At 35.2% G+C, this 72,089-nt stretch overlaps 3 protein-coding genes across 8 annotated transcripts; 2 read left to right on the forward strand and 1 right to left on the reverse strand.

Annotated features, from left to right (window-relative positions):
* The first annotated feature begins 1,511 nt into the window (after window positions 1–1,511).
* On the forward strand, window positions 1,512–2,453 carry LOC18426711 (glutamyl-tRNA reductase 1, chloroplastic). Its single transcript, XM_006833353.1, has one exon. It carries the CDS (start codon window positions 1,512–1,514, stop codon window positions 2,451–2,453), a length of 942 nt encoding a protein of 313 aa, XP_006833416.1.
* Window positions 2,454–13,797: 11,344 nt separating this feature from the next.
* Window positions 13,798–26,040, forward strand: MEE49 (Ribosomal RNA processing Brix domain protein). 6 transcript variants are annotated; one of them, XM_006833355.4, is made up of 12 exons: window positions 13,798–13,995; window positions 21,205–21,414; window positions 21,565–21,645; window positions 22,176–22,271; window positions 22,369–22,452; window positions 22,535–22,604; window positions 22,889–22,971; window positions 23,290–23,369; window positions 23,487–23,585; window positions 24,644–24,779; window positions 25,576–25,665; window positions 25,779–26,040. In XM_006833355.4, exons 2-12 carry the CDS (start codon window positions 21,211–21,213, stop codon window positions 25,815–25,817), a joined length of 1,062 nt encoding a protein of 353 aa, XP_006833418.1. In that variant the 5' UTR covers window positions 13,798–13,995; window positions 21,205–21,210; the 3' UTR covers window positions 25,818–26,040. The 6 variants fall into 6 exon arrangements, with proteins under 6 accessions (XP_006833418.1, XP_088722871.1, XP_020518327.1 ...); XM_088866745.1 differs by having other exon boundaries at window positions 21,210–21,414; window positions 25,566–25,665; XM_020662668.2 differs by having other exon boundaries at window positions 21,210–21,414.
* An 18,348-nt stretch (window positions 26,041–44,388) lies between these two features.
* LOC18426715 (S-adenosyl-L-methionine-dependent methyltransferases superfamily protein) lies at window positions 44,389–59,012 on the reverse strand. Its single transcript, XM_006833357.4, has 8 exons — window positions 58,634–59,012; window positions 55,583–55,697; window positions 47,646–47,693; window positions 45,760–45,991; window positions 45,337–45,424; window positions 45,121–45,186; window positions 44,862–44,930; window positions 44,389–44,683 (listed from the first exon to the last, which is right to left on the reverse strand). Exons 1-8 carry the CDS (start codon window positions 58,730–58,732, stop codon window positions 44,594–44,596), a joined length of 807 nt encoding a protein of 268 aa, XP_006833420.2. The 5' UTR covers window positions 58,733–59,012; the 3' UTR covers window positions 44,389–44,593.
* Window positions 59,013–72,089: the final 13,077 nt, after the last annotated feature.

Here is a 72,089-nt window from a genome sequence, read left to right on the forward strand (position 1 = left end):
TGGTGAATTTCTAGATCTAGGCCTTAACAAATTCAAAATCACCTTTTTCTTTTTTAGCATTATTAATCTAATGATGATAATGCTATATAAAAATTTTGAGAATAAAAAAATTCTTATGAAGCCTATATCTAACTATCTCAATAAAATGGACGACTAATAATAATTGGGCTAGAATGAAAACATTCTAAGGCATTTTTTCAAAATTTTCTTTTTTTTATTGTTCTTCAGAATGAAAAGAGTGTACATATAAAAATTCGTATCAAACAAATGTCTTTAACATGGTTTTTGCAGATAGTTACATTGTATTACCACGCAACAGTTGCATGAAATATATATATATATATATATATATATATATATATATATATATATATATATATATATATATATATATATATATATATATCAATGATTTCATGCAACCGTTGTATAGTAATATGATGCAACAACCTTAAAAAACCATCTTATGACCAGTTGTTTGATCCAAATTTTGAAATATACACTATTTTCAATCTTATGCGCAATCACAAAAAAAGAAAAAATTGAAAACACAATCCAGAAGTACTTTTTTAGCCCAATTAACATAGGCCGTTCATTTTGGTGAGGTGCTTAGATCTAGGCCTTAAAAGGATTTTTCATTTTCAACTTTTTTGGATGGCTTTATTATCATTAGATGAGCAATGTTAAAAAAGAAAAAAACTGATTTTGAGTTTATAAAGGCTAAGATATGGAAATTCACAAAATGAATGGTCCATATTCATTTTTAGAGGGGACTCATTTTGATCATATCTAGTGTTCAAATTGAACTTTTGTTCTTGGGGGGATTGATTATTGAGATAAAGAGTGTGTGTGCAAAATTTGAGGTCATACAAATACCACAAACATAGGTTTTTAGAATTGTCGTTGCATTATACTATGATATATCCAATGCATTGGATAACTGTTTATATATATATATATATATATATATATATATATATATATATATATAACTATATAAATTGAATAATATTAACTATATATTATAAAATATACATAATAAATTTTAAATATTTTAATTTCTTGTTTTTTCATTTCTACAACGTTACCCGACCAAACTCGACCCACGTCTGAGTCAGTTAGACCTAGTTGTATTAGATCCCAGTTGGACCCCGACCCCAACCCATTGCCCCCCCTAGAGCAAACAAAAGAGCATGCTATTAATTAAATATTTGAGAGTTTCTTACTTTGCCTTTTGATATTATTTATTAATTTATTATTTTTCTCTCAAACAGGCAGGTGGTATCCCTCTCCCTCTCCTCCAACCTCACCTCTACATCCTCAAAGACAAAGAAGCCACCAAACACCTCTTCCGTGTATCCTCAGGCCTAGACTCTCTAATCTTAGGAGAAAATCAAATCCTCTCCCAGGTTAAGCAAGTCTTAACCCTAATCCTAGCTCTAAACCATTCACCTAACCCTAACCCTAATCCTAATCTTAAAACCTTATTAGCCCTCTTTAAACATGCCATAATGGCGGGAAAACGTGCTCGATCAGCCACGAATCTGACCGTTGGTTCCATCTCCGTGAGCTCTGCGGCCGTTGATCTCGCCATCTCTAATCTCAACCTCAACCTCAATCCTAAGCTTAATCCTCTGAAAATTGTGGTGATTGGAGCAGGGAAAATGGCAAAGCTATTGATAAATCATCTGAGTTCGAAGGGTTTCAAGAGAGTGGTGGTCGTGAATAGAACCGAAGATAGGGTTTCGGATTTGAAGAAGAGTTTGAAGAGTGAGATAGAAATACTTTACAGGCCATTTTCTGAGATTTATTCAGTTGTTGATGAAGCGGATGTGATTTTCACCTGTACTTCCTCTGAGAAGCCAATGTTCTTGAGAGAGAATTTGGAAGGATTTGCAGAGAAGAGAGAAAAAGAGGGGGACTGTGCGGAGAAGAAAGAGAAGCTGATGTTTGTCGATATTTCAGTGCCGAGAAATGTCGGCCAATGTGTTGCAGGTGTAGAGGGAGTAAGAGTTTTTGACGTCGATGATGTGAGAGAAATGGTGGAAACTAATGTGGAAGCTAGAGAGAGAAAGGCCATAGAAGCCATGGAAATCATCGAAGAGGAGGCCATGAAATTCGGGGCATGGAGAAATTCTCTTTTTTTTGTTCCTACAATCAAAAAGCTCATGGAATTCGCTGAAAGCATTAGGGTTTCAGAGCTAGAGAGATGTTATGGGAAGATGAGGAGTGGGGTTTCACACAGAGAGAGAAAGGCAATGGAGGAGCTTAGTAAAGGGGTGGTTAAGAAGCTATTGCATGAGCCATTGAAGCATTTAAGGTGTAATAATGGCGATGAAAACAGTTTGAAGATGGCACTGAGAAATGTGGGGGTTTTGGAACAAATGTTTGGGTTCAAAAGAGAGGATTTTTTTGAAGGAGGAGGAGGAGAAGAAGCGACAGAAAGCTGTTGAACTATTGAAGGCCATGAGATATTAAACCTCTGTTATCAAACTAGAGGCTGTGGAGAATAAGGAGAGAGAGAGAGAGTAATTAAACCTCTATGTTATCAAACTAGAGGCTGTGTAGAGAGAGTGCTTGGAATAGTAATAAAGGAGATAATTCACATAAGAAGGATTACACTCTTTGAAAAATCGTCGATCCGACTTAGAATCAGCCGTCGATGATCAAAATCGACAGCTAGCACTACCAAGAAGGCTAAGAGTTTTCAGGTTCTCTAATTCACTCTCTCTCTCTCTTCTTTTTCCTTATTAAAAAGAGAGAAAGTATAATGAGACCATTTACCTTTTGCACAGGTGGTCACAATTAATCTTAATCATTGGATGTCAAATCGGATAGCTGTATTCAGTGTTTTAAAAATCGGCCAGTCAAACTGTTTGACTTGGGAACCGGCACAGCCCTTGTCGGTTCCATCATAAAACCGGAAACTGCCTGGTTCTAGAGTAGAACCGCCGGTTCCCATCCGATTTAGCTGGTTCACGCACGTGCTCTCGTTGGTCCGTGCACACTCACACGTGCGCACATGCAAGGTTGCCCCAATATTTTAGCACATCGCCTTCTTCTAGAAGAGAATCAGCGATTCCAGCCGAATTAGAATCGAATGGTGACGTCGTGTCTCGGCATGTATGACGTTTCCAAGGGTAATTGGGATATTTATCTTAAAAATAAAGGTAATTTTCTACATTGTTAGGCGGCAGCACCACATTCACATGTGGTCACGTGTTACCCGATGTACCGTTCGCTCGCACGCTGTTGAAGAGCTCATCCTCACATCTTTTATAAACTTAGAAGTCGCTTGATATTTCTGATGTGGGACAATTCCCACTTGCCTTGAACAGCATGCAAGCCATCGTCACACAAGCCATTACCTAATAAACAGCCATATAATTTTTTCAAGCCATTAACTATTGCAAGCCATTGTCCATATGTGTAGCGTTTTAATTTAGCGTGTCAAATTAATAGCACCGTTTAAAAATTAATAGCACCAATAAACGGCTATATAAAATTTAAAAATAAATTAATAGCACTCATTAATTTAGTGTGTCAAATTAAAAAATAGCCATATAAATTTTTTTGATATTTATTAGTAAAATAGTTTTTTTGATGGGTTTTATTACAATATTTTATTTCTATTTTTATTTTTTGTAGCTATTGTGCATATTGCCAATAGGATTTTTTTTTGAATTTTGGCATCTTTATTTTTCATTTTTTTGGGTAAAGTTATTTCGAATTTTGTAATATAATTACATTAGAATTTATTGGTGGTTTTATTTTTAATTTTAGTCATATGATATGGAAGCCTCTTCTAATAATTTTTTAATCACTTTTCAATTAGATAATATTCTAAAATATTTTTAATTTGTTATTATTTGTCTAATAAAATAATTATAAAATATAAACTAATAATTATAATTTTAATATATAATATTATAATTAGTTAAGTTGTAATAATTTTATATTATAGTTAGTTAGGCTGTAATAATTTGGGTTTTTTTAGCGGATTAGGGTTTTTCGCCAAAACGAGATTTTAATGGCCATTCTTTCATTGATTAGTCTACACTTTATAATAGTCCATGTATAATTATATATTTTATCCATGATAATTCTATGTTTTTTCTTTATGTGATGCAAATTTAATATTTAAGTTTATACATGGAAAGAGCATCTCAATATATACAAATTGATGAGAAAAATGAAAGTTAATAATGTAGTACCTTCATTTCTTATTGATTCCTAAAAAACAACATTTATAATGAATTTTAATCATTTTTTTGGATTTTTTTGAAGCTTTAATCCTACCGATTCAGCCGATTCCCGTTCCGAATCATCGATTTACCGATCCGAATCGGTTTTTGAGATGCCCGATATGGGTCACCGATCTGCTTTTTAAACCATTGGCTGTATTTATTTCATTGACCAAGCTCAAAATTCAAAAGAAATTTTCTCGAACTTTATGACACACCTAAGCTATTAGATTTCACATCGGATGACTATAAGTAATTGTGACCTCCCTATACAAAAAGTAAATAGTCTCATTGTATACAATCGTTTAAAAAAATTGCCAATCTAACTTGGAATCGGCCGAATTTAATCCAAACAATTTGAGGTAGAAAAACACAAACAAAAAAAAAAAAAAAAACCAACAGTGCTCGAGTCTCCAGGTTAGAACCTGATTCTGATTTTCAAAAGTCTAAATATTGGGATTAAATCTGTTTGTATTAAGGTTACATGTCGCACTACTTGTATACTACGTGTACCATAATGTACAATCTCTTTTTTCTTTTGAGAAATATAACATAATGTACAATCTCTTTTTTCTTTTGAGAAATATAACATAATGTACAATCTCCTTTGGTTTCTTTACACTTGATTTGATTAAACTAGTGTTTAAAAATGAGGACTTGGTCCCGAGCCGACTAGGCTAGTCGCGCTCATCGTGGTGATATTTAAATCACTGAATTACACAATAATCAACTGCAATGTATAGATAGATGAGCACACATATTTTTCTCCCTCGGGAGCATAATATAGGTCTACTGTCTCGGCCAGTGGATCTGCTTTGGAGTTTCATTTTTTTTTTAATGTAAGTTTTTTTGGAACCACCTAAGAATGATTATTTTCAAAATAAAAAATTTTGAGTTTTGAGTTTGTCAACGCCTAGATCTCACGATCTAAAACTTGGACAGTCTCTATTCAATCTCGAGACATTCCTTTTTTCAGTGGCACAGAGAGCAATTTGCCAAAAAAAAATTTGAGGTTAGTATAAGGGTTGAGGAGTTTACATCCCGAAAATTTAGAGTCCTAAATTGACACTCCTACAGTTGATTTTTCCCAAGGCAATAATTGGACAGTATACTCCTACAGGAGTATGAAATCTTTTAGGTGTTGTTGGGATTGTCTACAAAGAAACCATTTATCTTTGGGTGTGGTTTGTATAGAGTCGATGCTCTAAACAATCAAATTAGAGCTTGCTTTCAAACAATGATGAGAAATGTGGTTTTAATATTGAAAATCTTTGTGATAGCTTTAAAATATATTTTCATCCTTAATTGTAAAATTTAAAGCTTCAAAAATAGTATAGATCGAGTAGATCTATGAAAACTTGAAAATCTTGTAAATTAACAATCCAAAAATGCGTTATTAGATGCACTATTTCCAAAACTTTAAATCCATTTTTTTCTCATGTCCATGCATCCTGATGTCGGCTCTCTATAAACATTCTTCCTTTATCTTTTGTAGATAGAGGTCACAATGATTCTTGTCCCTTAAATTTCAGATGGGTAGTCGTAAGAATATCATTGAATAAACACAAAGTTCTAAAAAAAATTCTTAAGCTTCGTGACTCACTCTAAGCCATCGAATTTGACATCTAATGAGTGAAAATTATTGTGACCTCTATGTATAAAAGATAAAGGATGTGGTTTGTATAGAGCCAAGGCTCTAAACAATCAAAATAAAGCCCACCTTCAAATAGAGTCGAGAAATGTGGTTTCAATCTTGGAAATCTTTGCGATAGCCTTAAAATATATTTGGATCTCTAATTATAAAATTTAAAGCTTCAAAAATAGTATAAATCGAGCAAACTTATGAAAATCTTGAAAATTGACGGTCAAAAAATGCGTTACAAAATGCATTGTTTTTTAAATCCATTTTTTTTATCTTGTCCATACATCTTGATGTCGAGATAATCAATTTGCGGATATTTGAACATCAAAACAACCTCTTCTAATTAAAATTTTAAGGAGGGCTCTAATGTGATTGTTTAGAACCTCGGTCTATATAAACTTTTTCCAAAGATTATATGGTCTCTCTCTTGTAGACAATCCCTGATAATTTTTTTCCACAAGGATATTCAACATTTATTTGCACTGGTGGATGTAGACATTGACAATCGTTGTGTACGATGACGTGCTTAGCCTATTACACTTGATTTCCACCACCCACCGTTCAAAATAGACGGTGGATTGCCACTTGTGTACTTCTTTTCTTGCAAGGTGAATCTAAGATACAGTTTTGTAAGTCGCGTGCTAAATTCTATCTAATTGGGTCTGTCAACCGAAAATTGGCTTCTCTATAAAGGGTCCCAGGTTCGAATCTCAGCTAAGAGAAGAAAAAAAATGTGGACAATGTCGGTTATAAAAGGTCCTCGGTTCGAATCCCAGCTAACAAAAAAAGTGGACTGTACGTTTGTTCAATTAGACAGATTTCTCAAAGTAGGGGTGTCAAGAGGACTAGGCATAAGAAGAAAAAGGGTCAGGTTGGGCTGGGCGCTTGGACCAGGCTCGGCCCTCGGGCCACATTTTGTGGCCTAGGCTTGAGTTTTTGGGACTAGGCCAGACCATAAATGGAAATTGGAAAATCTATTTCATATCTCTACCAATATGAAACGCAATTTTTTTTTTGGGTGAATAATATGAAATGCATTCCATATAAAATGCCGCTTACTTCCATTTAATTTCTAGGGCTGGCAGCAGGTCTGGTCGGGCCGGTATTTGCCTTAGCCCAACTCTGGTCCCCACAGGATGGGCCCAAAGAGGCCTTATCCCAGACCTGACCCTAGCCTCTTTGGGCCGGGCCCGGCCTAGCCTAATACACTCAAAGAAGGGAAAAAAAAAAGGGGTGGTTTTGGAATGGCCATATTGTGGCTCTAATCAACCTCACCCCAGGCCTGCCGTGGTGACTCAGCCCTCAGGGCAACATTATGTGACCTAGGCCTTAGTTTTTTTTAAAGCAGGCTTGCTAACCCTATTTATTCCTATACAGATGTTCCTATTACGGCAAATTTAGAAGTGACAACGGGTCGGGTCAGATCTGAGTCCAGCAGGATTTGGACTCGAAAAAACTTATGGTACCTAGACCCGATTGGACCGGACCAAAAAATAAAAAAAATATATACATTTCAATATATTTAAATATGTACACGTATTATTTAAGGGAAGAGTTTATATAGAGCCGAGGCTCTAAACAATCAAATTTGAGCCTACCTCAAAAATTTCACTAGAAGATGTTGCTTTGATGCACAAATATCTTCAAATTCATCATCTCAACATCAAGATGCATGGACATAAGAAAAAATTGGATTTCGAGTTTTAGAAATAGTGTATTTTGTAATGCATCTTTTGACCGTCAATATTCAAGATTTTCAAGTTTTCATAGATCTGTTGATCTACACTATTTTTAAAGCTTTAAACTTTATAAATAAATTGAAAAATATATTTTAAGGCTATTACAAAGATTTCCAGTAGTGAAACCATATTTCTCGATACTATTTGAAGGTAGGCTCCAATTTGATTGTTTAGAGCCTAGGCTCTATACAAACAACACCCATTATTTAAAGGGATAAGTTTACATAGAGCCTACATCAAAAATTTCACTAGAAAAGGTTGTTTTGATGCTCAAATTTCTTCAAATTGATCATCTCAACATCAAGATATATGGGCATGAGAAAAAGTTAGATTGCAAGTTTTGGAAATATTGTATTTTATAACGTATTTTTAGACCGTCAATTTTCAAGATTTTCAAGTTTTCATAGATATGTCGATATATACTACCTTTGAAGCTTTAAACTTTATAAATAAATATGAAAATATATTTTAAGGCTATCACAAAGATTTTCAATATTGAAACCATATTTCTCAACACTATTTGAAAGTAGGCTCTAGAGCCTAAGCTCTATACAAACCACACCCTTATTTAAATATTATAACTATGGTTATATTCATTTAAATATTATTAAAATATTATATATTTAATATTATTTAAATAAAAATACTATTTGGGTTCCATATGGACCTGGACCCAAACCCGAATAGTGTTTGAGACCAATATTTGGACCCGGACCATAACCGCTGGTTCCATTTTTTTGACCCATACCTGTCCGGGTACATTGCCACTCCTAGGCAAATTGCACATGTGAATAGGTTTTGGTGCGCATGGAACCCTGTGGTTTATTAGTTTATGAGATTTTTAGGACTGGGAAAACTCATCCTAAGCACAGCAAATCCTTGCGCTAAGATTCATTAACATGCAGCTCCAAAAAGAATATAGATATGATCATCTTTGTGAATTGAAATGAACGTTCCAAATAAAAAATACTAGATGGAGCCTTTTAAGGCTCAATATTCGTTTTCCCCTTAAAATTCACTTTCGTAGTGGTCAAGATAAGAGACTTCTGAAATAGGGGGTGGCAAACGGGTCGGATCGGATCCGATTGGACCCGGATCGAGCCCGAATAGTATTTGGTTTCAAAATTTGGACGTTTATCCAAACCCGTCAGGTCCCGAGTCTGATTAGATCCATTGCCACCCTATGACTATGAGTTTTTCTCTTTTTTTTAATCATCATATATCTTATGACGAGAGCTTCTTTTCTTCTTTTTTTTGCCAATAGTATTGTCAATATTGTGACAATATGAATACCTAGCGAGCACTCAGAGGCACATGATTGCCATCATATACCCTGTGATTATGGGTATAGGTCAAGTACGGCTGGACTTGGACTTGAACCCAAATTAGCATTTGGGTCCAAAATTCGTACCCATACCTAAACCCGAGCTCGGGTATACCCGTTGGGTCCCGCTTCCAATCGGGTCCATTACCACCCATACTCTTAAGTTGTGGATCGAAAATGCAAGAAGAAATATAGAGGGCGGATGCACCAAAACCCTGGCCTAGTCAAAATATCCAAAACTAAAAGGAAAAAGTATAGATGTTGAAGATCCACACGATATTACAATACTATTGAAGTATGTTGCACTTCAAAAATCCTCTATAAGAGACTATCCCAAGTTCAATATTTGGAAAGCCTCCAATTTCATAAAATAATTTCGAGTCCTAAAAATAGTATATCTTGTAACAAATTATCCAGACCATCTATTTTTAAAATTTTCAAGTGTTTGTAGATCCCCACGACATGTACCATATTTAGAATTTCAAATTTCATGACTAAAAATTTTTCAATTTATGAGACTCGAACTACAACTTCAAGCAAAATTCATAGTATAAGGAGGGCGTCTTATACAAACCCCACCCAAACTAAAATTAGAAAGCCATTTCCCCAACCATGAACTTGAGCTAAAAGAATTAAGAGAGAGAGAGAGTCACAACATTACTGCATGGGTTTGAATTGACAATGGGCAGGGCTCGGCTATATAAGCTGGATAGTTCTCCCCTGCTAAAATAACAAGCTTACTCTCTCCTCCCTCTTTCACTCTATAATTCCTTGCTTGCACTTGCTCTTGACCTTCTTCTTGATGCTGGTTATTATCCCTTTCTCTCTCTAACCCATCAATATTGTTCCTAATATTATTGTTGAAGTGGGTTGGGAGCTCTTCTTCTCCACCTGATTCATGCCCTCCGTAAATATTTCCAGTCATACTTCTACATGTTAACAAAGCATAGATGGAATACAAAATAATTCTTAGGCCTATAATGGCCCCAACAGTTATCAGTAAGAGGAAGAAATAACTCTTGGCTGAATGAACCCCAAACATTGTAGTCGGGCTTGAGGGCAGGCCATGACCCTCTAGAGAGAGAAAACCAAGCCATTTTGAGGTGCCCCATAAAGAGGAATCAATGGTTCTTTCCTTGGAGAGAGAAGATAAGAATGTCCTCAGAGAGAGGCACGAATTTGAGGAGTTGGCTTTGTCAAGGGTTTCACTTTTTATAAAAAAAAAAAAATATTTGGGTTCACTTTTCATTGCTAAGATAATAAAGTAGGATGACTTCCAGGCTAAGGCCGGCATGTCTGTGACAAATATAGATAAGGAAGTATTAAAAATATAAATTAACTAAAATATCCATAAATCTCTTGGGTAAGTATACTGTTACTATGGTGAAAGTATGATCATAGGGTTAATCACTGTCTATTGTTGGGTTGGAGGATGATGGAGGGATTGGTTCCCATTTCATATCAGTCCACCATCATTGCCATTCATCCATTTAATGGATGAATGATGACCCAGATGACCATAATATGACCACATAGGTCACTGTTAAAAACCATTTTCGCCATCACATAGGTTTAGAATTTTTATTTTGGAAAACAAAAAAAGGTATCATATACAATGAAACCATTTACCTTGCGGTCACAATTATTTATAGCCATTGGATATGAAATCTGATAGGTTGGATGCGTTATAAAGTTCAAGAAAATTTCTTTTGAAGTTTGATCTTGATCAATAGAATAAATACAGTCATCTAATGTCACATCCAATGATCAAGATTAATTGTGGCCATCTTATACCAAGAATAAATGGTCTCAATATATACTTTCCTATAAAAAATTATCAAACACTACTCTAGAGTTTAAGTATTTAGCACCTACTTATTTTTTGTAGAAAGGACACATTATTATGAGTGAGAATTGTTGGTTTGGTTGTATTAATATACACATGAAATATTAAAGGGTGTGGCTTAGGGTGTGTTTACAAAGTGTCAACATTATTTATGTGGGTGCGGTTGGTACAGAGCCTAGGCTCTAAACAATTAAATTCGAGCCTACTTTCAAATAGTATCAAGAAATGTGGTTTCAATATTGGAAAGATTTGTGATAGCTTTAAAATATATTTTCATCATTATTTATAAAGTTCAAAACTTCAAAAAAAGTGTAGATCGATAAATCTATGAAAATCTTGAAAATTGACGGTCCAAAAATGCGTTACAAAATACACTACTTTCAAAACTTGAAATCTATTTTTTTTTTCATGTCTATGTATCTTGATGTCAAGATGATCAATTTGAGGATATTTGGACATCAAAACAACCTCTTCTAGTGAATTTTTTAAATAGGCTCAAATTTGATTGTTTAGAGCCTCGGCTCTATATAAACTTTTCCCTGTTTATATTGCTAATTATAAAATAGGATTGTAAACAATAAGATCATTTAGCTTTGGTAAAAGGAGGTCACAATTACGTACAACCATTCAATGAGAAATCTGATAGTTTTGGTGTGTCACAAAGTTCGAGAGAATTTCTTTTGAACTTTGAACTTGATCAATGAAATAAATGCAACCATCCAAATTCAAATCCAATGGTCAAGATTAATTGTGACCACCTTGTACCAAAAGTAAATGGTATCATTGTTTACTTTTACTTATATAATTTAAAACTCTAAAAATAGTATAGATCAAGTATGTCCATATACACTCAAAAATCTTAAAAACAGATGTTCCAAATAATGTGTTAAAAGATACATTTTTATTTTATTTTTTTTATATTCATACATCTCAAAGTCGAGATGATAGATTGGAGGGTTTTTGTATGTTACAATAACTTCTTTTATAAGTTTTTGAGATGCACCTTATTTCTGTAGCACAAGGATCATCCCTTATATAAGTCATTTCCAATGTTAAATAGGTGATACTTTGAGTATATGTTGATAAAGGAAATGGTTATATAAAGTTGACACATCTCGAGATCGACATCAACATTAACATCATATATATATATATATATATATATATATATATATATATATATATATATATATATATATATATATATATATATATATATATATATATATATATATATATATATATATATATATATATATATATATATATATATAAAAGTACATCTTACAACACATTATTTGGACAGTCAATTTTCAAAAATTTTATATGTTCTCAGGCCATCCTAAGAATTTTACTAAAATTGCATCTTATAACAAAGTTTGGAGGTGCATCTTATTTTGATTATTTAAGGTTACAACTTTATGCAAACCACACCCTTTGATAAATATTAAATATCCCTCAAAAACTCCAATTCTACATCTAGTAAATCTAATGTAGAGGCCAAATCCCTACAGACTTACTACTTTGTTTTTTCGGAAAAGGGGCTAAGGTTGTGGTGGTAGGGGCCTGTCTTCCCCACTCAATTACCAAAAAAAAAAAAAAGTGAATCCAAAACTCTAAGGGAGCTATATACTATAAGACCATTTAATTTTAGTATAAGGAGGATATGATCATATCATTGGATATAAAATCCGACACTATTGAAATGCGTAATAATATTTAAGAAAATTTGTTTTAGACTTCATGCCCAATCAATTCCACATTCCCAACTACTTGATTTCACATCTCATAGTCAATAAGGATTATGAACCCTCATCAAAGTTAAATAGTCTTGTTATATAAAAAACCATCAAGAACAACTATTTATCTATAAAAAAAGAAAAAGAGCGGCCATTATACAGGTTATGGGTTAGTGTTTGATAATGGTGAAAACTTAAAGGAAAATGGTTTGCAATCCTATCAAAATAAGTAAATCCTCACCTCATACCTCATCAAAAAGTGCAATTCAATCATTAGAAAACATTTACAGCGATCATCTCGGGTCGAACATTATGGTTGTGAAAATAAATTAGGATTTCAAGCTCTAAAAATATATATATCTTAGAAACTAGTCTCCGACTTTTCCCTCTACAATAACTTTCCCTAGAAACAGTACGAACTGAGGAAATCAAAACTCATTTTAGGACTCGGTTTCTATGCAGTCAAGCCCACATATGTAGAAATACAAGTTTTTGAATAAATCTATTTTTGATATGGATTTTAAGACTTAATTTTGAAAGACATATAATATCTAATATGGAAATCATGAATAACTAAAAAATAAATAAATTTTAAAAACTAGAAATAATAATTGGGTGTGGTTTCTATAAGGTTGCAACCTTAAACAATCCAATTAAGGAGCACCTACAAATTTTTTTATAACATATAATTTTGACGTAAAATATTTTTAAGATTATCTCAAAATCTATTATTATACTTAATTATAACTTTTTAAACTCCAAAAATAGTTAAAATCAAGTAGATCTATAAACATATGAAAATATTGAAAATGGACGGTTTAGATAATATGTTATAAGATGCACCATTTATGAGACTCAAAATCCATTTACTTTTCATAGTCATACATCTCGATATCGAGATGATCAATTAGAGGGTTTTTCAACATTAAAACAATACTGTCCGAAGAATTTTTGAGGTGCATCCGAAGTTCTACATTTTAAAGTTGTAACCTCATATAAATTTTTTCCATAATAATTATAGTAAGGAAACATTTGGACTTTTAGTTTCCATTGTTTTAGATGAAATACCTACTTGCGTCCATTTTTAAGATGGAAACATTTGGACTTTTAGTTTCCATTGTTTTCGATGAAATACCTACTTGCGTCCATTGTTTAGATGGATGCTTTACACTTTCTAGATCGCATTTTGTAGAATTGCGGTCCAGCCCGTATGAAACCATCTTCCTCATTTTATCCAAATTTACTGTTTCTTAGAGCGAAGTTGTTGCACACGGTGACCCTCAAGCGAGCCCTAACCCTACCATTGCGCTCCCGAAGCTCAACCATCTCAACCTACCATTGCCGCTCGGCTCAACGAAGCTGAACCCTGCAACTTCTTTCCTCCTCGCCCAAAGTTCACTCTCTCCTTGTCGTTCTCGCCATCCAGGAGCCCTACTCTCTCGCACTGGACAGAGGTACCGGGTACGCCCATCCTTCTCTCAATCTCTCTGTTCGTCTTGGTCTTTTTGTTTCTCTCTCTAGAATCTCTGAGTCTGGCTTTTCTCAGCCGCTTTTTGTGTTCTCTCTAGATATTATTGAATTTTCAGATGGTTTTGAGTCTCTCTCTATAACTTTGAGATGATTTTGGTCTATCTCTCGACATTGTGGTTGGAGGTTTCATTGGTCTCTCTCTAGAACTTTAAGGGGGTTTTTCTGTTAACGGTGGTTTTGCTATAGATAATACCCAAATCTAATAGGGTTTATTTGCAAAAGATATTTTATGGAATATCAATACCGAACTTTAATAGGGTCAAGTTGGTTTATTCTACTCATTTAATGGGAGAATCATTTACAGGTTTGTTCTCTAGTTTCTTAGTTTTTTCTTTAAATTTTCTGCAATTTTTGGTCTTTTTACCATGAATGGCATAATTCTGAACTGTGATGTTTATTTATATTTTATCGCATAATTCTGGTGACTGAGTTAATATTTCGTACGCTGGAGAACTCCTTGTTTGTTTTTTATTCACTTATTTCTTTGCTATTTCTGGGGTTTAGTCATCTGTTTATTGTTTGATTGCTTTGCTATTTCTGTAATTTTTCACATCTTAGGATTCTTCCATGAATATTTTATTCATTTTATCCATGATTTATTCACCATTAGTGTTCATTTTTTCTTATGCACTTTTTCAAAATTTCTGCCATGGATAAGTTGATCAGTCAATTATTTTGTTCCACAAATTTTATTGTTAATTTTTGCTATTGTTATGTAGAATTCCTATGGGTGGACTCTGTGGTTCAAATGAGTGGTGGAGTTTGTTCTCCTTTCATTTGGCTTTTTGGGAAAAATTATTGTGTTGATTTCATTCTTTGGATTAGAGCCTTTGTATTGTTTTGGCCGAGTTTATTCTTGGTGTTTTGGTTGAATTCATTCTCATTGACTTACGTCGGATTAAGGAATTTTCTTGAGTAATTCATTCAGGTAATTGTGTGTAATGTCTAGCTAATTTCAAAGTTAATTTCTGTTTCTATTGAATACATGGGTTTCCACTCCTTTTTTGTTAATTTTTGAATTTTGGCATGTAGTTTTTATGTAATTCTCTATTGAGCTTCCTGAGATTATTAGTGCGATCTCTGCCTGTCTCTCTCATCAGAATTTTTGCTACCTCTTATGAGTTCACTGACTCTCATTTCATCTTTAAGTGCAATTGAAAGTAAGAGTTGTGCTTCTAATTGTGGATATGTTCTGTATGTTTTTTGGGATCTAAATATTCAATGAGCAAGCATTGCGCAATATATGAACAAATTTCAATCTCAACCATTACATTTTATATGATATGCATTTGATGATTTGTAGAAAGAAAATCATATTCAAAATATGCATTTAGCAAATCAAATCAATGAAATATGTAATGAATGATTAAGATAGACAGTCTCAAGTTTTCATAATACCAAACAGGTGGAAAATAACACCACCATTATTTATCAAACAGGATTCCTAGCTTTCAGGCTACCAATTTTCACTTTCCTCCAAATTCTTGGAAATTCGCAGCCACGATATTCCTGGGGAAATTGTAAAGAAAGTTATCAAATGCATTTTTGTTTAATCAGTGCATTTTCATTGGTGATGCTTTTATGTGTTTCTTTTTCTTGTTGCACTGTGCCATGGCCAAGAGATCTATACTTTTTTATGTTCTCCTTTTCCTTGGTGATTATTTAATTGATTTTTTTTCTTTTATGATATTGTATGGCTTCTTAATTTCTTTTTTTGGAAAATTTAAAGCTGAGGAAATTTTTTTTTTTTTTCAAATAATTATTATTATTGAGTCTGGAAATTTGTGATAGTAGAAAAATCAGAACCCCAACAAGAGGATGTGAATTTTTTAATATGGCTACAAAATCAGTGTGGATGAACTTGCAACTTAGGCTGAATTCACAAAAAAGGTGGACCATTAAATGTATTTTTAGATTGAATTTTCAGTATTGTATTACCAGGAGATATCATGGATATTACTCCAGGATGTAGTGAACGTATTTTTAACTTGGATTTGCTATGGTCTAGAAAGTGGTTGGAGTATGCTTTTCAGGTAGTACTATTACCATGTGATATGTTTAAGTGATTATTAATCTCTGGTGTGTCAGTTCTTTTCCATTTGATGGTTCTTAATTTTTTATCGAATTGAGGGTACAGAGAATCCCAATTTATCCCTTTTTACATATTCATTAACTTAACCTTTCAAATGTAAGATTATCATTAATCTTACATACCAAATTACCAACATACCATACTCCAAGTTCACAAAAAAAAAAAGGCGTCGAGAAGAGAATTTTGATAATCCATATTGTTAAAACAGTAAACTGTAAAACCATACAAGTGTAGGATATGAAAGTCAAAACTCAACACAACAAAAATATACAGAAATTTAGAAAGTATACATTTTAATAAAAGTCAACACTCATGACTCAACACAATAGCTAGCATACTCAACACTCAGCACCAAGAGGCAAGAGTCTTCAGTCATTGTCATCATCTTCATCAGAGGGAATATCAATAGGGCAAACCTCATCATATGCATCAGAATCGAGGCCATCATCATCAGAGTCATCTCCCGCTTCAATATAACGCTTGTCCTCTTATGTTTCTTCTGAATCTGCCTCTTCCTCCTCCTCTTCTTCTACCTTCCTCTTACTAGTATGTGCAGTATGTGCAGATGAGGCCTTAGGAGTCTTGGCTGCTCTACCATTTTCTTTGTGCTTCTCTAAACTCAAATTTTGTATAATGTCCTCTTTGGTAGCCTCAAGAACATTTTTACGCGGGGCAACATCCCCCTTAATACGGCAAGGTGTTTTTTAAATCGGTAAATGCCCCCATTAGTATCATTTCCACAATAATTACATTTAATACGATTTTTATCACTTGGATTCGGGTTGTAACCATACTTCCAACCCAGATTACCACTCCGACTAGACCCTGGAGAAGATACTTCCATAGAACAAGGCTTCTTTTCATCCTTTTCTGGTTCTTCAAAATTCAGAAAATGTCTAATCTCATCCCGAACTGCTTCAGGAACCTTTGTACAAGAAGTAACATTACCTCTAACACGAGCAAGGTGTTTTTTGAATCGGCTAATACCCCCATTGGTATCTTTTTCAAAAAAAATTACACTTTATACAATTTTTATCATTTGGTTTTGGGTTGTACCCATACTTCTAACCGGATCACTTCTTCTAGAAGTAGCAGAAATAAAAATAGATCTATGACAAGGATTTTGTTCTTGTTTTTGTTTAACATAACTTATAAATTGCTTAATCTCCCCTCTGATAGCTTCAAGAATATTTTTACAAGGGGCAACATCCCCTTTAATACCGGCAAGATGTTTATTAAACCGGTCTATGCTTTTTTTTATATTTTTTTCTCAAAAATTGCATTTAAAGCAATTTTTGTCATTTGGATTCGGATTGTATCCATATTTCCAACCGGATCTCCGCTCTTACTAACTCCTGAAGAAGACATCTCAAAATAAAACAAGCAATCTAAAAAATGCACTTACTTTGGTTGCTCGAACTTCAAACTTTGGTAAACACTTCGATGATTCAATTCAATGAAATATAGTTTTTTGGACGTTTCTTTCTCTCTAAAAGGGGGTCTTGTGGGTTTCGGTTTCAAATGAACCTAAAACCCATCATTCTAAACTTTTATATCTTGACAAAAACGAAAAACAAAAAAACAGTACTTTTCCGCCTCTGGGTGAGGCACAGGCCCTGGGAGGTCGCCTAGGCAGGTTCCGTACTGCCTAGGTGCCAAGTGACCACCGCCTAGTTTGGCCGCCTAGGCCTGGGCGATGCGCTCAAGCCTTTTGGACTGCCTAGGCGGCCGCGTAGGCGCTGGGCGGTCTGTTTTTTTGAACTATGTCATTAATCCTTCTCTATAAACTTTATACATTTAGTTGTCTAAATTTATATTTGTTATATTCCTTTCATATCATATCCCATAGTTGCAACATGTTAGAAAAGATAATCTTACCCATATTTATGTCCTGAATTTTGGAAAAAGCTGAGGTGTATCTCTGCACCTTGTATCTTTACACACTAAGAAAGTCATAAGATCAACTAACATGAGAGGGAATAAAAGAGTTTCAAATGTGTTTTTCCAGGTATCCGACTTAGATCTACTCTACAGTCCTCTGGGTACTCACCATCCTCTATGTTCATATCCTCAGAGTTGAAGGTTTCCTGTTTTGGGTAAGAAGAGGCTCCTTCATCTAGACTACTCTCACCTACATTACACGCTCTCGCTTCCCCTTCTTTTTGAACAACTTTGTTAGAGTCAGAATCACTTTCCTCACCATTTACTGGATTAGTTAGAGAATGGCACCTATCTTTTCATTCACCAATCTCAACTTAGGTGAGAGAATGGCACCCGTTGTCTCCTTCCCCACCTGCAAGTTTAGTGAGAGACACACATCCTTCACTTTGCTCACCAAGTTCAAGTTTGGTGATAGAATCATGCCCTTCAAAGGTGAAAACCATCTAAACTAACAAGAGAAGTGTCACTATTGCACCCTTCAAAGGGAGTTCTCGAGCCTTCATCCCATATTGCGGACTGAGCATTGATTGTGAACACTTCAGTGTCATAAATAAGGCTAACTTCTGGCTTTTCAACCAACCCTCTCGAACTGTGTCTGTCCTGCATTTTATTATCAGAGGCATTTTGCTTCTGCAATTCCTGCCCTCATCCATGATACATTAGTTTCCCTTCCCATTACCTGTTTGATTATTGTCCATTTGTAGTCTTCTCTCGTGACTCTCAAAAGAAACAGCAGAAACCTTTCCCTTTGTTTTTTCTGTCTGCTTTGAATAAAGTGCCATTGCTCTCTGAAAGCAGAAATGAATAATTTCACAATATATCTGTTTTTATTTATTCCTTATTCTAATAAAAGGAAAAAAAAATGGTTCCAATCCAACTCTTGGAGTGCCAATTATAAGACGAGCTCACCTGAAATATATCATCTGACATTGGACATAAGAATGGTTGCTTCAGACGATGGATGTGGCTCTCTGTTCTGGGCTTTGAAGTCACCTGTCATTCATAGAGGAATGACATATGAACTCAAGATCTATGTAGAAACAGCAAGCAATAGTTTATCAAACAGGATATATCAGTTTCGATAGTTGATGTCAAAACTGGCTATCATTCACATAACAAAATTTGGATTTCTTTCCTTTTGTTGCTGAGCTGGGTTCAAAGGCCACCTCAAGGTCACCACATTATGCTAGGTTGGCATTAGGGAATCTCTCAGAATCTCAGATTCAAACTTTCTAGAATTGGGAGAAGAGAACTGTTGGGTCTGTGCTTGCAAAATTCTAACAAAGCATCACCCCAAGAGAATAAATAAATATAGTAAATGCATGCAGAGTAGAATATATGGACAAATCCCAAAGGCTTTTGTCATCTCCCATCAAATTTAATTTCAAAATATGCAAAATAATTTCTTAAAAATCTCAGCATCCCATAATTTTTGGCGGGAAAAAACCTTTTTCCCACTCCTGAAATGTTTCAGGAGTAGTAGTTAAGTTTTCGATAAGAAATCACTTTTACTGTCTACCAAAATTTAGGGCTTCCGTGAGACTTGCTGAGTCCTATAAATGATGCTATATCATTTCAGAGAAAAATTGCCCAGGTACAGTTAAATCGCCACTGTCCATCATCAGGAACATACAGTGGATGCCGCAGCAGTGTTCAATGCACTACTGCTTTCTCAAAATAAATAAAAAAAAATAAAAAATAAAAAAATCTTGAAGAAACCGTAGTTTTGGATCAAAGCAATTTGGGAATTGGAGGGGGGATGGTGATGGCCAAAAGATCGATATGGTAGGGAGTACCATCCGTATAATGCATGTTTTGGGGATTTCGATCCGACCTTTTGGGTAACTTGATCCCAACCTGTGGGATCTTGCTCCCAACCTTTTGAGCTTTCAAGAAATTAAGAACATATTGTTTAGTTTTACAATTTCCATTGAGAGCCAGAGCTAAATAACATAATATTAAGAAATAGAACTATTTTAGTACCAAAACTATTTAGTTTTTGTAAAATTAAACAGGTTCATCTTCAACAGTTTGGGATTTCTCCGAACCTTTCAATATCTCAATCCCTAACAGTGGGGATCGATATCCAAAATTTAGAAATGAGGTCCCTTGAAGATCCCTCTCTTGGAGCGTTGGAGTGAGATTTCGGAATGGATTCGCCTGTGTTAGGCATTGCCAATTACTATGGAAGAAATTAGCATAATGGAGAGAAGATGCCTATAGTTGAAATTCAACTTATGATATTTTCATATATAAGTGTGTATAAATGTGATCACCAAAGGGATTGAGCCCCTTTAGCTTGGTTGCTTGTGCCTGCAGTGTCCCCGGTTCTTTTTTTTTTTTGGGGATGTTTTAGTTGGAGTTTTAATAGTCAACCCCGAATAGTTGGGATAAGGTTCGGATAATGATGATGTTTTAATTGAAGTTTTGTGGCGTATGTTATAATGCAAAATCCTTTTTGGGGGTATATTTATAGGAAGCTTTTTGGGTATGTAATAGTACAAATCTCTTGAGAAAATGCCCCACCTCGGAAATTTTCTTGCTCATATGTTCTAACCATCAATCTCATATTCAAAATGAGACTGGATGGGGTCTTTGTTTTAAGGAAACATCTGCTGTGAAGATTGATAGCTTGTTATTCATTTGCAAGAGTTACTGAATTAGCTAGCTCTACCCCAAACTGGCTTCTTTTTAGAGCAGATCATGTGCAAAGCTTGTTGGTTGAGCTACTTGGTAAAGAGCTTTTAGCTAGGTATGGGTCTTGGGGTTTGTTAATTGTTGTTAATTGTTCTGAAATGGGTTAATATGTGCAAAGACTTAGTGATATCATGGTTTTTCCTGACCATTGATGCTAATTTTCCCTCATTTACAAAGGAAGCTCATTAACTTGGTTCCTAATTTGGGTGCCACTTGCTGGTTTGTAACTTTTTGGACTTGTTTCTGGTTGTGTAATTATCAGTATAGAGTTTTGTGTGATTCATTTGAATTGCTGGTATGAATCTCAATGTTGGTTCATGTTTCTTTACTCTAAATCTCTCCACATGGAAAGTAATGGGTTGTGATTGTTGGCACTTTCTCATTGTTTTTAATCTTTTAATACCCTCTAGGACAGAATGGGCAACAAGAGGAAAGATGATGCAGATGAAGGTGCAAAAGAAGGCTCTAAGAAGAGAAAAGTTGCCCCCTCTATGATCAAGAACAAGGTTAAAAGATCAATAGTGTATGCCAAGCTCAAGCATGAGAAGAAGGTGGAGAAAAGAAAGAAGGCGAAGGCACGAGAAGTAGCAGAGAAAAGGGCTTTAGAACTCGGGGAAGAGGTAATTGATTAGTCATAATTTTTTTCTTTATTCTTTTTATCCAAGAGTTGGATTCATCATTGATGTAGATTAATTTTTCTACCATGTGTTTTATTATACATGGTTGAGTTTTTGGTGACTCATGGATTCTTGGATCTTTCTTCTTTTCAGCCACCAGCTAGGAAGATTCCTCGTACCATTGAGAACACCAGGGAATTTGATGAGACCGTTTGCAAGCCTGATGATGATGAGGTACGCTGGTGTAAATATTCAAAATGCTGTATGTTTCAATCAGGAAGTGTAACCGGGGGTTTATGTTTTCATTTATTCAGTAATTAATAAATCTTTTAGTGCCACCTTTCCAATTTTACCCTACTTTACTGTGTAATATATATTCTATTTGGAAAGTTATGTGGCTTATTGAAGTTTTGTGTGCCATTGTTTGAGTTGCATCTGAGTTTGTTGTCTTTGCCAGTAGGCAACCCAATTGCAGTTCATGCAAGACATCAATAAAAGAATCAATCGCTATTGCATTTGCCTAAATCTTTTTTCTTTTGACTATGGAAATTTGATGTGAGCACATAAACAATTGCTTCAAAAAAAAGAAAAAAGAAAAGAGAGAGAGTCTTGACACTGGTGCTTGAATGTGTTTATTTTGTTTCCTTTAAGTGTGCCTCATATATTGAAATGTTTCATTTCTCTCATTCTCATTAGTTGTACACTACCATAGTAAATTTTTGCACCTCACATTGTGGCGACATCTGTTCCTTTTCAATTTGCAGTTGTTTGTTGGTATTGATGCTGACGAGTTCAGTCCACTTTTCAAGCGAGAGTACACCTCAAAGATATTGATTACCACATCACGTTTTCATTCGACAGTATGTTTCTTAAAGTTGCCAAATGTCAGATAAGAATCTGTAGTATACAGTCTTAAAGAAGTGGCATGAAGTTGTTTCTTTTGTGTTTGATATGCAGAGAGGCCCTGCATTTATTGCTGAGCTATTATCAGTAATTCCAAATGCTCACTTTTACAAGAGAGGAACTTATGAGTTGAAGAAGGTGACTCCTATAGTCTGTTAACAATTATTGAATGTGGTGTGATCAATTGGGGAATATATGTTTACTTGTATTCATTACACAGATTGTAGAATATGCGAGGAACAAAGATTTCACATCTATCATTGTGGTCCATACAAATCGCAGGGAGCCAGGTGTTTATTTCTACATGCTAATTGAAGAGTTACTAGAACACCTAATTTTGCTTACCCATGTACTATGTGCAATTTTAGTTTGTTGTTCTATAGTTGGATATGAAAATTGTTTTGAGCTTGTCATTTTATGTTTACTGTTGAGGGGCTATTAATTTTGTAGTTTTTTCTTTCTTTTACAATGACCTTTTTCAACCTATGCTAGGGATGACGTTTCTTGCAACTTAACCATTCTTTTGGACCACTGCTAAAGGTATTTCTCCCTCTGTTTTTTCTTTTACATGCAGATGCACTTGTAATCATCGGTCTACCTGACGGGCCTACTGCACATTTCAAGCTCTCGAGGCTTGTTTTGCGAAAGGATATTAAAGTATGAACGCCTTGTTTGAAATGTTCCTTCAGATGTCCAGTGTTCATACCAACCCTTGAGCTAACTGTGGAAACATTGTACCTTTCTAAAGAAAAGCTTGTAGCATTTCAATTATCTTTGCCGTTTTTTCAGTTTCACTTTAAACCTAGTGGATGATTGTGTGGTAGGAAAATTGAATAGTCTCACAGTATGATGACTTTTGTCTTTTTTATTTTAGCTTGCTAGGCATTTGAATTATTTCCTTTTGTAGGCTTTAAAATTGAAGGTTAAAACGCTTTCACTCTTTTATATTTCTTCGTTCTGTTATTGGAAATGCAGAAGCATGGTAACCCGACAACTCATTATCCTGAACTGGTGTTAAACAACTTCACAACACGTTTGGGTCATCGAATTGGAAGGTAATTTTTTCTTATTCAAATTGCTACACTGTTTTTTTTGTTTTGTTCAGTTTCAGCTACCTTTCGTGGATGGAGTTCCCTAAGTTTTTGCATTTCTTTCTAATGTTTGATAATTAGGATGATTGCATCACTTTTCCCTCAAGATCCAAACTTCGTTGGTCGGCGAGTTGTAACCTTCCACAACCAGCGAGATTTTATATTCTTTCGTCATCATAGGTGAGCCCAGTTTGGAACTCGACTGTTTCTTCTTAATAGTATTCTTGAAGGGGATGAAAAGAAATATACATTATGTGGATATTGATCAAAGTGGAAAGACATTATTCTTTTAACTGATGAGTTACCATGCTTGTAGTGCATTGTAGTGAGCAAATGCAGAAATATCTTTCTACTGTCTGCTCTTTTCCTGTTCTTTTATCCAAGAGAAAAATTTGTTCTATGTCAGAAAGGTTTTACATGTAGAAGTAACAGAGTGAGCCAATGGGCGGGAAGTATTGTTGGAGGATCTGCAATACACTTCTGATTGCGTCTGTTAGCATCAAATGTTGACAATTTTCGGATCTGCAAACACTTGGATTTGGGTTATGCTTACTTGAGAAGACTTGGAGATATAAGTGGGTTGTGCTTTGTGATTCTTTTCATCTTTGAATTATGTGTTCGTTAATTGTTTTATCACAAGGGAAAAAAGAAGTGTTCATTTAGCTGACCCCAAATAGTTGGGATAAGGCTCGAATGGTGATAATGATGATGGTTAATGTCTTCCATCAGACTTACTTATGACAAGGTAAAAGACTTCTAGTATTAATCCAATTAGGTTTGGGGCATTGGTCGAATGTTGATTTGAGTGTTAGAGAAAATAGGGGCAACGGTGTTATATCCAGGGTTATTACTGATCTTTCCTTGAGTTATGATTCTTTCCCTTGCATGCTTAGTGCAGAATATTTGTTAACTTATTAATTTTCTTATAATTTGTTTGGCTAAATATCTTTTTTCCAATAGAAATTCAATGAAGCAGCTGGCCTAACCTCTGCTTACCCTGATCTCCATTCATCAATATTTTTAGCATTAAAAATGAAGGTGCAACTGCTTCATAACTAAAATTTTGTCATGAAGATCTTTCTAGTTATGATCAAGTTGGGGGGTGAACTTTTACACACAGTTGCTGTGAAATTCTTCCTATTACATTGCACATACACGTAGTTTCACATTTGATTTTCTGTGAATCTCACATCGTATTTTGTAAATTTAACATGATTTTTGTATTTTCGATCAATCAGGTATATTTTTGAAACCAAAGAAATAAAAGAAAGTTCATCAAAAACTAAGACAGAGAAGGATGAGAAAAGTTCATCGAAAAGTAAGACAGTGAAGGATAAGAAAAGTTCTCAGGAGAATGTTATTGTACGCCTTCAGGTACTGCTCAGAGAGGTTCTTTTTTACGAAATGATAGGCCTGCTTTTGGCAAGTATTTACTATGTTGTGTTGCATCAATATGTCCTAATACTGACTGCCTGTCAGAAACTTGTATTTACTGCCTATCAGAAACTTGTATTGAACTTAGCAGTCAGAAACTTGAGCTTGCCCTTTTCTATTGATTTCTCCTTTTCTCTTTGTTCTATTTTCTTGTATCGCTCAAAAAAAAAGAAAAAAAACTTATATTTAAATTAGTATCAACATTTTGTGTTGCTATGTAAGAGTTTCACATTTGTTTTGGCCAATTGAAAGGATATAAATTGAAATTTTCGAAAGCAAAATTTACACTAAAAAGCAGAATTTGTTTTACATTGCTCCTAGATTCAGTTGCTAATTTGTCTAGAAAGTGTGATTTCTTGCTCTTGGCTTGTCCTTGAGATTTACTAAATTGGTAACCCACAAGGTCAATTGCGAAAAGGACAGATTACCAGTTGAATTGGTGAGATCTTTCATTTGGGACCTTTTGCAAAAAGGTGAAAAGCATCCTAAGCCATGAGATGTGAGATCTGATAGTACTTAACGCAAAGTCCAAAATATTTCTTGGACTTTTGAATGTGATAATGATCAACCCTCAGCCACTCAATTCACATTTAATGGCTTGGGGAGTTGGGGTGTTTTTACCCTCTTGTACTTAAGGTAATAGTCTCATTGAATACTTCCCCTTGTCGTATTCAATGGTGTGGCAAAATATTTTTATTAAATTTCAATGGTGTATCAATGTCATAGTGCTTTGCAGGAGTGTGGTCCTCGTTTTACGTTGAAATTGATCAGTTTGCAACATGGAACCTTTGACACCAAAGGTGGAGAGTATGAATGGGTTCACAAGGTATGATATGATACCGTTTTTATATGATCAACTTGACTTCCCTTTTTGTTGCCACCTTATATTTGATATATACTAATTTACTTATGCTTTCTCTCTCCTTTCCCCTATATCAGCCGGAGATGGACACTAGCCGGAGACGATTCTTTTTATGAGTTTCGGCTTCTCCATTTAGCTGAATCTTGGTCATACGGAGGGATTACTACGCTGTTTTCACTCTGATGGAGCAAATTTTAGTCATACTGATAAACTTAGTCAAGGATTTTTCCATTTATCAGATATTGTAACTTATTTGAGGTTACATTGCTGTCAATTTTGGGGCCCAAAATGTTATTATTTTCCTATTATTGATCAAGGTTATGAATTTTTTTGGCGTGATATGGATTTCATAGTCTAGGTCTGTAATGAGTTGTAGAATGAGCGCAATTTAGGGCAGGATATTTTAAATGAGAGAAAATGACCCCCATCAAATGCACGGAGATTTTATTTGTTAGAGAGAGAAAGAGAGAGATTGGAAAGTTGCGCATACGTGAGTGGAATATTGTGTAAGAGAGAGTATTGGAATGTTGTGAGAGAGATTGGCATGTAGTGTGAGTGCGTGAGAGGGATTGGCATGTGTATAAGGGGAGAGAGATTGGCACGTTTTGTGTGTGGTTTATGTGAGAGTTTGGCATGTTGTGTGTGGGGGGAAGGGGTGCCACGCTGTGTGTGTTTGACAGAGAGAGGCATGTCTTTGAGAGAGATGTATGTTAGTGTGAGAGAGAGAGAGTGGCAGGCTAGTGTATGTGAGAGAGGCATGATAGTGTGAGTGAGAGGCATGTTAGTATGTTAGTTTGTGAGAGAGGGGTAATGATTTCATGCAACGGTTGTATAGTAATATGATGTAACAACTTTCAAAAATCATGTTATAATTATTTGTTAGATTCAAATTTTGAAATTTTTTTTTTTTTCATGAACAATCACAAAAAAGAAAAAATTGAAAATACAATTTAGAAAGTATTTTTTTAGTCCAATAAACATAGGCTGTTCATTTTGATGAGATGCTTAGATTTAGTCTTTAAAAGGATAGTTTCATTTTTAAGTTTTTTGGATGGTTTTATTATCATTAGATGAACAATGTGAAAAAAGAAAAAAATGATTTTGAGTTTATAAATATTAAGATCTTGAAATTTATCAAATGAATGGTTTAGATTCGTTTTTAAAGGGATTCACTTTGACGATATTTGAAATTCAAATTGAATTTTTTCTTTTTTAGATTGATTATTGAGATGAAGAGAGTGTGCAAAATTTTGGATCATACAAATACCTGTGAGAGAGAGGCACGTTAATGTGAGAGAGAGGCACGTTAGTGTGAGTGTGAGGCATGTTAGTTTGTAAGAGAGAGAGAGAAATTAAACATACCCAATAATACTAAAAAAAACACCAAAAAAGGCCACATCACAAATTATATATCAAAAATTCTCCCCAATAATACAAATTTTTTAGCAACCGGCAACAAAGCTAAACTAAAGAAAAGATAAACACCAAAATATCAATAAAAAATGGAAAAAAAAAAAATTCACTATTTTAAATTAAATTCTATATTTTTCATCTCTAATTCTCTAATAACCCTAACAACCTCACCAATCAACTCGCCTGGCTTCTCAATGTTCATGCCAACCATCTCACCCAGTACCCTCATTTTCTCTTTGACCCCCTCTTTCCGAAAAATATCCTCATCAAATCCAATTACACCCCTCTCGTTATCATTTTCTTCCCCCGAAATATTCTCACCAAATTCAATTATTCCCATCTCGTTCTCCACGGAACTCTCCTCTTCATTTCCAATTATTCCATTCTCATCCTTTGAGTTCCAGTCCCCTAAAGTAGCCGCATCAGATTTTGTGTCGGATTGCTCGCCGGAAAATTCAAAGTTCCCGGCATCATGGCCAGAATAATCGCCAGGAATGGTAAAAGAATACATTTTTTTGCCAGAAAACATGAACTCCTTACCTTTTTTACCTCTATCATCTCCGGAAATTTTCAGGCGCCCAGGCTTTTGGTTGGAGTCCTGGTTGGAAGTTTTGAGGTTCCCATAGTTTGGCCCAAAATCTTCAAAGGAGATTTTCGAGCCGCCACCGGAATCCTCGCCTGAAAATTTGAAGCTTCGAGGTTTTGGCCTGAAAAAACAGATGCTCTTATATCTGGTATCCCAATTCTCTTCAATTCCTTTGATGTTTGAGCTCGCTCTCATGGCTCTTAAATCCTCCATTTTTGCATTTTCAGGACATAAAACCTCCAGTTTTGTGGTATCACGGCTTAACTCCTTGGTCTTTGTAACGTCAGGGCTTAGCTTCTCCGATTCTAAACCATTAGATCTGGCTCTGCTAGCTCTGGTTTCATTAAAGGCCTGGAAAGCCATGGCTTGTAGCTCATGCAAGTTTTTAGCTTGGTAATCATTTTCATGGTGAAAAATGGTGCTAGAATGGAGTGAACTATCAATAAACAAATAGTTTTCAGGCATAGAGTTGCAGCAAATGCGATGAAAGGTTTGATCAGTGGATGAAGAAAATTCAAAGAAATTTTCTTCGATTTGCTTATCTGAAGCCATCTTCTCCGATAAGAACAATGAACTCAAAACTTAGAAAACAGAGCTAAAAATCGATTCTTCTTGGATAATGATATTAAAAACTCTCCTCAATCCAAGGAAATTTTATCGCCAAAAATGGCAGAAAATTTATAGCAAATTCAGTCAAAACACAGAGGCTTTTGAAATTCGGCTTTTAATGTAACAGAAAAATCAGGAAAAAAAAAACTCAAATAAATGAACGAAAATTACTGTCATTCCAAATCAAGAAAAAAAGAAGAAGAGAGAATGGCGCAGATTCATAGAGGATCAATGGTTCTAAGTACCAATTATCAGATTGAAATGAGGCAAAAAAACCTAATTATAGCCTGTGAAAATTGATGAATCAATAACAGAAATCCGGCTAATTTAATTAGGAATCCCAGAAAAATAAAGCCAGTGAGGAAGCAGCGAGATGCATAGAAACGAAACCCTGGAAAAGAAAGATTGAGTAGCGACCATTAATGGAGAAATCAGCTTAAAGTTGGGAAAACTCAGCTTAAAAAGTGGAGAGTTGAAGAAGAAGATCAAAGGTGGCCATGAATGGTGAGAAATCAGCTAAATTTGGGTAAAGGATCGGTTCAAAAAGTGGAGAGTTGCAGAGGAGACTGGAAAGTAATAGAGGGGGCCATTAATGGCGAGAAACTAGGTTCAATATAAGGAGGGAAAACAAAAAAACAGCTTAAAAATATGGAAAGATTAAGCTTGACTGTGGAGCAGAAATGCGGGCGCTCTACCAAGGAGTTACGATTTCAAGGACAAGTTAATGACAAAAAAGGTCTGGTATTTATAGAGAATGGCGAAGGTACCCCTAGTATGGGCTAATTTAGGGGTGGCAACGGGTCCGGGATCCAAATTCATCGGATTAGGATCCACTCCAATAATTAAAATATCTATGTATTTAATTATATTTAAATATATTTCCTATATTGGGATCAATAGTATTCGAGTTCAAGATTTAGACCCAAACCGGACCCATCAAGTCTAATCTTTGAACCCATACACAAACCCAGATTGGATCAACCCATCAGGTCGGATCCATTTTTTAGAAGTTCCCATCAATTTAGCTTTTTAATCAACGCGTGATTCACATTCTTAGAGAAAAATTGTTTGGTACAATAAGACGCACATTGTGTCCACTTTCACTGACCATTTAGAAAAATTTTGAAGACCATTCCTAAATATCAATTTCCGCTGTTTAATTACAATAAATAGTGCAAACTATACCTTAATTTCAATTTTTCAGTGCAACCTCACTATGAATGTGTCAAGAGACACAATCTATCGAGTGATTTCCTTTGTGAATAAAAAACCATGTCCTTATAAATCACTTTCGACGTGCTATCTTCCATGAAGATTTCCTTAAGTCTCTTTCACTTGCTGGACGGGATAGAGAGAAATTGGATCAGGAGATATTTTTGCGCAAAAGAAGCAAAATGGGCAGCAAACAAGAGTGAAAAAAAAAACGAACTTTTTTGGGTGACAAAACCAAACATGATGGGGAGAGGGACCCTCTTTTTTTTCTAATAAAATTATATATTTAACTTGGTGAGCTAAAATACAATACATTAGATAGAAATTCCTATATATATATATATATATATATATATATATATATATATATATATATATATATATATCAATGATTTCATGCAACTGTGGCGTAGTAATATGATGCAACAATATTAAAAAATCATCTTATGGCCATTTATTTGATCCAAATTTTGAAATATATATTCTTTTCATTCTAATGAACAATCACAAAAAAAGAAAAATTTGAAAACCCAACCTAGAAAGTATTTTTTTGGCCCAATTAACATAGGCCGTTTATTTTGGTGAGATGCTTAGATCTAGGCCTTAAAAGGATTTTTTCATTTCCAATTTTTTTGAACTGTTTTATTATCTTAGATGAAAAATATTAAAAAAAATATATATGATTTTGAGTTTATAAAAACTAAGATATTGAAATTCACCAAATAAATGGTCTAGATTCATTTTTGGAGGGGACTCATTTTGACCATATCTAGGGGTTCAAATTGAACTTCCTTTTTTTTAGATTGATTATTGAGATGAAGAGAGTGTGTGCAAAATTTTGGGTCATACAAATACCACAAACATGATTTTCTAGAAGTATCGTTGTATTATATGATAAAACCGTCGCATTAATATATATATATATATATATATATATATATATATATATATATATATATATATATATATATATATATGGGAGTAGATTCTGTACGCCTATTAACTGATCGCGGCAGTAAACGATAATGGCTCAGATTGAATTTAGGCCGATCTAACAGTCAAGACATCTTTTCGTGTTTGAATTTTAATTTTTTTTTATAAATCCAAATCACTTGAAATATTAGATGTATATTCTTCTTAACAATGCGCACCTAATAAAAATATAAAAAAAATAATCTGTAAAAATAAAATTGATCAAAATACCCTCAAAACTTTACAGGGGTATTTTGGTCAATTTTTTTCATATAAAATATTTTTTTAAGATTCACCTATTTTTTATGTACACACGCTCCAGATTTCAAATCAATCCAATTTGTAGAAAAAAAAAATTAAAATTCAAAAACTACCGGACATTCGAGATCATCAAATCAGCCCAAATTCAATCTGGACCATTGGCGTTTACTATAGCAGTACGCCCTTGGGCTGACAAGATCTTTTCCCTATATATATATATATATATATATATATAACAAACTCACTTTGTTCCCGTGTTTTAAAATCCAAATTGGTGAGGCAAATCTTTCAACTTAGGATCACTAATCCTAATCGAGTATGGATCAACCCAAATTAGATCTAAAAAAATATTAAAATAAAATAAATTAAAATTAAAATAAAAGTTTATGGGATGAGCATCTAAAGAGAAACTAAAAAACAGGCAGAAAAATATAACGGGATTTTAAAGAGGAATTAAGCTGATACTCATACCATCCCAGAATCATTCAATTGGCGATTTAAATCAGAACTGAGGAGATTTTAAAAACACTTATTTTCAAATTAAGAAGGAATTTCCCTAAGGAAAACCTTTGAGATTAATAAAAAATGCAACGTGGCCCTGCTAGCCTACCATAATTACTCCTAGGACTTGCACATATCCAGATGTTTTGAAAAAAAGGTTTATATGATAACGGAATGATTTAAACGGTTTATATGATAAACAGTTATATAGTAATACAATGCAATAATTTTCAAAAATCATGTTAGCATCATTTGTTTGATTCAAATTTTAAAAGATACACTTTTTTTTCTAATGAACAATTATCAAAAAGAAAAGTTTGAAAACGAAACCTAAAAAGTAATTTTGTTTGCCCAATTAACATAAATTGTTCATTTTGATAAGATACTTAGATCTAGGCCTTAGAAGAAATTTTTCTTTTTCAATTTTTTTATATGGCTTAATTATCATTAGATGAACAATGTTAGAAAATAAAAAAAAATGAATTTTAGTTTGTAAAGACTAAGATCTTGAAATTCATCAAATAAATGGTTTAGATTCATTGTTGGAGGGTACTCATTTTGACCATATCTAGAGTTGAAATAGAACTTTTTTTTTTTTTTGCTTTTTTTTTGTAGGATTGATTATTGAGATGAAGAGAGTGTATTTTGAGTCATACAAATTTCTCTACAATATAGAAGTTCTATTCTCCCCTTATCATCCAGCCGTCCATTTTTTATCAAGAGAGTCACTCACCGTTTGATCTTACATTCGACATCTTAAAGTATTTTATTTTTAGCTTTTTTAATACAAATTTTCTAAATATAAAATTTGGTATGTGCCATCTTCTCATTGGGGCGTACCTATAAAAAATATTAACAATAATTTTTCGATAAAAATAATGACCAAAATACCCCTTGAAACTTTTAGGGGTATTTTGGTTATTTTATTTTAACAAAAATATTGTTTTATATTTTTTTGTTAGTGCAAATTTAATAGAAGAATGGACTGTCCAAAATTTGATGTCCAAATAGTTTATAGAAAAAAATTAAAAATAAAATAATGTAGAGACGTGAGATTGTGAATGAGACAATCTTAACCCTCCATCAAAAAATTGAGGGTTGGATAAAAAAAAAAAAACATAAAAAGCTTTCCCATACAAATACCCCAAACATGGCTTTATAGAAAAGTGGTTGCATTTACTTCTCTCGCGAGTTGCTCCGCCAAATCGGGTGGCATTTATCAGTTCTCCGCCAAATCAGCGGTTGTGTCTCAGCTATGCCTGACCAAATTTGGCGGTTTATATGATTACCCCACTATTTTAGCTTCCTGTTAGGCTGCCCCCGCCAAATTTAGCAGAGCAAATAATGCGTTTTCATTTAATGTTGTCTACTCATTACTGGTCCTTGTTTTTTTGGTAAATCATTAGTCATCCTCTTGGAAGGCCATCCTCCACCGTCCATCGAGAGATAATAAAATCTGTACTACTGAGATTTTATTTTTTGTTAGTGAAACTCCGAAATTTCGATGGTGAAAGGGATTTTTGATGAATTTTTCGATTTAAATCAATTAATTATTAGTGATTTTTTAAGGGAAAAAGTTTACGTAATATTGCAACCTTAAAATGTAGCCTAAAAAAATCTATCGAATGTTAGTTTTAATGTTGAAAACCTTTCTAATTGATCATCTCGACATCGAGATATATGAATATATATAAAAAAAAAGATTTTGAGTCCCCTAAAACAGTACATTGTACAACACATTATCTAGACTGTCCATTTCAAGATTTTGATATGTTCATAGATCTACTGGCTTTTAACCATTTTTGGAGTTTAAAAATTTATAATTAGATATGAAAATAGATTTTTTAAATAATTCTAAGAATTTTTTACACCAAAAGTATATGTTATGATAAAATTTAGAGGTGCGTCTTAATTGGATTGTTTAAGGTTACAACCTAATAGAAACCACACCCATTTTTAAGTAGTAATTTGATAATCGAGCCAACACGCCTTGCTCGACTTGGGATCAGGATGTTGGATCCTCGGCTCCTAGGAATTTTGACGGGAGTCCACCAAAATTGGGCAAGTGTACCGAATTAAGGGCCCTTTCCAAGCCAAGGTATGCATTTTTTATTTATTCAAAGTAACCCTATCAAAAGAATCAAAGCCTCACCTCCAAATTTACCAAACACTACAATTATGGCATAAAAAAACTTCAAATCAATTATCTCGGCCTTGACCATGTATTGTCGAAAACAAATTCAAGACCTAAAAATAATATTATTGTAACACATTAACACATTATCTAAACCATGAATTTTGCCCTAAATATAAGTGTTCACGGATCTGTAATATCCATACCATTTTTTAGTTTCAAATTTCATAATCGTTGATGAAAACTAATGTTAGAGCCATCATCGAGATTTATGATGCCAAAAGTACGTTTGACACGAGGATTTTAGGTGGGCTTTACTTTGTTTTCATAAGGTCTAGGCCTTAAAGAAATTGCATCCGTATTCAAAGCACCATAATTAAAGAACATAACATATTGAGAGCTCAAAACTCATTTGAGATTCCAATGGCTTGTAAAAGAAAATTGTTTGAATTTGACTTTTCCAATATCAAACCATCATTATAATCATTATTCGAGCCTTATCTAAAGTATATGGGGCAAGCTACATGAATCATGTTCCACCATTTTATTTTATTAAGAGTCTTACCATCAGTCAGATCATAAGTCACTATATCTATTTTTACTACTTGTATCCATGTTACTTGGGGGCCTCAGTCAGATCATAAGTCAGTATATTTCTTTTCACTACTTATATCCATGTTACTTAGGGGCATCTTCTTGCCCTTTTAAAGCCTTTCATGTCGACCAAATCGCTTTTCTTAATTGGTGTTGTATTAGGTTTATATTGCATATGTCAGCCCACCTACATCTACTTCCCCTCGTTGTATCGCCTATTGGAACCACTTCTAAATTCTCTGATATGTATTCATTCTAAGTTCTATCATTTCTTATCATGGTACTCATCTATCTCAACTTCCGCATCTCAACTGCATTCATCATATGGATATGTTGTTTCTTGATCGTTTAGCATTCTACCCCATAAAACATGATTGGTCTCACAACTATCCTATAGAACTTCCTTTTTAAATTCATTGGTATGCGACCATCACATAAAGCTTTATAGACACTTCTCCACTTTGCCCACTAACTCTAATTATGTGTGCAACATCTTTCTCAATCTCTCCATCCTCTTGGTTTATCGATCCGATATATCGAATATAAACTTTTTTAGGTATTTCTTGACCATAAATCTTAACTGCTTCATCATTTTTACTCCTATATTACTAATTTGTGTTCGATATGTTCTGCCTTAGTTGGGTTAAAACAGAACATATTGAATATGTAGAAACGAAAAACAATCCACGAAAACATGAAAGAAGAAACAAACACAAAAGAAAAAAAGTGACAACCAACCACAACGCAAAGATATATGTGATTCGACAACATGCCTACGTCCACGAGAGATGAGAGCTTCTTTACAGGCAATGGAGAATAGGGTTACAATAGCTATCTTCCTCACGCCTCTCTGTTCTCTCTGACTACACAGAGATCTGCATTTTCCCTTAACCCTAAATGAACCCCCCCATCGCAACAATATATATTGAATCGCAACAATATATATCGAGTCACAACAATATATATCGAGTCCCAGATAGATGGTACAAATTACCGAAATACCCTAAGTATAGATATATATTGAATCCCATGTACGGATATCCGAAATTTTCCTCAGGGGTTGCCGCCCCCAAACCCCACAGGGGCCGAGTCAACCTAGCCAAACACTCCTCCCTGCCCTCAAGCCCTTCGGCTCTACGGGCTTTTAACGGCCCTCCGGAGTTGTCCTTTTGACTCTACCTTGACAAATCTATTTCTTCATAATACAAGACATCAATCCTCAACAGAATATTCACATTTTCATTTTTTTATATTGAATATGATTTTAAAATCTCAAAACCACTTACATAGAACGACATCAAACAATTACTATTTTTGTACAAATCATTTCAATTTCAAAATCTCAAATCCCATTTTTATGCTTGATGATTTCTTCAGTTCTCGATTTTCATCCAAAATTTTTCTACATAGATTTGATGCAGCCACCAATGAACAAAATGTGTCAAATTTCACACAAAATAGATGGTAAACAAAAGGGAATGTGGCTCGGAGCTTCAATTTCTTTCTTTTCGCCTTTTAATTCAATCGCCTTTGACAAAAGATCTAATACCTCACTTAAGTGCAGACAAACTGATTCAATATCAGAGTTAAGGGTCAAGACTGGAAGACAAAGGGTGAAAATTTGATCCTCAGACATTTCTCTCTAAAAAAGCAATGTTTTTTGGTTGATTAGCTAATTTATCTGACAAAATTAGCTAGTTCTTTTGACAAAACTGTTTGGTTTACTCATATAACCAAACAAACTAGATAATTATATATAATTAATAGGATTGTTTACAAAACGATCATTTATCATTTGCACATGGAGGTCACAATCATTCCCACTCATTAGATGTCAAATCGGATGGTTTGGGGTGAGTCATGAAGTCTCAGAATTTTTTTGTTAGAACTTTGTATTTGTTTAGTAACACTCATACAATCACCTATTTTGAAATTTAAGAGAAAATAATGATTGTGACCTCCATATACAAAAAATAAATTACTTTTTTATAGATAATCCCATAACCCAAAAGCAATTTCTAGTTTTGTGAAAGAACCAGGCTAGTCACCTACTAGTTCTGATCCAGATAAGGTCTTGATAGCAAACGCTTGGGTTCGCTACAAGTTGTTAATAGTTCTACAAATCTAGGATTGGGGTCCTTGAGACGCACATCAACATTTGGTTGCCTGGATCAAACGATTGCATACGTGCCAATGGGCTATTGGAAATCCAAGTTCTAGCATTGTGCACAAAGGCAAAAACCCTATGAGTCTGGAAAAAAAAAAGAAGTTTACATATGAGCGCAACAAATTGCATTAATTAACACTGTTCATTTAATTCGAATAATGGCGATTTGATACCGTTTTAAATTAATATATTGTACATTTTTATTTGAATAATGCAGATTCTGATATTGTTTTAAAAAACTTATCAAATCTACGTCATCCATCTAAAGTGAATGGTTTATAACCCTATAACCTTTCTTTTACCCATAAGAATGCCTCCCCTATATAAACCTTAGGGTGGAAATTTGATCGAGTTGATCTGTGAACCCAAAAGGTTGACCCTATCGGCATGGATCTGGACCCGAGTCAGACCGGTTGGATCTAAGTCTCTTGACCTTTGCCTGAACAGGTCTAGGTTTGGATTTGGGTCTAGCTTGGATCCTACCAAGTCAGGTCGGGTTAAGTGGGGGCCAAACCAACTTGAGTATATTAGTATAAATTACATACAATTATGTAGTATCAAGTACATAAAATAACTTTTTACATGTATTTTATTTAAGGATTGTATGCAATGAGACCATTTACCTTAGGTATAAGGAGGTCACAATTACTTACAATCATTTGATAAAAAATTTGATAGCATGGTTGTGTCACAAAATTCGAAAAATATTTTTTTTTAACTTCAAACTTGGTCAATAAAATAAATATAGCCACCCAATTTCATATCCAATATCAATTGGGACCACCTTGCACCAAAGATAAATGGTCTCATTGTATATTTTTCTTTTTATTTATAGATGCAGATCCGACCCGACTCAAATGATCCTAGTCCGGGTTATATCCGGGTCTTCTTCGACCTAGTCGAGTTGGGTCCTAGTCCGGTCCCACTCTTATACAAAAGGGTTCCTCAATCTAATTATTCTTAATTTCTAATCAAATGCAAGGAGGTCATTATCATTTCAAAAGTTGTGTTTGGGCAATTTTGGCATTATGTCGTAGCGTTAGGCATTCATTGAATCAATTGCCTGAGACTGTAGGCGTGCGAAGGAAATGGTCGTGATGCGCGTGCGTGGTCATAAGGCTCTCAGGATCATAACACGTGTCGTTTGCATACGAAACACAGGTGCTGCATTTCCAAGGCAAATTTTAGAAGTTTCATTTGGGTTAGGCTAATGCATTGTTAGAAAAATGGGGCGATCTAGTGGTAGCCTCTCGGTTAGATCAGAATCGAAGCTTTGAAGATTTTGGTTTCGGGTGATTTTAGTGGTCAGTCAGTATTTTAAAAATAAAAATTTAAAATGATATATATAAAATTTTAAAAATAAAAAATTTGATTTGTAGTATATTTTTTAATATTTTTTATATGAGTAATGGTCATATGAAACCTCCCACACCTATGCGTATAAGACCTCAAAGGATCACTAGTAAATTTGACACAGATCTCTAGAAAAGTTATCACATGGGTGTAGGACTTGTCTTTTCTAGATATCTGTGTCAAATTTAATGGTGATCCTTTGAGGCTCTACACACATGGGTGTGGGAGGGTCTCATATGATCATTACTCTTTTTATATTATGGTAAATTTTAAAAATTGTTTTGGACATTAATACTCACTTTTAAAATCCATTTTTTCATTAATTTTCAACTTCATTTGAATACGTTTTGTTTTAATCATTATTTATATGCTTTTCATATTGTAGTGAATTTTTTTTTTTGCATCTTTTTTATTTTTCGACATTTTTTTGGCCGCCGGGGACTTACCCAGTTAGAACAGTTGAATCGGCCAGTTTACTGGTCGTTAAACCGCTTCCAGCCCCATGTCTGGTTAACCGTTCTGCTTCGGATGCCATGAAATTTTGGATTGTATTGAAATTTCAAGAAATTCGATCATGGAAATATCAAATTCTACATTACCCCGTTGAAAAGATGTAAAAAAAAATTTGGCTTTGAATTTTATGTTGGGTTCGTGTGAATCTCTCGTGGGTTAGGTAGGAGAGTATTTTCACACCAATTGATCCTGGTGCATATTTCACACCAATTGATAGTTAATTAATATGAAAATATTCACACTTCTAACCACATTAAAAGAATTTTCTCACGTGAAAATATTTCTTACATGTCAGTGAAAGTATATTATTTTCTTGCCATTCTCTTCTCAATTATTAGTCAAACCATCAAAGAATTTGAAGTTTTGAAAACTTCACTCAATTTTTTTTCCCTACTTTTAAAAAGTCCCTCATGCATAATTTGTATTTTTTGTTTTTCGTTAATGAAACCTCATTAATGTACGAAGAAGTGCACAACTAAAGTTTAAAAGAAAAAAAAACAAAAAAACAAAAAATAAATAAACAAAATAAACAAAACACAAGACATGATTCATGAAGGCTAGAGATGGTGGTTGCCTAGCTAGCAAAATCAAGAGCACCATTCCTCTACCTGTAACCACAAAGAAACCCACCTCCGTGTCCACCAAAAAGTAACAAATCTCATCCGTCTTTACATCAAGTAATGACATTTGATGAATTATCTCGTCACCAAATGACCCCATGCTCATTGGGCCGCGCGCGGGGCATGGTGGTAGTGATACTGAATATGAAAAGATAAACAGTACATGTATGGTCTCGCGACAAACCACCACACCCAGCTGGTTGTTCGAGACATTTGATACTACCATCAAAATTCAATTTCACCCATTCTTCTGCACGCACAAAGCATCATGCATATTTCTTTTGACATTGACATTTAAGAGATAGCAACTCATGTAGACCCTGACCCATCATCATTATAAATAGTTTGAAGGGTAGATTACAATTTTGCTGTTCTTTGTGATAGTCAAAGTTCTAAAAACCGCTCAAGCTAGCTCAAAATCAATAGGAAAAGTATACAATAAGTTTATTTATCCTTGATACAAGGTGGACTCAATTAATTTGGATATTTGGATGATAGCATTTATTCTATTGATCAAGCTCAAACTTCTAAAGATATTTTTTCAAATTTTATGACATACCCAATCTATCAGATTTTACATCGGATGGTTAGAAGTAAAGTAATTTTCTTGTACCAAATGTCAATGGTCTCATTGTATACAATCTCTAATCAATAGTTGTGTGGTCGTCTACTATTTTTATGCCTGATTTCCCACTTTGTTCCTATTAGTTTTCTTGTTCTTTCGTTTTTCTTTTTTCTTTTTTTTTAGACAATAGAACCCCAAAGAACTGGCAAGCTAGCACGAGTAGCTCTGAGCTGGCTCGTAGTTGGTGCTTGATCCGGTTGACCCACCGTCTTAAAAGACTAGTTGTAACCAAAGTAGCCTTCAAAAAATGGGCGGGGTTTGCAAAAGGTTGCAACCTTAAACAATCAAATCAAGGTGTGCCTTTAAATTTTATCATAAATGTAATTTGGGGTCTAAAATTTTTAGGATGGCATGAAAATCTACTTTGATATCTAATTATAAAATTTTAAACTTCAAAAATTGTTCAAATTAAATAGATCTACAAACACATAAAAATATTGAAAATATACGATCCAAATAATATGTTACAAGATAAACTATTTTTGGAACTTGAAATTTTTTTTTTTTTTTTTTTTTCATATTCGTACATCTCAATGTTGAGATGATCAATTAGAGAGTTTTCCAATATCAAAACAACTTTTTATTATGAATTTTTAAGGTGCACCTTAATTCTACATTTTATGTTTGCAACCTATATAAACTTTTTCCCTGCAAAAATTACCCGGGTGAGAAAGTGGAATTTTGGGAACATGTTTTTCAAATTATTTTCATAATAATCTCACCCTGAACACCTTGTAGAGTATTTCTAATTTGAAATATTAATATCTTGATTAAGTCACTTTGTACCAAACTGCTATCTTGGAACACTAGTATCTCACTAACTAAATCAACCTATAACATCTCTTTGAATACCAATATCTCACGAGTGTCAGTTTTACCAAGATATTGGTATTACAAATGAAATTATTTTACACATAATTGGTTTTACTGAAACTTGTTTGTTTTGGATAGAGGAGAAGAATTAAAGTTGGTTTTCTTTTGTTTGACTATTATGATGTGTGTATCGAGGAAGCTTCTGTTTCAATAAATAGGACGGGAAATGGATGAAGTGTTGATATTGCATCTCTTTGGTGTGGTTTGAAAATTTTCCAATTATTTGCAAATGGGGAAGGTAAAAACATTATTTTCAATTTCTTGCATTTCTACAGCGAGCATCAACAAGATACACACATACACACAATGAGTGAATCTCTGATATGGTTACAATTATTTAACGGAATTTGAATTTTAATAAACTTTATATGAATCAAATAGACATGGAATTTGAAACATGTGAAACATGTGTACATCCAAGCAGCTCACACTTAATGAAAACATTTATTATAGTGGAACATAAACTCAGTGGGAGTGTGGTCCTTCGAGGACCATACTAAGCAAATGATATTTGCTGATACCGAACTGTACTTGACGATCTAGGCCAGTCGGTTGGAAAACCCAAGGTACCTGTACATAAAGAATTAACCGATGAGGGTTTTTGGTTAGCCCTTGATGAGGTCGGAGCTTATGCCTAAATGAGTGAGCCGAGGGACTGTGTGACCCTTGTGTGTGATGGTAGGCCTACTGAGACGGGGGCCAAAACCTCATCCATGTTCTATCATACGGTATGCATATCGATAGATCGTTCGGGAAAGCTAGATATCCACCTTTGGGTGAAGCATATGCATGTACGAGAGATACCCCTACGCACCATAGAGCTGTGGTCACATCAGCTCATCTCTAGGGGAGGACCTGTAATCTACAAACTGGGATTGCGACCCTTTGGCTTATCGGTCAAATTTTGGTGACCCGCTAATGAGCATCTGCTTGGACTGTGGGTCATGGGAAACACTGGGTCGGTTTGATAAGCAAGTGTGGTATATAGTCCACAATTGGAGGTGGAGTACCCCGTGATCATTGATAGAATTCCTGAACCATATGGATCCACTTCCCATTATATCAATTTACTTGTGTTCATTTTATTATTAACGTATTTTAGATTTATTATTTGAATTTTATAAGTCATTTGATATTTTATTTATTTATTTTGGACTTATAAAAATGAAGTTATTAATTTACAAAGTTATAATGTTTTAAAATTCATTTTGTTTAATTGTAAAATATTTATTAAAAAATACATGGGAGCCCATGTGCCATAGTGCACATGGGCCTACAATGTGGGTATTAGGTGGGGCCCCACATACCATACATGAGCGGCACGCCCCACCCTTGGATACCTTCTCTTGTTGTTTTGTGTTCAAGGTTATTAAATATGGCAACTATATCTTGTAGCATATGGTCAAATATTGATTAGGAAATATTGACCATATCTTATCTTGATTATTGAAGGAATATCCTGACTTTATATTATTGAAATATTCTTATGGAAAATATGAGATGGAATATGCAATTTATGGTATCCACTATATCTTTAATGGATTTATTTTATTTAAATATATTAATTGGAAAATGGTTTAAGAAAAGGGGGATAATGGTTCATGTACCTTCTATAATGTTGATGGTCCATCTATAGAATGGATGGCCCAGATCTCTCACCCCACAAGTCACCTTGATCAACGGTCCATATTCAATCTCAAGAAATAGGCAAACTATGAGAAACCCTAAAGAATCCCTAGACCTAAATTTTACTACAAATAGGGATGCTCTTCCCCATCTCTACACACCTCTCTCTCTCCCACAACACCTCTCTCTCTCTCATAAACTCTCTCTCTTCCTTAGGGGCTACACCCCTCTCTCTCCTCTCAGGCTTTCTCTCTCCTCTCTAGACCTAAGAAGAAGCTAGGGAAAAAAATCAGAAGGAAGCCTAGAGTTATTTTTGGGGGTTAGGGTTTTATAAAGATCTAAGGGTGGTTACTTAGTTTGGCCGAAATTAGCTTTTTTTCGGTTCGAGATTGAAACTAGACCGCTGATCCCGCATCATTGAATGTGGTGGCCGAAATCAGCTTTCTCGATTCGAGATTGAAACTAGACCGCTGATCCCGCGTCATTGGATGTGGTGGCCGAAATTAGCTTTCCCGGTTCAATATTGAAGCTAAATCGCTGATCCCAAGCCATTGGATGTTGTGACTCGATGTGGGTGTGTAATAAGCTTGGTTGAGGTAATCTCCGGCATCTTCTCTTTTACTTTCTTGCTCTTTTATTTTATATTCTCAAGCATAGTATTAGGTTGAATAAATAGCATCAAGTGGTTGAGTTTTATTTTATTGTTGCTTTATTTTATTGTTGTAATAAGACCATATGTAAGTGATTTTTTTGCCAAAATAAAAAAAGGGGTGATTATTATCATTAAAAAAAAAAATTTGTATTCCCTTGGAAAATATTATATAGGTCTTTCTTTCAAAAAATATACCTAAGATGCATATAGCTACAAAATTTCAAGGTCATTTGATGTATATAAAAATAATTAATTTTTTAAATGCTACCAGACAATCGTGACCATCCAATGAATTTTGGATGGTGACGATCCATAAACAAAATATTGTAGAAATTTGCTCATGGGTATTTTTAAGTGTTTTCCATACATATAGGAAAATCTATCAAAGCACCTATAATAGATTATTTATTTAACATTTTATATACTTGGAACCGTTCCAACTCAAGATCATATATTTTTCACAAGTATTTTTAAATATATTAAATTGCATTTAATAGGAGGACATGTGCTGTGCAGTGAGACTAGGACCCTATTGTGAGAAAGGGCTTAGGCTAGGTAACGAGAGAGAGAGAGAGGAGTTTGGAAAATTTAGGGTGTAGATTTCCCTTTTAAAATTTAAGATTAGATAAAGGTACAAAATTATTATAAGATGTGAACTTTTTAAATAGATGTGGCCTCACTGAGGATAAGACTTTTAATAAGATTAGAATTACGTATCAAGATTCGTGTAACCAACCCCAACTGATTGAAAAAAAACTATGATGATGATGAAACTTTTTAGAAAGAAAAAAAAGTTTTGTTTGTAAATATATTTAAGTTGCGATCAAAGATATAAGAGATAGATTGCATAGTATAATTCCCCATAAATCCCTCTGACCCATAAATTACTATTTTAGAATAAACGATCCAACACGCATGTATGGGGTGGATCATCTACCCCATGATGGGGTGTTTGTAATACTGAGGACCACTGAGATGGACCCACTAAACTATGGGGTGCTGACTTTTGACCCCCCAAAACCCAAAATTTTGAAAATTTTCACTTTCCTCCCTATGTTATACATTAACTGTTGTATGCTTATATGTGGTCGGAAAACTGTTTCATGCAGGAGGACCGCATTTCTACATGTGCAATCCCCAATGTATAAAGCACCTATAGATGGGAAGCAAATAAGTGGTCCAACTAAGAACTTTAACAGTCCAAATGTTTTCTTAATAGAATTATTATTTTTAATTTTTTCAAATTTATTTATTTTTTCATATTCATGATCTCTGATGAAAAAATCTACCTCAAAAATAGATTTTTAAAAAGTGACTCATATAAAAACCGTGTCCTGGTCAAACCCCCAATCTTTTCTAAACCGCCATGGAAATTTCAACATTCCCATGGTGAGTATGCATTATCGCAACGGTAAAAGTACAGAGAAGACAATTGCGTAAATCATGACCACAAAGCACGCCAAGCCAGACTCTCCCTCTCTCTCTCAACACCAAGCCAGGTTCTTCTCCTACAAGTATCAAATTGAATATGTTGAACAAAATTTTCATGTAAAAGCTGCTCGATTTAGATCGAAAAAAATCATATAGATTTTATAAAACCATGTGATACAGCTTGAATCCACAGTCCTTTCCTTTACCTATATGAAATAAGCGGTTCACAATTGAATCCAATTTTTCCCTTTTTGTCTAAATACCTAATGATGGGAAAAGAAAACCCAGTTCTGAGCCATCCAGGCTTAGTGGAATAAAGGGGTTGAATTTCACTACCCTTTGCCTTAGGATACCCTTTTCTTTTTCTTGAGGGCTGCAAGGCTATACTCATTTGCAAAGGTCAGCTTCACATTTAATCACTTCAAACATGATTGTCCCTAAATCCAATGTGCGCCTTTTGATTTTGACTTGCTCCCCAGCCGTGACTAAATGGGAATGTTTAACCCCGCAGAGAGAGATATGCAATATGCAATACAGAGAACTCAAGAGGGAAAAGGGATAATTTCCTCATGCTTTCCTTAGTATCAAAATTGCATGCTTCCCCAGAGAAACCTTTTGGTACATGTACATGAAGTACCTCTTTTTACTTACCTAACTCGATACCTTTTCAAATTTACCAAAGTCCAAAGGCTATATATATTTGTAACAATATTAATACCGCCCAAAAAAAAAAAGGACAAGAGAGTGCCATCACTTCCTGAATACAAATATCGGCCGATTGAATCCGACCACACTCCCCTGCAAGTTGTTGGTAGCATTCTCCATATGTCTAAAACCAATCTGCACACAAAACAACTCTCGAATTTATGAAACAGAGAGAACAAGTACTGATACGATATGAAACTGCTAAAAGTTCCATAATATGCACAATTTTCCATTCATTCGGTATTACAGGAACATGCAATTTCAAAACTATAGAAAGAGGAAAGAGAGAAGGAACAGTTAGAAGTGTTCCTACCTTGTCGAGGAGAATCTCAGGAAAATAACAAGGTTTCATCAATATATCTTTGAAATTAGCAGCTGCTCTCTGCAAAAAAAAACACAGAAAAAATACGTGAAGAGTTGAGTACTCCTTAAAATGGGGCACACTGAGAGAGAGAGAGAGAGAGAGAGAGAGAGAGAGAGAGATGGCATGGATACAATTAATGCAGCATCCTAAATATCGAATAGAGACATGCTTTTGCAAAGTATGAGACCATGTCAAAGAACCAACATACCTCAGATACCCTACGCTTTCGTTGATATGACACCCAAGGCTGAGGTTCTAACACAAGAATGCCACCCTGCCAATCAAATACCACATACTAAAACTCTTCCTTTAAATGTAGAGAGAGAGAGAGAGAGAAAGGTACCAAATATCTCTTCAAAATGCATTCCTCCTAGCTCAAACTAAAATATAAAACCTTAACTAAGCTATTCAATGCCACTCTTACCGGACGAAGCAGATGCCACATCTTTGCAAAGAGAGCAATTAATCCACTATCACCCCAATTCAGATGGATCCATTTTGTCACACTCAAACTGCAACATGAGAAGTACCTTAGAAACGCATAATCAATCAGGAACTAAAATACTTTCAATTTAAAATACAAGAATTGGAAACAGAGCATAAACAATATCTAAAGCTTTAAAAATAGAATGTAGCCTGAAAAAATTTGACTCAACAAAATTCTAAGAACTAAAGAAGCGAAGGTAGAACGAGAACATTTTAATGTTCTTTGTTGAATGCAAATGAGGAGAAAATTACTGGGTTTTCTAAAACTTCATCAGAAAGATGACAAGAAGTCTATATACATAATCCCAAATATAAAAATAAGCAGCAAATATCACATGGAAGGGGAAGAAATGAACTTTACCACAAAATGGTGTCATACTCTGGAGAGCATGGCTGCAATTTTTCCAAGACATTTTCTTTTCGGAATTTCACGCTTTCAATAAGATCTGTTCCTTTGAGTGTAGGTTGATCTTTCGAGAGTTCCAAAGACTCAGTGCCTTTTGAACTCTCTGCTTCACAAGGCTCTAGAGAAGTAATGGCACTTTTGGTTGCAGCTATCCTTTGAAGGTTTCGCTTCGCGCGTTCCACCAAATCTAAGTATAATTATCATCACAATGGTGGTAAAGATTTTGTCAGAACATGAAAGAGAACACAAAAGAACTAGTATACAAATTGTGCAGTTATTAACATAAATGGATGGTAACATGTGCTGGTCTTTTCCATTCCCAGCTCCACTCCACCCCACCCCCCGTGGTGGATGGAGAAGTTTCTCAGTTCGTGCATGTCATCCTGGCACAGGGACCATGCTAATGTGCCATGTATTCTCCCAAGAGACATGATTGTTTTATAATCTCCGGGCAAACCAAACAATCTACCAGTGACACAGGAAGAAAGTTTTAGGTGTTCAAACATAAGGATCCTGAGAGTGAAGTTTGACTACATTTCTTAGCCCATCTCCAATCTGTGACAAAGATTGCCACTCTATGCCCTCAAAGTTCCACCTCCATAAGACTTTTCCCCAATACTTACCAATATCCACAAACATATATTTTTACTTAGGACTAACCTTTCCAAGCACAAGAAGCTGATGATGAGGCAGATGCATTTATAATGAGCCAGACCACCAACTTGGTCCACCATTTTTGGGTTGGGGATAGTAAAATACACAGCTAGTGATTGGATTATGTAATAGGACCTATCAGTCATTGTTTGAATATCTGACCATGGTCAGAAAAAAGGGTTATTAAGCAAACAATGGATCATCAATGTTTCAGAAAACACTAGGCAGCCCCTAGGCAGCCGGCCCAGCACCCAGGTGCCTAAGCAGGCGCCCAAACTTCAGGCACCCCGAGGTGAAAAGTTTTACTATGCATGTATGTGCTGTTAAAAAGCACATATATGCAGATATTTGTGTTAATTTTGATTTATTTATTTTTTTACATTTACATGAATCCTAACTTACTTTTTTTATGAAAATATATATACATGAATGTTGAAACACATTCAAAACTTTAAATCATTGAAAATTTTGTGGAACACGTCGAAAATATAAACAAATTCATGGTAATATTAACCTCCAACTATCCAATCCAAACAGAGTATGTCATACTCCATTGTGACACACGAACATGATCTCAACCAGTCACGATGAAATACAAAAAACCTTCACTAGAACCCTAAAAAGTTCCAAGAATGAAGGATAAGTTTTTTTATGCTTCTCCAAACCTCAAATTCCTTTGTCAATTCAAAGAAATCTCAAAATCAATTGATTTGGGGGCTTAGATTCAAAGTATTTTTCACTTTGGGAATTTAGAATACCCCCAATAGTCATTTATGTAAAATTCGTGGGTCAAATTGACCAAAAGTGCTCTTAAGGGGCACTTTAATTTAAAAAAGGGGGGCCCACTATGCAGACGCCCAGGGAGGGCCACCAGGCTTTGGGCATGCACCCTAAGAACCTCCGGTGCTGGGTGGACCGTTTTGTGAAACAATGTGGATCATAGATAGAAAGAAAGGAGATAGGACCTTCAGCTCACTAATTACACAAATGACTATAGTTGGAAAACAGTGGATTGACGCTTGGTGAAAGGACATGTCACACCTGAAATGGCCCCTCCTCATAATCAGATTTTTAACATTTAATATAGAGAGAACTACTAGCCTGAAAGTTGCAATATTATGCAGAACATGGTCAGTTTAGGTATATGGTGACAATAAAAGCTAAAGACAGCATCTTGAAGATCTTACTCTGATCGATGTCAATCCCAACCATGCTCCGGCAAAAGAATTTCATTGCTGCAAGAAAATAAATAACAGAAAATTATTATTTAAATGAATTAAATTAAAGCACATGAGCAGTTATACATACATAAAGAAGCTCCAGAGCAAAATCTTTACCTTAAATTTAAATTATGTATCATAAAAAGCATCAAGAATAAGAATGAAACCAGCCATAAAAGAGAACCAAGAAAGTCTTTGTCCAAAGTGCAACCTATTGAGCTATCAACAAAAACCAAATAACAAATACTTTTGACACAATAGGTGGGTTTTTTTTTCCGAGTGAGGTGTGTTGAAGGTATTAACCTTATCAAAGTAAGGCATGCCCCTAAATCATGCTAAAGAATACAGCTCCAGTGTTGACAACCCTTACGACGGTCTAAAACTCTATTTTCACCTCTAATTATGAAATTTAAAGCTTCAAAATCAGTAAAGACCGAACAAATCCATAAACACTTAAATGTTTTTGATAATGGATAGTCTAGATAATTTATACAAGATGCAATATTTTTAAGACTTGAAATCCTTCTTTTTTCACATTCATACATCTCCAAGTAGAGATGATAAATTGTAGGGTTTTTGACTTCGGAACATTTTCGAGTGGATTTTGCAGGTGCACCTTTCTTCTATATTATAAAGTCGGCATCTTAAATAAATTATTTCCCAGTGATTCAAAAAGTGGACCGCCCGGTGCCTAGGCGGTCCAAAAGGCCTGGGTGCATGGCGATGCACTCAGGCCTAAGCATGGCGATGCACTCAGGCCTAAGCGGCCAAACTAGGTGGGTGGTCGCCTAGGTGGTACGGCACCCGCCTAGGTGGGCGCCCAGCCCTGAGAAACCGCCGCTCAGGGGCGAAAATGGAATTTTTTTTAGGGTCTTTTGAAAAAACAAATTGTTTTTAAAGGTGAATTTTATGTTCATTTGAAACCTAAACCTACAAGAACCCATTTTAGAGAGAGAGAGAAAAACCTCAAAAAAAATTAGATTTTGTGATTTTCATTGGATCGAAGTATTTCTCAAAGTTACAGGAAATGGATCCAAACATCACCCATCAAGATTAGATTTAATTTTGGAGTTTTTTTAGTCCTATTAGAAAGTGTTTTTTAATATTTTAGCACTAGAAAACATCTCAGAAGTAGAAGTTTGGAGTTCAAGCAATCAAAATAAGTGCAAAAAAAAAAAATTTAGTTTGCTTGTATTATTTTGATATGCCTTCTTCAAGATCTAGTCGAAGCGGTGATCTGGGTCGGAAATATGGATATAACCCGAATCCGAATGACAAAAATTGTATAAGATGAAATTATTGTGAAAGTGATACAAAAGAGGGCATAAACCAGTTTAATAAACATCTTGCCGGTATTAAGGGGAATGTTGCCCCGTGTGAAAATGTTCTTGAAGCTATAAGAAAGGATATTAACCAATATATGTGTTCAGTAAAACACAAACAGGAACAAAATCCTTGTCATTTGGATAGGTCTATTTCTGGTTCTGTTAGAAGAAGTGATTCGGGTTGGAAGTATGGTCATAACCCAAAACCAAAGTATAGAAATTATATAAGGTGTATTTTTTGTGAAAAAGATTGTAATGGGGTATTAACCAATTCAAGAAACACCTTGATGGTATTAAAGGTAATGTTGATTCTTGTAAAAAAGTTCCTGAAGCTATTTAGGATGAGATTAGACAATATTTGAATTTAGTAGAACCAGAAAAAGATGAAAATGAGCCTTGTTCTATAAAAATATCTTCTCCAGATTCTTCTAGAAGTAGTGATCCGGATAGAAAGTATGGTCATAACCCGAATCCGAATGACAAAAATTATATTAAATGTAATTATTGTGGAAAGGATACTAATGGAGGCATTTATCGGTTCAAAAAACACCTTGCTGCAGTGTTTTAAAAAGCGGACCACCCAATGCCTGGGTGGCGACGTAGGCGGTCTAGAAGGCCTGGGTGCATTGCCCAAGCCTAGGCGGATATCCCTAAGCGCCCACCTAGGCACCCGGGAACCCGCCTAGACGGCCACTCAAGGGCAGAACTGCCCCTCGTTGAGGATATTTTTTGGTCATTTTTTTAATACTAAAGGTGCAAAATTGTGGGTTCTAGGTTCTTTTGAAACCTAAAACCCATTAGAGCCTATTTTAGAGAAAGAAAAGCCCAAAAAAAAAAAAATCTACTGGGCAGCTCAGGTTTTGGGCGGCTGCCTAATCGCTGGGTAGTCTGGACCCCCCCTGACCACCTAGGTGCTGCCTAGCGCGTTTTGAAACACTGCCTTGCTGGAATTAATGAGGATGCTGCCCAGTGTAAAAATGTTCTTGAGGCTACCAGGGAGGAGATTATACAATATTTGAGTTTAGGGAAGCACAAAAAGATAGAAAAGGGTAGAGCAGCCAAGACTACTAGGGCCTCATATACACGGAATAAGAGGCAAGTAGAAGAAGAGGAAGATTCAGAAGAAACAAAGGAGGACACGCGTTATGTTGAAGAGGGAGTGACTCTGATGATGATGGCCTCGAATCTGATGCATATGATGATGCTTACCCTACTCTTTTTGATGATGATGATGATGATGACTGAAGAATGAAGAGTTCAAAAAACTTGACTCTTGGTGTTGACTGATGACTATTGAGTCCTAGTCTCCTAGACTATATATTTTCTGAATTTCTGTATATTTTCTCTTTTCTATTTTTAGTTTCTAGTTTCTACTATCTTACTCTTGTGTGTATTAGTGTATGCTTGTATGGTTTTAGCATTGTATGAAAATATGGATTATGGACAATCAAAATTCTCCTCATTCATAGAAATATCAAATATGGATTATGGATTATGTATTATATAGTTACACTGTTATATTTAGTATATAGTTATGGATAAAATCACAAAATTCTAACATTTTTCTTTCTACTGGGCTGCCCAGGTTCTAGGCGCCCGCCTAGGAACTGGGCAACCTTAACCCCCATGGCAACCTAGGTGCCACCTAGCGCTTTTTGAAACACTGCTTTTTCCTTCTCTTAATAATCGACAAAACCATTGCCTCATCCAGCCATCCCCCCACCTTTAGAAAACATAACATTGGGACAGTTCTCTCCATCCAACCACAAGTTCCAATGAACGCACAAATTCCACAGAAGTTACATTGTTTATTGAAATCCTTACTCCACAACTATAAGGACCCCATACAATCCGTGGAAAGAAGTCGCCGACTACAAATGAATATATTAAAATGCAAGGAAACCAACAAAGGAAGAACAACCGATTTCATCTTCATTCCTACATATGACAAAAGTCGCACCTACTTGCAGACAGGAAGCCCAATTTTGTGAGCCTTGACTTTAAAGCAAACCATGAGAAAAAACTAGGGCAACACATTAAATAGCCAAACAGAGTAGCCTACAACGAAAAGAAACTATCTGAAACCCTATGGCAAAAATCAGATGACTCAAAAGGAAATAAAACTGAAGGAACTATAAGAAGAGCAAATCAAATGTTGACAAAACAATATGAGCCCAAAAATGGTATGTGCTCTGCCGAACTTCATAGAATATGGACAGCCTTCAAAAGGCCCTACAGCTTGGCATTACTTTGGGATATTGGTCAATGAAGCCTATTGAGCTACCAAGTTCCAAGAACAGCAGATCCCACAAGTGCTTAACATGCGACATGTGCAAATAGGCATCCTTGAGTATGCCGACATGGTGGACCCATAAAACAAGCCATAAGACTCATCAGAGTCTCCAAGATTGTCCCAGTCAACAAACCGAATAAATTTTCACCTATTTGAATATCCTAAGTGTCTAATATCAATCTTGAAAACCAGAGGTTAATAACCTTCTGAGGAAAATCACCAGCAATGATGAGATTGTCAACCACATATTGAAGATAATGTCCTCCTCCCTCAAGCTAGAAATTCCAAAGCTGTACAACAACCCTAACTCTACAATGATAATACAACCAATGAACAAGGACTGTTAGGGTGAATTATGGGCTCCATAATTTGAATTGAGGGACTTCGAAAACAAACTTCAAACAAAATCAATAAATATGAAGGAAAATGGGCCATCAAAATAAAAAACCCAAACCATAATTAACATCTTCCCCAAATGCCACACAAATTCCACAGACCTGCATCAACAGGACCACTTGCATTCCAAGTTTTATCAATTTCTTTTAACTACAGCATGTTTCAAACTAGAAAACCAACCCCCATTACCCTAGTACTTGGCATTCATACGCCAAACCTCGTTATTACTGGTGCACAATTTGATTAGAGCAAGCCTATACTTACCAATGAGAGCATCGAAGGAGAAATAGACATATCACAAAACTGACACCTGAACTCTAATGTTCTGGAAGTGTAACAAATCCAACCCCCCAACCCACACCCAAAAACAAATTAAAAGCCAGGCATAGAAAGGGGAGAGGCAAAGATAAGGACTAAGGGCTAGCACTAGGAAGGCTACATATCACCCACATAACCACCTCTAGAAAGAGGTCTCTCCAACCAACATGTTTTATTCATTCATAATCTGGAGGAACTATCAAAGGGGGAAAGGTGACTTCAGTTCCGCATCAACCATATATAGCCTAGTCAAGTAGTAAAACAGAAGCCACTAAACAAACTTCAAGAACGAGAAAGAAACTCAATATATCTCAATCTCACCAATGGTCTCCCACCACATTAGGACCCCAATCAACGGGAAAGGGCAACTTGGTTTCCGTCGATAAGCCACAAGGCTCTTCACAAGCCTCTCGATTCAGGCTTTCATTTGAGAACAGTTCAATTTGGACCCCTACAAAGTGAAAGAAAAACACCTTCAACGCAACAGAAGAAAAACATGCCAATCCTTTTACCTAATTACCAAAGCCTGAATGCTCACACCATTTTAGTTCAGGAAAGGGACTGAAAAGAGAGACCATTTCATAACCTTATCAGATACTAACACAACTGGGTTATGATTTGAGAAACTCCCAAAGAGAACCAAGAAAACCTTGCAAAAAAATGTCACCTCAATCAGAGCAAACCAATAAACGGCAAGCCCAAAAAGTGATTATATAAACCCCCTAACGAAACCAAGAACAAATGATCATTATCAAAGGAAAATCCACCACCCTCAAGTCATTAGTGTTCATGAGTAAGCTGCCTCCCACCATCTTTTCCAAGAATCTTAACAAAATTATGTAGCCTTCCACAGCCTCCACCATTATACCGTAAAATAAACGAAGACTTAATAAAGTCCATGAGAAAGACATTTACTCTGTAATAGAAACCAACTGATGCTGACATTGAACTCCAAATGATATCCATAATAAACTCAAGAATGTCACATACTCGTAGTCTATCCTATGTAAGAAGATGATCAAACACCAGGGAACATTTTTTTTTCTTCTTCTTTTGTTTCTTACATTAAAGAACTGAAATCTTTCTCTTGAATGTTGGCTATATCTAAGCCGGTATCACTAATGAAAATTCTCAACACCAAAATCCCTTCATGTCCTTACAGCATCATACCTTCCCCATAGGCAAATCTTCATGATGAATCCATCTAATTCAAACCTCCCAGCAAGAGTTGGAAGCCATTATTAACAACCACCATCTTATTATAGGTCTATGTGTCCATTAGGAGGCCCATAATTTCCAGTTTGCAACAACCTTATCTTGCAAAAGAAATAGGAATTGCCCAAAACCTCGCCCTCCCAAGGGGCCTCATGTAATTTGGAACAAAACCCTCAAACTAAGTTGCCAAAGCTGTTGGCCAAAGCTTACATTGCTCAATGCTTAACAACCCTTCTTCTGCTGTAGTTTATTTATTTGTGACAATGTTGATGACCCAGTGTCAACACCACAATTTGGCACAAATAATCCAAACTTTGTAACATTCTCAAGAGAAAAAAAAAATCCAAACTTTGTATAAGAAAATAAGAAAAAGAAATAAAGAATTAAATGAATAATGAACAACATAGAAAACTATTACTTCACTATGTCATTTTATGGACATTGACTTTTTAACTTTGATAACTGACTTTATATCCTAAGAATTTAAAGCCATACAAATCATTTATGCACCACAAACTTGATTATTTTCAATTGATATAAACAATCCAAGATTTTAGAGCACTGAATTTCATGAATAATTTCAACTAAAGAACCATATGAAAAGTAACTAAATATGACCCTTAAGGTAAGTAACAAGTAGTTGTGTTGAACAAAGTCCCCTAGCAGATTGACAGCTTTGATAAGTTTCATTGGTTCAGCTTTGATAAGTTTCATGGGTTCATGGGAACGCATGTTAATTATAACTTTCCAAGCTACTATCAATACTGATGTCATTTGTACTTTGTTTTGAGGAATCGGGTATCTGATTTCTTTGAGTTTTCACAAAGTGAAATTAGATAAGAAACTGAAATTAAACAAAAGAGCACACACTTAACGTCATATCAAATGTATACTTTACTTCCAGAATCAGATTAGAGTTTGAGAGTATAAATTAGTGGTACAATTGTTAAGCGACTAAAGGGTAATCAAACCACCCCATGCCCATGGAAACTGAAAAACGTTTTCGCCCACATCAATGACCTAAGCTCAAGGATCAGCATTTCTTTTGGACATATGTGGAGAGCAGCAAACGAGCTAGTGAACTCTAGCCCATAAAGGAATACACTGAACCTGATCATTGCTCTGTATGATGTGCCCCAAAACGAACACCAAAAAATCAGCCTTTTATAGTCAATTTTATAAAGATAAAGTCCAAATGGACCCCATATTTTATGCCATTTCAGGGCAGCCTTTTGTATCCCAAATCTGTAAAAAACAAATTCCACTATACCCCTATATCACATTTTTCCAGCACAGTGACATTTAAACTTCACAGATTTTAATAAAACACAGCTAAACATCAAAAAGACAAATGCCAATCAAACCGTATAGCTAGGAAGCTTGAAAATATTAGACCCTACATGAGTTTGATGAGGCTTAAATACAGTGTGATGAACAACTGCACGGGTGATGTCAAATAGCTCAACCTCTGCATCATAGAAGAAAGTACGTATCTTCTTGAGAGCGTGAACTGAACAGTGTGTATCTAGTGAAGAAAACATGGTAACTAATACATTGGCAAAGCACCTTGAGAATTACCAGACAAGAGGGATTCTATTGTATACTGATTCAAAACACGAACTTGGCCTCAGAGCCCGAGTTACCCAGTCAGACATGAGACTGTGCTGAATTTATGTAGAATTAATACAGTAACCTCTGGAGCTGGTGAGACTTGGCTTGTTCCTGAGGTTTTTCCATAGGACCCGGCATGCTGCCATGTCCAATAGCCATGGGCAAGTCCCACTCCAGCTCCAGAGTTTAAATCACTGTTATTGCATACACCATATTTTCTTAGATTCTTAGAATCATGTTTTGAACATGTCTGGGCATGCAACTTCTTTATAAATGAGTTTCTATTTTATTGTAGCATGAAAATCAACTAGCAGAACTACTATGTTCTCTTGGTCTATCCTGTATAAATGATGTGGTTACGCAATTCTTCTGTACTATACTTGGACGCATAAAGAACAAATTTTCCCTAAAGAAACCTTCTTTGCTAAGAATTTCTATCATTTGGCATTCTTTAAGTATTAGTTCATACAAAAACACTAGATTTTGCGGTCATCATTTTGGATCCTTACCTTTCTCCTTTTTACCAAACCCCAGATTAAATAACAAAAATAATCAGGATAGCTGAAATGAGTATGTGAAAGCCTACCTACCCAAACAAAGGAAATATCAAACACCACCAATATAGAAAATAATAATGTGAGAGATCCACCAACTTTGCAAGGCATGAGAGAACATAAACCAAGCTGCACATAAAAAACTATGCAAATAATCCAGCTGAAATCTAACTCAATAGAATTAAGTCTTACCTATGCTAATAGTCATGAACCCTTGGTTGCAGCCAATATCAAGACAATCTTTGTCTTCAAACCATTCCTTTTTCATTACCTTCATTCGAGGTTCTTCACTTAATGAGTGGTCAACCTAATAACCCATACAGAACAAAAAATAAACATCAGCAATAGACAAATAAGAACTTCAATTACTGAAAAAGACATTCAAAGTAACAGATCCTCTAAGACTACAATTTTTAGTATCTTCACATTGTAATACATATCTCGTAAATTCCGCACCAATGTCCTTTTTATTTTTGTTTATTTTTTAATGTTAACTTGGGACCTCGGTGAGAATGGAACGTCATCTTGTGGCACCCTACCTCACTGACCACCTAGGCCTAAAAGGTCATTCCTCATTCAGCGCCAATGTCTGGCATCAGAAATATGATAAAGCACTGACATGAATTGAATTTTCTTGTTACATATTATATTTCTCAAAAAAAAAAAAAAAAAACAATCTGAATTGGGATGGGAAGCAAGTCATGTGATGGAAAGGAAACTTCCACTCAGCATTAGCTATCACCAAAATGAATTGAATCTCACAGGTCAAGACTCAAATAGCATTCATACTTATACTTACCAACTGATCAAAAAATACACTTCTATCATACCACATGCATCACCCAATTAGCATAACTACAAATAGGATCATTTATGACATACAAGTATCAAACCAAATTACTCGTTTAATATTACACTTAGATCAAAGAAAAACCAATCAATTCAGATCCCCCATGAAAAAATTGACCAAAAACAATGTCTTGTGAAATCAAGATCCAGTGTCATGAAATTGGACAAATTAGATGGACCCAATAGTGGTATATAGCCTTCATTGCAGAACAAGTTTCTTATTATTGTGACCAAATTGGGGCTTCAGCTTACTGCTCCAACTCCATTTTATGCTGATAATATCAGGCCATTAAAATTGCTAATCATTAAGCCATCCATGAAAAGACTACAAATGTTGAAGTTGATTGTCACTCTGTTCACGAATGGGTTCAAGGGCGAACATATGTTCTTGATGTTGACCAAGTGGCAGATACCTTTACCAAAGCTATGCCCAGCAAGAGTTATGATCACCTTCTGTGAAAACTGATGCTTGTTGATCACCCACATCAAATTGAGTGGAAGTTAAGAGAAGGGTAGTTTTGGGAAGTCAAAAGTAGTTTATCATTGCACCTTCATTTTGTTATTTCTTATTCTGTTGATTATTTAGTAGGTGTAAAAATGGCTAAGGGATACTTCTGTAATATTCTAGATCAGAAGGAATAATGTTTGTGCTCGTACATCCTTTTCCTTTACAGTAATATGAAAGCCATGTGATGAAGGGGGACACACGACCCTTCAAGTTCTTCTTGGGTTGTCTCTTATCCTTGAAACCTTCTTCAGATCTTCACCACTTTGATGCATTCTAAGGCAAATCTAAGAGATCAAGTATGCCACTTAAGGAACTAACAATTCGTCACTAAGAAGGGAAGATTTTTCCAACTCTTTTTGGAATGAAGAAACATCATTTGTTCATCATCATCAGAACTTTTTCCCATCTATTTGGGGTCGGCTATGCGAATCTTGGTCTATCATTCTGCTCTAACAAGGACCATACCCTCAGTGAGGCCATAAATCCCCATATCTTTTCTCACTACTTCCAACTTTTGGGCGTACCTTTTGCCCTTTTTTAGCGTTGCACTTCAACCAACTCGCACCTCGTAACAGGTATTGTACTGGGTATGCGCTGCACATGGCTAGCCCACCTAAGTCCACTTTCACTCATCTTATCGCCCATTGGAGCCACACCTAAGTTCTCCCTAAATAGCCAAAAATGATAAGCATCAAAGTGCAAAACGATCATTCAAATGATTTACATAACCTAATATTCATTACCTCAAGTAGTGCATGCATAGTGCCTTAATTTTATAGTCTAATAACTCACAGGCTCCAGCCACCCTTTTCTTCAAAAACTCTCCAAAAGTTAATAAGGTATCAAAGTAAAAAGATAGCAGTGAATACAAGAGATCATTTTAAAAATATTGGACAGTCTTTTAGGTCCCATTACAGGAATGCAAACACAGTTTACATGCCATTCATTCATTCTGATATATTTCACATTTATATCAAAGATCATGTGGACAAAGTAAACCGATGAGTTATGATAGCTAAAAATATAAATTCAAACAGGTCATGGTGTAGGACAAACTTGTTATTCATGAAAAACCACAACAACATTCAATAGCACAGTACTCATCTAGTCACACAATGACCATCTATTCTCCATGAAATCAACAACCAGTAAAAGATGTAGGGAATTGACTTACCAAAATGTACATCTAAGAACAATAGTATTATTATTAAACCTCATTCAAACCTGTATACCCGGACCTCTCAAAACAATATTATTTGTTATGAAACTGATGTTAAAACTAATGCATTTAAGACCAAAAATACCAAAAAAAAGGAAATAAATAAGAAAAACCAAGGGATGTACAGGTTTTCATGAGAATGTTGATTGTGAATAAATTTAGTAAAAAAATCATTAAATAGGTTAAATAACCATAACAAGCAACAGTAAATCAAAGAAAGCAAGCTATAAGCTCAAGAATGTCATTAGAAACATTGGTCAAGCAAATAGAGAAACCCAAATTAACAAAATCACCAACAAAAACATTCAAAAACTGGTAATAGATCAGGCTTTTTGCAGTGGGATAAAGTTCAATAATTAGTCTTTTTTCGAACAATAAATGAAGCTTTACAAGAGCTGATTATTCATAATTGAACTCGGTTATAGACATTTAACAAAACAAATAAGTAAATAAACAACTTATACTACTTAATCCCACCACTAAACAGATTACAAGAATGAATGCCAAACTTTCCAGAGGATTCTCTGCTCAACAACCTATCAAAGAAAATGATTTTCTGCTCAATAACAGAGCATAACACACGGAGAAACCAAAAATAACGCATGAAATTAAATCCAAAAAACCAACCAGAAACCCAGAAAAATGATGGCAAAAAACGTATTTTTACCCGGTACCCATAATAGCTCTTATAGTTTCCATATACAGAGTTTTCTTTCAGCCTCCTCCTCTTCTTATTCTCATCTTTTGAAGGAGCTTCGAGAGCCATTGAAACCAGTTTTCAATAATCTCAGAGAGAAAAAGAAAGAGAAAGATGGAGGGTGTGTGTTTTCGATAATTGGAAAGAGAGAGGTTTAAAGAAGAGTTTATAAGAGCCCTAACGTCGGTAGCGGGAAAGGAGGTTTACTGTTTAGGGCAAATCTCAATCAATAAAAGGATATAGAGCCGAGGCTCTGAACAATCAAATTTGAGCCTACCTCAAAACTTTCATTATTTTGATGCCTTAATATCCACAAATGCCGAGGCTCTGAACAATCAAATTTGAGCCTACCTCAAAACTTTCATTGTTTTGATGCCTTAATATCCATAAATTGATCATCTAGACATCAAGAAATATAGACATGCCTTAATATCCACAAATTGATCATCTAGACATCAAGAAATATAGACATCAGAAAAAAATGGATTTTAAATTTTCGAAATAGTATATTTTGTAATACATTTTTGGATCGTCAATTTTCAAGATTTTCAAGTTTTCATAGATCTTCCAATCTACACTATTTTTTAATCTTTAAACTTTATAAATAAAGATGAAAATATATTTTAAGACTGTCACAAATACTTCCAGTATTGAAACCACATTTCTCGACACTATTTGAAGGTAGGCTCTAAATTGATTGTTTAGAGCATAGGCTTTATACAATCTACACCCCTTCATAAAATGGTCATACCACCGCAAAAAACCAATGAGGTGATTCAAATCACTTAATATATCAAATTAGTTATTGGGTGTGATTTGTATAAGGTTGCAACCTTTTCTTCTTCTTTTTCTTTTTTTTTTTTGGGTAAATTATTGGGATAACGAGTCCTTACCCGTTTAGTTTTTATTAATGAGCACAATAAAAAAGGTTACACCACAGACGAGAAATTAACCATGCCTTTCAAGAGGGATATTGTCATTATCCCGTGAAATGAAGGGAGTGACAAAATCAGCACGCCAAACTGTGGCTTGTGCCATGAATGCCGCCTGCTTAGCAAGGCAATCAGCAGTCAAATTCGCGTCTCGAAATATATGCAATATATGCCACTGGTGATCTGCAAATGAGTAGAGCTTTGCCCTATAGTTAGACAAGAGGATGTGAAGCCTCCATGGGTGAGAGCTGCGGTAAGTGAATGAGTCGACTAGCAACTTGGAGTCACTCTCAATGATAAGAGGGCAACAATACATCTCATGCGCCAAGGAGATGCCTCGATCCAAGGCATGGAACTCAACGGCATTATTGGAGCTGGTGCCAAGAGGGACAGCAAAGGCCACTACGAAGCCATCTGTGTCATTTCTGATGATCCCCCTATATCCCTCGATGCCTGGGTTACAAAAGGACGAGCCATCGATGTTAAGTTTAAAATACCCTGTGGGTGGGAGAGACCATGCAATCGGGATTGGGGTGGAGGGCGGGTGATATGCCACTTAAGCTTGAGATTTGTGGAAAGATGAATCTCAGGAGGGTGGAAAGCCCAACCCATCCCTTATGCTAACTTGCTCAACAAATGAATGATGTGCCCTAGGAGGTATTCTCTAGTGTCCTTCTCCCTTCATGAATACGTGCATTACGCTCAACCCACAAGTGCCAAACAGTGGTGGAGAATGTGGAAATCCAAATGTATTTCATACCATTGGATCTGAACTGGAACTTTAGCCACTTCGCCATCATTATAATAACATATTGCTCGAGTGGTATGTGTTTGTCACATTTCCATAGTATGGATCTCTAAAGCACCTTCGAAAACACACATTGCATAATGATATGATCAAATGACTCTTCCTCTTGTAGGCAGAAAGGGCATCCAGAGACCAAAGGGAGGCCCTTAGACTAGAGGAGGCTCATGGTGGGAAATCGAGAGTGCATGGCGAGCCAAGTAAACCACTTTACTCTAGCATGGGCTGGGTCCAAAGAGCCCTGAAAGATGGTTATATTGGTTCATTTTGTCTGATGTTGTCCCAAGCATCGCTCACAGAGAACTTGCCATTGGCTGAGTGAATCTATACCAATTGGTCCGGATAGGGGTAAATAGGGAGCATATATGAATAAATTTCCTCCCATGCACAAATGAGTGGAGTAGAGGTAGGTATTGAAAGGGTCCATTTTTGTGGTGTACCCTAAATGTAATCTGAGACCTTTGATTTTGCCAGGTTCCCAAGGGTCTCGTGAGTATCGGCACCATATAGCTCTTATAAGGAGGACTCTGAAAGCCGTGGGTCAGCCCAAAAGTCCACCTGCTTGCTATCACCAAGTATCCATCTTACATTCCCTTGCAATCTACTCGAGCGCTTTAGTATTCCCCTCCAAGCATGTGGGCAGATCTTAGGGTGAGTAGTCCAGACTGATAAGTGGCGAAAGTACCTATGTTTGAAGAACCGGGATAAGAGAGAGGAGGGATTGGAGATGATTTGTCATGCTATCTTCATCATGCCCATCATATTAAAGTCATAGAGTCTACGAATCCCAAGGCTCCCTTCATATGCTTTCTAACATATAGTATCCCAGTTCACCAAGTGCAAACCCTTATTCTCTGAAGTCCCTGCCCACAAGAAGTTGAGTTGGAGTCTTTCAATCATAGTGCAAGTGCGGCTAGGGAGACATAAGGAGAGCAACCAATAAATGGAAGACCATTGAGTACTGATCTTAAGAGTTGTAATCGTTCTGCAAAAGATAAAGATAATGCTTGCCATGAGCCAATCCGAGCAATGGTCTTCCTAAAGATTATGACAGTGTAGATGCTTCAAAGGACTATGAAAGAGGGGAAGTCATAGATATCTGGCAGGAAGGTCCCCCAAACAAAATTGGAGTTTTTTAAGTACTTGTGCTCTCAGATTGCTACTAAACCCAAAGAACATGACTTTGCTCTTGTGATGATTGAGTTTTTGACCTGTCGCCCTGCAAAAGACATCAATGATGTGCCTAATGGTCCTTGCCGCTAAGGTCAGAGCCTCGCTGAAGATGAAGGTGTTGTCTGCATAAAGAAGATGAGTGACCCCCATAGTTGCACCCCGATGGAAAAGGAGGGGGAAGTGATTTGTCGGCAATAGTAGCAACGATCATTCTACTGAGATAGTCCATGACAAGGAGGAAGAGGTATGGGGATAGAGGATCACCTTGTCTAAGGCCTCTCTTACTCTTGAAATAGCCCACAAGGGATTCATTATGCAAGATAGAAAAAGATGGGGTAGTGATACAATGCTGAACCCAGGTTACGAAAATGTCTGGAAACACCATCGCATGTAATCTGTTGGATATGAACCCCCATGAGACCCTGTCATAGGCGCTGCTGAGGTCCAACTAAATACACATCTTTGGTCTGGCTAAATTCTTGTGGCACAAAGAGATCAATTCATTGGCAGTGAGGACATTATCGGTGATTAACTTCCCTTTGAGAAATGCAACCTAGCAAGGATGAATTAGTCTATCGAGTACCCTCATCAGCATGTTTGCCACTATCTTATTAATAATTCTATAGAAGACATTACAAAGGCCAATTGGTTTGAAATCCCTCATAGTAGTGGGGCAGGAGACTTTGGGAATTAGGCATATGAAGTTAGAATTAACGGCCTTGAGAAACTTTCTTTTACCAAAGAAGTCATTAAGAGCACAAAAGAGATCACTCTTGATAATATCCCAACTGAACTTATAAAACTCCACCCCGAAGCCATCTGGTCCTGGTGCACTTTCTGATTTCATATCCCATACGCACTTTCGAATTTCCTTTGGGGAAATATCATTTGTTAATGCATCGCATTCTTCCTTTGTAAGGCACTTGCCTAGAAGGATATCTGCAGCCGTGGGACCCACTAGAGTGGCTTCTTGTGTCTCAAGTACTAAAAGTTCCTCAAAATATGCAATGATGTGGCTTTCAATGGCTTTAGGGTCTGAAATTTGTTTGCCAGTGGAGTATTTGAGGAAGAGGATTTTATCATGCCGCCTTTTGACTATGGTAGACATATGGAAAATTTTGGTAATAGAGTCCCCCTCTTTAAGCCAAAATTCCCTTGATTTATGTCTCTACATACTCTCCTCATGTGCTAGATATTGTTTCAATTGGGATGTATACTGAGTTTCTTCCATGGTAAGGGAAAGGTCGTCAGGATGTTCACTTAACATATCATGCAGGGTTGAGAGCCTATCTCTGGCCTCTCCTATCTTGGTGTCAACTAGTCCAAATGTCCTTTTGTTCCATATATTTATATCCCCACACAATCTTTTGAGTTTGGCTGCAAAACTGTACATAGGGGTGCCCCCAAGCTTTACTCACCAAGATTGTTTAATGAGGTCCAAGAACCTTAAACAATCAAATTGGTAGACCTCCAAACTTTGTCACGAGATGCAACTTTGGTGTCTAGAGATGTTAGGATGGTGCTAGAATCTATTTTTATCTCTAAATAGAAAATTTTGAACTTCAAAAGTGGTTCAAATGAAGTAGATCTATAAATATATGAAAATCTTGAAATAAACGGTTCAGATAATGTGTTGTAAGATGACTATCTTTAAAACTTGAAATCTCTTTTTTTCTCCATATCTATTCATCTCGATGTCGAGGTGATTAATTAGAATATTTTCCAACATCAAAATAGTCTTTTCAAACTATTTTGACACCTTATACAAACTTTTTACTATCAGTTGGTTTTTAGAAATTCTTTCACATAAATACCTACCTAATTATTTGTTTAGGAAATGTTAAACTGCAATTGGCTTGGTTTTTTTTACCATGAATAAGTAATGCATTTTGATAATTTGGCTACTCAAGTTACTCGAGCCAACCTAAATACTCACATAGTTTTGGGCTTCTATGTTTAGAAGGTGATTTTTTTCAGTATGAATTCATGTTCTGGGTTCCCATAGTAGACATGGGTATTTGTATTTTTTCTACTAATGTAACTTAAGTGTGACTTGATTAGTAAATATCTATGTTTGTTTCAAATTCTAAACCCAAACAAGTTTTTGAATGAAGAATTTTTTTTTTTTTGAAACAACTAGGCGTACTTAAGTTAAATAAATTAAATTACCAAAATATCCCTAGATGTTCAATGTTACAAACACAAAATAAGACCAATTTAGGTATTTTTAAATAAAATTATCAAGGATGCATCTAAATGAAGACAAATCTAGAAAGGAACGGGTTTATAGGGAAAACTATTGGTGTAAGAACCTCACTGAATGTGGTGGCATATGATTTGACTATTTATGAACATTTTAGTAATTTTTTTTCCCTTTTAAGGAAATTTATAGAAAAAATTCATTTTATCATGGCAATCTAAAAATGCCTCTTATATTTTATAGGGAAAATAATAGATACAGCCCCAAAATCAACTTTCTATACATCTTACTTACTAATACCTCTCACACTCTAAACCCCAATACTATTTTTTCTTATATTGACCCTCTGAGTAAAAAAGTCAATGAATTTGTGACCAAAATACCATTTTCCTCTCTCTTCCCCTTTTCAAATGTTTAGTCATGTGCTCTCTCTCTCACACTCACTTTCTACCTCTCTCCATCCCCTCTCTTTCTCTTTACTTGCCTCTCTCTCCACCCCTATCTCTCTCTACTACGTCTCTCTTATTCTCTCTCTACCAGACCTCTCTCTCTCATTTTTGTATTTTTCTCCCTCTCCCCACCCGCTAGCTCTCTCTACTCGCCCTCTCTCTCATTCTCTATCTCTTCTACCCGCCATCTCTCTTTCTTTCTCTGCCTGGACTATATAATTCTACTACTCCGGCACACTGGGTGTCATATCGATACTTTTTTTTCAGTCTGATACCCAGTGTATCAGACCAGTATAATTCCAATAAATTCCATCTAGTCAACTGTAACGTGGTCCGGCACCCAGTGTGCTAGACTGGTATAATTTCAATAAATTCAAGTCAATTGTAATGCAATCCAACACTCATTGTGCCGAACGGCATTACATGCCTACATATTACTGTTTTTCTGAGTGGTCTAGCACAGTGAGAGAGAGAATGAGAGAGGTAGAGAAAGAGAGAATATGAGAGGGCGAGTAGAGAGAGATGACAAGTGGAGAGAGAGGGAAAAAGGATAGAGAGAATGAGAGAGGGCAGGTAAAAAGAGTAGAGAGAGAGATGGCTGGTGGAGAGAGAGGGAGAAAGAGAAGGCATCTAAAGAGAAAAAGAGGGGTGGAGAGAGAAAGTGACAGAGCATGTGACTAAACATTTGAAAAGGGGAAGAGATAGTTTTGGTCTCAAATTTATTTTTTTTTACTGGAGGGTCAATAAAAAAAAAACAGTATTGAGGTTTAGGGTGTGAGAAAAAAAGTATTGGGGTGTAAGATGTCTAGAAAGTTCATTTTGGAGAGTATATATAATTTTCCCTACTGTATATTTTGGGTATGATTTATATAAGTTATCAACCTGAAACAACCAAAGTACGGCATACCTCCAAACTATAATGGAAGATGCATTTCTGGTACCAAAAACCAACATGATGCTCAAAAGTCTACTTCCAATGTTGATTGTGAAACTTAAAGCTAAAAAAAAATGGAGTAAACTAGGAAAATCTATAAACACTTAAATTTTTTGAAAATGGACGGTCTAGATACTGTGTTACAAGATGCATTATTTTTAAGACATGAAATAATTTTTTATATTTATATAAATTGAGGTCCAGATGATTAATTGGATGGTTTTACAACATTTGAACAACCTTGTTCTGATGGGTTTCTGGCGTGTTACTTTTATAATATAAGGCGGGCGCCTTATATAAACTTTTTCCGCTATATTTTTAACTCAAGACCCACTTCCTAGAGGTGTACATTATATTTCAAATTTATTTATAGGGAAATGACCTTGTGAGACCCTCCCACACCCATGAGTGTAAGATTACCATTAAATTTAGTACAAATATCTAAAAAAGTCAAGTTCGCACACCCATGAGATAACTTTTCTAGATATATGTGCCAAATTTAATGGTGATCCTTTGGAGTCCTACACCGATGGGTGTAGGAGGGACTCATAGGATCATTACTCTTATTTTTATTATCAGATTAAATTTAAATTTTAGAAGTCCATACTTCTCACCATCTCCCGGCGATAAACAAGAATATCCACTAAATCATAACTCATGAGACTAAACAAATTAATTAAAATTCCTCATGCATGACATTCACCGATCTCAATTTTTGGGGTCAATGGGCACCTTATCCCATTAAGGTCTCCTCCTATACGCCAAAGGACACCCCTCTGCACAATAAAACAACAAGGGCTGCATCCCAGACAAATTCTCTTTTCAAAGGGTAGTTAGGGCCACAAACACAAGACAAAAGCTACTTAAAGCCCTTGACTCGAAAGGGCGCTTTGACCCAATACAAAATTCCACCCATTTAAGGCCTAAGGTCCGATAGAATTAAACCAAAACATGGCAAAAAAGATGAAAAAGTAAGGGAAGGAGAAGGGTCGGGCCGGGCCAGTCGTGTTGGCTACATTTTGCGGCCCAGGCCTGAGTTTTTTAGAGCTGGGTTGGGCCAGGCCATTAGGGCCATTGCCACCCCTAGCTATAGAGACCTCAGGAGCTGCGAGCTTAGTCTCCTGCAATAAGTTAGTATCTATCCCTTTTCTACTAGGGTCCCCTAGCCCCATGATGTTCCAAGGATAGTGTTGAAAAAGGTAAGGGAAGTGTCGGACCAGGCCAAGCCGGTCCTGTCTTTGACTAGCCCAGGCGGCATGCGTCGGCTCACGATTTGAGCACCATCAAAATTGCGTCAGTTGTAAATGATTCGTGTAACAAGTTATCAAGCTCCCTCGATTCACTGATCTGGCTCGGTCTCCTTTTGATCTTCTGTTTCTGGCATTGGCCCAAGAATCCTCTGCTTTAGTGTCGAGTGGTCGATCATACACAGGTCTCTGCTGTAGCATCAAGCAGCCGATCATACACCATGTTCATGGCTTGAAACATGCCTCCAATCTGTCCCTATGACTCCCTAATTCTCTATATTCCTCTTGAGAGTTAAGTGACTTTTGAACGGACTGTATCTAGGGATCTTGGGTGAAAAAGGACTTATTGTGCTCTGCTCAATGTAGGGTACATAATGGGCAGCCGAGTCACATCCAATTGCTTCATTAATTCAAAAGAAACATATGTTCTTATGAACATGTTAGTGTTTGGAAAAACCAGCTCACCGAGTGGATTTTTTATCCATTGATCATGTCGGATCAAGAGATTGCTGATCCACAATTATTAAAGATTTAAAAAAATAACAAAAAAAATGAAAGTGGGGTTTATAGGTTAGGGTTTACTGAATATCTAAAAAATACTAGAACAAACAACACATTTCCCCCCCTTTCACTGTAAAATTTTCATTTATGTTAATAACCAACAATTCTCACTTTCTGCAAATGGGAGGGTATTGCTGCGTCCACAGGCTGTGGATGCTTAAAGGGTGCACTAGCACCTTTTAATGGTTCGATTGAACCAACTCATCCAAACCCAAAAATAAATTTTGTTTTTTTATTTTAGTTTTTATTTAAAAATAATGTTAACATGAAATTTGGGTTCTAGCTTTTTTTTTTACAATTAGAATTAAATAAAAATATTTTGAGTAAAAAATCATGATCAAAATAAATTTAGGGGTATTTTGATTATTTCTTATTTAAAATATTTTTCATTATTTAGTTATCTTTATAAAACTGAGCCTCCACCCCAAAATTTAGATAAGTAATTTATTTTAAAAAATAAAAAATAAAATGATAAATTAATTTTTGGCCATTAGATTTGGCCTTATCAAATCTCAACCATTGCAATGATGCCTGTGCAACCTTCCACCCATCCATATTATGTGGAAATGACACATTTCCTTTATAAATTACGGTGAGCGAGAGAAAGAAGGTTTTTCTACATGATAAAGGAGAAATTAATTTAGAAAGTACACATATACTATGCTCCCTTATGGAGCATAGTTTACTTTTACTCTCTCGATTAGAACACCTATTTGGGAAGATTTTTGTAATATGAAATTTTGGGAACCATTTAATAAGTTACTAGATAATTATTCTAAAAAAAATTAAAATTTGAGCTTTCTTTCACTTAGATCTCACCATCTAAAAATTGGATAGTCTCTAGACATTATTTCTTTTCAGATGCATAAAGTGTACGATTAGGATTTTTTTTAGATTGTATACTATGAAACTATTAACTTTTAGTACAAGGAGATCGCAATCATTTTTAGCCATTGGATGCGAAATTTAATATATTAAAGTGTGTCACAACATTGGAAAAATTTTATTTTGTACTTTGTACCCTATCATGGAACAACTCCAACCATCTAATTTCACATTTAATGGATACTAATGATTGTCATCTCCTCGCATGAAATATAAATGGTGTCTACGTATATATTTTCAAAATTTTATTAAGATTAATCTATGATTTGAAGAGTTTATGTCCCCAAAATAGGGATTTGAGAATTAGTTCCAAGTGAGATTTTATCCAAATGAGTAAATAAACATTTTAATTGGGAGTAGAATATCTTTTGGTATTTTAAAATAGGGCCTTTAAGGATTTTAATGAATTACTATAAGAGAGAACGAGAGGGAGAAAAGGGCCAGAAGAATGGGTCAATGTGTTACTGCCCGAAATGAAGAGGGAGGCTAGACCGCTAGGGTAGTGTGGTCGTTAAGGCACAAGATACCAAAGCCAAAAAAAATGTTAAGGCCCCATCTAAATGGACCATTATTCCCGTTAGCTTTAAAACCTTTGTAGAGTTTAGTCGCTTGCCAGTTTGGTGCATCATTATTCATAAATATAATACTACAAATGATATTCTATTTGATGGAAAAATGTCGCGATTCTACTATAAATAGTAAAGCAAAACACGTTTTACCATATCGGCATAAAAGTTGAAATCATGGTTAATTCCCCCCTCTTTGGAGGCGTCTATTATCATGCTTGCTCTTAAGGGCAAGTAGAGATAAAGTTACGGTATTCCTACCGGAACATCTAAACACAACCATATATCATTTTGTGTGTGTGAGAGAGAATAGGGGGGAAGCAGTCCCAAAGGCTGGGAGAACACTCATATAAAGCAAAATTTCCGGTGGTTTAGGTCTCATCAAACTTTTGTTTAGGTCTCATTTCTTCTAATTTCAGCCAAGGAAATCAATTATAGCATCAATTTTGAATTGATAGGTCAATTATAAGACAAAAAAAAACCACCCCTTAAGCATAATCATCACAGATTTGAGGCATTTTTTGCCTTTAATGAGTATCCTTTTTGGTGTCCTGTGCAAGAATCGAATTTTCGAGTAAATAGTGCAATGATCATCGAAGCAGGGAGTGGATTATATGAGGAGTCAACTTCATCTGACAAAAAGTAAGGTACCTTTCAAAAACTCAAAACTCGTTGACAAATGTTATTTTGATGTTGGATAACTCTCGAATTGATCATTTCAACTTCGAAAAGTTCGGATATATCAAAAAAAAAAAAAAAAGGATTTCAAGTGATGCATCTTCTAACATATGATTTGGATCATTGATTTTCAATATTTTCATATGTTTGTAGATCATCTTGCTTTACACTATTTTTTATGGCTTTTAAATTCATAATTAGGTCTGAGAATAAACTTTTAGGCAATCTTAGGGATTTTCGGCACTAGTGCATCTTTTGACAGGGTTTAGAGGTGCATCTTATTTAGGGTGTTTAAGGTTGATGCCTCACAAAAGTTGGATTATCTCTATTCAATCATCTCATGTACAAAGATCTTTTTTTTGTTTATTTTGAGGTCGGCCACTGTATCGATGAGGTTACATCCCAAAACTTATGATTCTAAAATTACTCTTTGATAGGGTTTTACCCATAGAAGTAAATAGACAATATGCTCATGCAAAAGTATATCACGTTCCATTAATAAAAAATTCTCATGTTTTATTGCACATATTTACATCTAATCAACATTTAAGTTACTTCATGATGGACTTTGAGTGGAGTGACAATTTTCAACTGCCTGATGTTCACCTTAGTGATGAGAAAGATATTCATCTTGGTGATTAGAAAGTTTGAGGAAGCTGATTATATACATGATGTAATAGGTGCCAAGTTGTGATTTTCTGAGAAAATAACTGTTAGTTCATAGGGAATGGGGTTTCGGATTTGGTGGTGCATGTGCCGATGCCTCAACATAACGTCCCAACCTCTATTCGCACTATTAACATATAAAAATAAATAAATAAAAACCTATTAGTTCATAACTTTTAGTTGGGCATGAATCAGCATCAAATAAAAAAGCTGCTCCCACTACAACAGTGTGAAGTCCCAGCTAGGATAATTTTTTCCTCCTCCATGGTTTCTCTTTGCTCTCATGAATTTAATAGAGAGAATCAAAATACACTCATTAGTTAAGTTGAACTGCTTTTAGCATTTTAAAATAGAATGACTATTTCTTTCTTTCTTAAATAGCCCTTGATGGTGATCATTTATGAGAATATGACTAAACAGCATTAGGGCTAGTTTGGATGCTCTAATAACCATATTGATGGACCCATAACCATGCTGGAAGAGGTTATTCATAAGTACCGGGGGAAATGTAGTTGTTTTCAAGTTAAGCATGCGTGTTTGAAGTAAGTGGAGCAAATAAACAAGACTTACTCATGAATAGCTGGACCAAACATCACCATCTACTATTTCAAGTGAGACAGAGGAATGGGCCCCTATATAAAAACAAGTAGTCCAACCACCTTGGCATGGTAGGTGCATAATGTTTAAAGATATGGAATATATTTCTTGAGATATGTATATTAGTATATTCCATGTATAACTTCTTTCGAAAAAGTTAATATAAGGTTGAGGCTCTAAATAGTCAAATTAAAAATAGTATATCTTGTAATGCATTATCTAGACTGTCAATTTTCAAGATTTTCAAGTGTTTATAGATCTACACTACTTTTAAAGTTTTAAATTAATTAGTGATAAAAATGAATTTTCAGGCCATCACAAAGATTTTTTATACTAAAACGATATTTTTTTATACTATTTAAAAAATCATCTTACTTTGATTGTTTAGAGCTTCAGCCTTATACAAACCACACCCATCTTCTTTTAGCTAGGTATGAGCCATTTGTCCCATATAACACCCACTTGTACATTTATCTTCTCTCTTTTTTAATGAAATATACATGACAATTTTTTTTTTGCCTCTCTTAGCAATTATAAAAATAAATTCTCATTGGTTTTGAGAACTTGGCCCGAACCAAAAGCCCATGGGCCATCCCAGGCCCATTAAAAGCCCTCTTACAAATGAACACTTTATCTAAGGGAAAAGTTTATATAGAGCCGAGGCTCTAAACAATCAAATTAGATCCCACCTCAAAAATTTCACTAGAAGAAATTGTTTTGATTACTAAATATCCTTAAATTGATCATCTTGACATCATGATGTATGTACATGAGAAAAAATGGATTTCAAGTTTTGAAAATAGTGCATATTATAGCACATTTTTTGACCGTCAATTTTCAAGATTTTTAAGTTGTCATAGATCTGCTTGATCAACAATATTTCTTAACCTTTAAATTTTGTAATTAAAGATGAAAATGTATTTTAAGGAATATCACAAAGATTTCCAGTATTGAAACCACTTTTCTCGACACTATTTGAAGATAGGCTCTAATTTGATTGTTTAGAGGTCTCTAAACAATCAAGTTGGAGCCTATCTTCAAATAGTGCCGAGAAAAGTGGTTTCAATATTGGATATCTTTGTGATAGCCTTAAAATACATTCTCATATTTATTTATAAAGTTTAAAGCTTAAAAAATAGTGTAAAACGATAGATCTTTGAAAACTTGAAAATCTTGAAAATTAACGGTAAAAAAATAACAAAATACACTATTTTCAAAACTTTAAATCTATTTTTTTCTCATGTCTATGCATCTTGATGTTGAAATGATTAATTTGATGATATTTGGACATCAAAACAACCTCTTTTAATTAATTTTTTTGAGGTAGACTCAAATTTGATTGTTTAGAGCCTCGGCTCTATATAAACTTTTCTCTTTTATCTAATAAGTGCCTTCCCTCTCTCAAACTACACATGAAATCAATCACACACATGCATGCGCGCGTGCACACTCACGTCTACACATAAAAAGTATGATGAGTGAATTTTATTAATATGCTCCCTCGAGCTCTCTCCACTCAAGATTTTAAATATACAAAAGGTGAATTGTGAGTACTTTCGGAAAGGAGACATATTAATTAGTATGCACAAAATTCCTAGTTAGTGGAGCTCCCTTTAAAGCATGTAAAAAGGCAAACCACGCACTATTTTGGGGTCCAAGACAAACTTCATCATGAAACCACTCGTGGGGAGGATAGATTCCCATCACATCAAATAAACCCCATCACCAAGTGA

The sequence above is a fragment of the Amborella trichopoda genome, chromosome 5 (assembly GCF_054954075.1).
Source record: "Amborella trichopoda isolate Santa Cruz 75 chromosome 5, AtrichopodaSantaCruz75HAP2 v2.0, whole genome shotgun sequence".
NCBI classification, from domain to species: domain Eukaryota; kingdom Viridiplantae; phylum Streptophyta; class Magnoliopsida; order Amborellales; family Amborellaceae; genus Amborella; species Amborella trichopoda.

Coding starts and splice junctions, on each gene's coding strand:
- LOC18426711 (XM_006833353.1), top strand. CDS start 1,512: ATGGCGGGAAAACGTGCTCGATCAGCCACGAATCTGACCGTTGGTTCC.
- MEE49 (XM_006833355.4), top strand. CDS start 21,211: ATGGGCAACAAGAGGAAAGATGATGCAGATGAAGGTGCAAAAGAAGGC. Junction 22,272..22,368: donor CATCACGTTTTCATTCGACA/GTATGTTTCTTA, acceptor TTTGATATGCAG/AGAGGCCCTGCATTTATTGC. Junction 23,370..23,486: donor TTGGGTCATCGAATTGGAAG/GTAATTTTTTCT, acceptor TTTGATAATTAG/GATGATTGCATCACTTTTCC.
- LOC18426715 (XM_006833357.4), bottom strand. CDS start 58,732: ATGGCTCTCGAAGCTCCTTCAAAAGATGAGAATAAGAAGAGGAGGAGG. Junction 44,931..45,120: donor GAAAGCGTAGGGTATCTGAG/GTATGTTGGTTC, acceptor TTTTTTTTGCAG/AGAGCAGCTGCTAATTTCAA. Junction 44,684..44,861: donor CTGAGATTCTCCTCGACAAG/GTAGGAACACTT, acceptor TTTTGTGTGCAG/ATTGGTTTTAGACATATGGA.